Source organism: Cnephaeus nilssonii (assembly GCF_951640355.1).
Source record: "Cnephaeus nilssonii genome assembly, chromosome: 9".
NCBI lineage: Eukaryota > Metazoa > Chordata > Mammalia > Chiroptera > Vespertilionidae > Cnephaeus > Cnephaeus nilssonii.
In genome coordinates this window covers 17,800,165-17,854,948 of record NC_137080.1, presented here as the reverse complement: position 1 = coordinate 17,854,948, position 54,784 = coordinate 17,800,165, and the positions used below count along the sequence as shown (strand labels likewise).

At 42.4% G+C, this 54,784-nt stretch overlaps 2 protein-coding genes across 8 annotated transcripts; one reads left to right on the top strand and one right to left on the bottom strand.

Moving 5' to 3' along the window:
- The first annotated feature begins 13,408 nt into the window (after positions 1–13,408).
- On the top strand, positions 13,409–29,811 carry ECHDC1 (ethylmalonyl-CoA decarboxylase 1). Of its 2 annotated transcripts, XM_079781414.1 has the most exons (7): positions 13,409–13,668; positions 14,590–14,678; positions 20,041–20,262; positions 21,122–21,264; positions 22,194–22,246; positions 23,895–23,975; positions 28,184–29,809. In XM_079781414.1, exons 2-7 carry the CDS (start codon positions 14,663–14,665, stop codon positions 28,590–28,592), a joined length of 924 nt encoding a protein of 307 aa, XP_079637540.1. In that variant the 5' UTR covers positions 13,409–13,668; positions 14,590–14,662; the 3' UTR covers positions 28,593–29,809. The 2 variants fall into 2 exon arrangements, with proteins under 2 accessions (XP_079637540.1, XP_079637539.1); XM_079781413.1 differs by lacking the exon at positions 14,590–14,678 and having other exon boundaries at positions 28,184–29,811.
- A 558-nt stretch (positions 29,812–30,369) lies between these two features.
- RNF146 (ring finger protein 146) lies at positions 30,370–44,423 on the bottom strand. Of its 6 annotated transcripts, none has more exons than XM_079781409.1 (3): positions 44,334–44,423; positions 34,382–34,482; positions 30,370–32,123 (listed from the first exon to the last, which is right to left on the bottom strand). In XM_079781409.1, coding segments are annotated over exons 2-3 (1,083 nt in total). In that variant the 5' UTR covers positions 34,384–34,482; positions 44,334–44,423; the 3' UTR covers positions 30,370–31,042. The 6 variants fall into 6 exon arrangements, with proteins under 6 accessions (XP_079637535.1, XP_079637533.1, XP_079637537.1 ...); XM_079781407.1 differs by having other exon boundaries at positions 34,382–34,487; positions 44,334–44,420; XM_079781411.1 differs by lacking the exon at positions 44,334–44,423 and adding an exon at positions 43,872–44,166.
- Between the last annotated feature and the right edge of the window lie 10,361 nt (positions 44,424–54,784).

The following is a 54,784-nucleotide window of genomic DNA, read 5'->3' as shown; positions in this document are numbered from 1 at the left end:
CCTCCTGAAAGAAAAGATCTTTAATCCAGTTACAGATGCTATCAGAATCAGGATGAGAGAGGAAGGGAAAGACCAGGTTATGTCCTCTATGAGGATCCTAATAAATAACTGAAAACAGCAAGTCAAACAAAACATACAACCATGAAGACAACAGACCGCACAAGACACACAATCAGGGTTAACGGGGTCCATAGACAGTTAATAATAACTTCAGCCTTAGTTCCGCCTCAGGTGGCTCATGTTGAACTATGATGTCACAGGCAGGGACAGGGCCTGTAAATCTCTCTGCCCTGCGGAGCTGTAAGCCCTGCCCCTGGAAGTCTCCGACCACCAAAAGAGATAAGAAAGCCATAAATAAAAGTTCTTTGTTCTTTGAAATGTCACAAATTTATACCTTTAAATTAACCCTAGGACTTCAAAATTTCAATTTAATGCAGCAAATTCACAACTCAGGGAAGAGCAACTGATAGACAGAAATTTTTATTAGCTAAATGGGCTGATTCCCTCCCACTGTGATAGAGAGCAAACATCTCTGAGAAAAATAACTCAGCAGCGCTGCTTAAGATGTTTGCAGCCCATCACGGGGTCAGCCTTTAATAAATCAAACGTTTTAGCCAGATGAATCAACAGAAATGCAGAATAAATAAAAGTAGCTTTCGCTTCACACAGACTCTCACACTTAAATTTATACACCAGACAATCCAAGTTTTTTACTTCTACCAGATATTTACTCAGAGTTTAAACAGTCCATCTGATTCCTGATTCCTAATTAATTTGCCTGAGGAAGCCGGATGGTGATCAAGCTCCCCCTTCCACTCACTTGGAGTGGGCTGAACTGACGGGGCCCCTACCTTACTGATTCTGTCGACAGGTCCAGAGGTGTCCATCCACTCTCTCTCTCCCTGGTCCTGGGCTGAGGTCCCCCAGTTCAATTCTGCTAAATCAGCAGAGCAGCACCTCCTGGAAGACTATCTGGCTCCCCCGGACCCCAAACCCGGTCCACTCACCAGAGGCTAAAAAGCCAAGCATGGGTTGGTTTTCCCAGAATCTCAGGGAACCAATAATGTTACAGAGAACCGGAATAAATCAAGCAATACTCAGAGAGTTTGGAGTTACATTTATTATGCACGGGTCCAGAGGAAAATGTCTCTCAAATTCTGGGCCCCAACATGGAGGAATTTTCCCTATGTATATGTTTTTACCTTCTTTGTCTCCCAAATATGGGGTGTTTCCGGCCCCTTTTGCAAGTTCTTAAAGAGCCCCTATGTGCTGGGGCCTTGAGACCTCAACCAAAGGCCTGGCCTGGCGCCAGCACTGATAATTTTGTCTGGGGAAGGTTTAATGGCCTCTCTGAAGTGGGAGTAGTCTCATTTTCCTTTTTATTTAAGCAAGCAAGCATTTACAGAAGCCAAATAGCAGGGTTAAAATTTCAAACAGCAGTTTTTATATAAGACTAGGGGGCCCAGTGCACAAAATTCGTGCACAGGGTGGGGCGTCCCTCAGCCCAGCCTGCACCCTCTCCAACCCGGAACCCCTGGGGGAATGTCTAAACTGCACTTTTAACAGATGACAGCTCCATTGTTGTTTCTTTCTTTTCATACTTAAACCCATTGGAATTAGTGGGTATTCAAAGTCTGTATACATTTTGGGTGAAAGGAACCAACGGCGGGTTAGAACCCCCCAGACAGGGAACCTTGCTCACTCCCCGCATGTCTCCCCACTCCACTTTCCACCTTCACAGGCAGTGGGAGAATCAATGTTTTCTCTCATTAACTCGGAAAAGTACGTCCTGTCACCCGCTGCCCAGCAGGAGTGCGCTAGGCCCCGATTGAGCGAGGCTCAGTCAGGGCAGCCTTTGCTCATGGGCACCAGCACCCAAAGTGCACATTCCTCCTCTGCAGTCACCCAACTATCCCACCGTTTCACTGAGAGGACGGAACTCCTCGCCTCCTCTGGGTTCCCGATCTCGAACGCTGACCGAAGGCACCTCAGCAAGGGCCACCCATGCCCATCAGGTGTGTCTGTCTGCACCTGCTCCCCCCTCAGCACCTGCATTAGCCCCACGGAGACAATCTCGTCACTGCACTGGCCTCTGTGGGAACAGGGTGTCACCACTCCGCCCTCTCACTGTCATCTTACAGACACCCACCCTCAGCACCCAGAACACCCAGGCACTCTCCAAAGGACGTGAGCGTGCCAGAGGGGACGTGCACATGTCATGTGGGGGATGTAGGCATGCTGGGGTTGACGGAAGTGTGGTAGAGGGGTGGGGGGAATGTGTGTGCACCGTGGTCCGGGACTGTAGCGGGGGCTTGTGGGTGACAGCACACTGAAGGACGTTCACATGCGAGGTGGGGGGGGGGGGAGGATGTGTGCACCGGAGGCCTGCGCCTGCGCCCTCGCAGATCTGCAAATCCGCATGGCACGGCCAGGAAGACATCAATCTGGCCCACCAAGGTGGCTGTCCCTGCAAACACGCACCTCTGGGCCAGGAGGCTGCACCAGGATCAGCCAGCAGCAAGAGTGAGGGCGAGGGTGGCCAGCTGAGAGGGCTCCATAAATGACCAGCAAGCCATCAGTCACAGGGGCCGCCACCACCGTAGCTGCCTCGTTGCTGGGGCCTGTGCTACCTCTGTCACTGGAGTCCCCCCAGGCCCTCAGTACACAGGGGGTGGACTGCCTGCCGCGATGCCTGCGGTGCTGTCTGCCTCCTCCAGAGCCAAGTGCGCTCCGAGGGCAGGATCTTCCCACAGGCCTTGCTGGAAACAGCTCAGGGAGGGTGCCTCAGGGCTGGTGGGACTGAGGGAAGTGGGGGTGTGGTATGGAGGTGGTGCCTGCGCTTCTGTTAACTTACACAATGTGTTTTATACCACAGCATGGGGTGGCAGCTGTGAGCGGTGCCAAGCGGAGCCTGCGGGCCGAGCTGAAGCAGTGCTTGTGGGCAATGAGGAGCACTCACAGCCACCACCTCCACCATGTGGGGAGTACAGGCCACCTTCTGCCAGGCCCGCCTCTCCCGCTCCCGTCCCCACCCGAGCCTGCTGTGCACGCAGCCTGCTGTTTGGTCATCTGTCTGGTCGTTTAGGTCATGACAGGCCCTGGCTTTTTATATATTAGGATGGATGCTTCAAGCTAACTATTGCAACATCACTGCCCCAAAAATGAACCACAAAATCTCAGTGACATGAAATCAACGAGCATGTATTTCACTCCTGGATCCATTGGTCAGATGGTGTGGCTCAGCCCTGTGTGTTCATTCTGGTGTCCAGGCAAAAGAGGCAGCAGCCACTCAAAAGAATTTCTCCCCATAGTAAAAGCAGAAATTCAGAGATGCAAGAGGTCAAATCCACATCCTCAAATGCATTTCAGCTTCCTGCCTGCCTTTCATCTACCTATATTCTACAGGCCAAAGTAGAAGCTGGGAAGCACACTCTGCTTTAGAGAAAGGAAATGTCCACTTACATGGCAAAGGGGTGGGTACAGGGAGAGATAAGAATAGAGTTAATAATTCAATCTTCCAGACTCTGAAATCCTCAACAACTGTAATAAAGAAGAAAAGAGAAATGCAGGCAGCTTAGTAGGCATGGAGGTGTCTGCCATGCTTCCCACTTCAGCTACAGAGCTCTATTTCCAGTTCCCCGCATGAACCATACTGCTGTATACTGTAAAATGTGCTATGAGAGAATTCCTTTTTTACAGCCCTCATGGCTTCATGTCTCTTGTTCTAATTGGAACCACAGTAGCAACACACTAGGATACGCTCTTCTCTGGGCTGTATGCCGCTCACCTACTTCAATTTTATGTGGATATTTTCAATTAAAACAGCAGCTGGTATTTCCCTGTCCCTTATCCTAAGTTGATCATAAGAACACCCCAGAATAGCATTTCAGATATGTCACCGACATAAGAGAATTTGGATTCCAGAGGAATATTTAATGTTGTGCAATTTCTTTACACAAAGTAATTATTTTCAGCTCACAGCTTTTTGATGCTGACGAGGTGATTTTTGCATACTTTGAGTACTTCTTCACTTTCTTCCACTTTCTTTTTTTTTGCAGGAAATGAGTTACTTTCTCACAATCATGGCAACAAACGATTGAACTGACAACTCCCTCCTTTTCCTCAACCATGGTGCCCTCCTGTTAACCCCATAAAGAAGGAAAAGAAAGAACAGAAGGTCCTCCAGAAATGCCAGGAAGATACACAGTGAACTCTTTCATGATGAAAACAGATCTGAAAAATCTGCAGGGGCTGTCCAAACCATGACTTCTGGAGCGAGCATTGTTAAAAATTAATATATCTTTGCCTGGCCGGTGTGGCTCAATGATTGAGTGTCAGAGCCATGGACCAGGAGGTCACAGTTTGATTCCCAGTCAGGGCACATGCTTAGGTTGTGGGCTCAATCCCCAGTAGGGGGCGTGCAGGAGGCAGCCAATCAATGGTTCTCTCTCAGCATTGATGTTTCTGTCTCTCCCTCTCCCTTCCTCTCTCTGAAATCAATTTAAGAAAAAAATAATATATTTTTAGGATTTGTGAAACTTCAAAGTTAATTATTCCTTCTTTCCTACTGAATTAAGTAAATACTAATGCTTTTCAAAATGCTGAGTCATTTGACAGGAAAAAAACAAAAACAAAACCAAGACAGGAAAGAACAACTTTCAAGTTAAAATACAACTTGTTCAGTGCTCACTTGGTTTTCCTTTGGTTCTAAAAGGCCACACCAGGTTTAACAGCCCCACTGTCCGCCTCTCAAGTTAGTTTCGTGAAGTTTTTTCTTTTGTACATTCAAATATTCCACTTCTACTTTATTTGAACAGATGTTACCTGTTTGTGTGTGTGTGACTTGACTTTTCTTGGTGCGTGAACCACCTGAGGATATACAGAACAAGAACAGCTTTGCTTTTTCTGCTGCTATTTTACCTCATTTTTCCAAGACAACAATAAGAAGTGAGGAGGAGACAGATGGTTTGAGGAGAGAAAAACTTTTTTGCATGTCTTATTCATCCATTCATTCTTTCAAGCACCTCTCATCTGGCAGTCAGTACACAATACCAAGGTGAGAAAGGCAGGCCTGATCTCTGCCCTTATGAAACTAAGAATTTGGCCAAGAAGACATTTATTAAACAGATATTCACAAGTGCAATGATCTTTATAATGAAATTTAAAGTATATGGGGTGTATTAAAAGATTTGATTAGAAAACCAAAAAAAACCTGAGTATTTATTTTTAAATCTTTATTGTTGAAAGTATTACATAAGTCCCATTTTCCCCCATTGACCTCTTCTCTCCTGCCCCCACCCTGCCCTCCAAGTCCTCCCCACCCCGTTGTCTGTGTCCAGGGGTGATGCATATAGGCACACAAGTTCACTGGTTGGATCTCTTCCCACCACCCTCCCCTGCCTTCCCTCCGAGCTTCAACAGTCTGTTCCTTGCTCATCTGAGTATTTAAAACAGCAGGACTTTCTGCAGAGCAATGGTTAAAAAGAAAACAACAACAAAAAACAGACGAGCCCAACAGAGAGAGGACAGTTAAGAAGACCCAGGGATTAGCAACAGTAGTTGCTAATTACCTTCCCCATCTCAGTCTAAAAGGCAAAAGGCAGAAGTAACATTATCAGAGCACAAGGGTCAGGGTCATCTGGCAGAAGCTGGAGCTACATTAGAAAACTGCTGCCAATTACGACACCAATTACGGCAAGGAGATGGACCGAAGCCACGGCTTGCATCTTCCTCCCACTCTTCATTTCTCTCCAGTCATTGTCACTGTCAATAAACCAACTGGCATGGGGGTTCATCCTTTTGCAAAACAGAGCAGATCAAGACAGTGCTTGAGGACAAATTGGCCCAGCACCTGCACAGGAATATAAAACAAGAATGAGGACTATCTAAACTAGTAGTGGGAATATTAGCTTCGAACCCTCTACTCCCTCCTCTGCATCAGCCAAGCTATATAGCCACATAGTCAAAAATGTTCACTGGCAGTCTTAGAATGCTCAGACATAAATCCAAATAAAGAAAAAAGTGGAATAAGCTCTAAATACAATATAAGAAACCAAATGGAGAAGGGATTTTCTTTTTTAATATGGCTAAGTGATCAGTATAGACACAAAGAACAAAAGTAACCATTATTGAAGCTCTGTAAAGAAAAAAAATCCCTACAAGATTTGGGTTCAGATTATATATTCTGCATTTATAAACTGTGAGGCTTTGGTAATTTATTGGATTAACTTGTTTCCTCATCTATAAAATGAAGTTAATAATACCTGCATTGAGTTTGCCACAGGATTTCTATATGGCAGAGACTCAGGGATGGAAAGCTGGTTGGAGGTGGGGGAGTGAGGCCTTAACCTCATTCGCACAGAAAATAGCAATGTCCTGGATAAGTAGTCTCGCTCAACTGCATTCCTTAGGTGACTTTGTACTACCACCAATTAGAGTTCATGCATGTTAACCACTTGGATACATAGTAGATACTCAATAAATATTTTTATTCTATCTAATAAAAGGCTAATATGCAAATTGACCATCACTCCAACACACAAGATGGCTGCCCCCATGTGGTCAAAGATGGCCGCCCCCATGAGGACACAAGATGGCCACCACAAGATGGCCGGCAGGAGAGGGCAGTTGTGGGCAATGAGGCCAGCAGGGGAGGGCAGTTGGGGGCGACCAGGCCTGTAGGGGAGGGCAGTTAGGGGTGACCAGGCCTGCAGGGGAGGGCAGTTGGAGGGGACCAGGCCTGCAAGGGAGGGCAGTTAGGGGTGACCATGCTTGCAGGGGAGAGCAGTTGGGGGTGACCAGGCCAGCAGGGGAGGGAAGTTGGGGACGACCAGGCCAGCAGGGGAGGGCAGTTGTGGGGGGGGGGGGGGCGACCAGGCTGGCAAGGGAAGGCAGTTAGGGGTGACAGGGCCAGCAGGGGAGGGCAGTTAGGGGCAATCAGGCCAGCAGGGGTGGGTAGTTAGGGGTGACCAGGCCTGCAGGGGAGGATAGTTAGGGGCGATCAGGCCAGCAGGGGAGGGCAGTTAGGGTCAGTCAGGCCGGCAGGGGAGCAGTTAGGCGTCGATCAGGCTGGCAGGGGAGTGGTTAGAGGGTGATCAGGCTGGCAGGCAGAATCGGTTAGGGGCAATCAGGCAGGCAGGCAGGTGAGCAGTTGGGAGCCAGCAGTCCTGGATTGTGAGAGGGATGTCCGACTGCCTGTTTAGGCCCGATCCTGTCAGGCCTAAACAGGCAGTTGGACATCCCTCGAGGGGTCCCAGATTGGAGAGGGTGCAGGCTGGGCTGAGGGACACACACACACACCCATGCACGAATTTTGTGCACTAGGCCTCTAGTTATATTTATAAATCATTAAGTAAAACTGTGATGTTTATTCATTTGGAATTCAGGTAGATGTTGCCAGGAAAATAATTTGTTTTGTCATCTTAATCTTCCTGTTCGCCTATTTCTTGCTAATTAGAATAAACTAAAAGTTATGTAAAACAAACAAGAAAAATCTCGATTTCTTCTTTCTCAACAGAAATCGCATTTGTGACTATTTGTTCAATGTTTGTCACCTCCACCTCCTCATGGAAACCTTATTCCCTGCTAGATTATCAGTGTCATAGGACAGGGCACCAGTCTTGAAGTCACATTGAAATGGTGTTTAGTAATTGATTGCTTAACTGGTAATTCTGAAATAATTAGATTGCTGATAGGATGAGTTCAAAATTTAAAGACTGCTTCCCAGCATGCCTTCATAGATGAAAGATTGAGCCTATTGTTTTCATATTTGAACAAATACTTTATGGAAACAGTGCTCACGGTGAACTACATTCCTTAGGTGACAGACAGTCTAATGGGAGCTTACTATAAAATTCCAACAGTTGTCATAGCAAACCTTAAAACAATGGTTAACACTAAAGAAGAGCTTATTCTCAGGTGAGTTCCTTCTGTGGGAATCACAAAGACGGAGGTTGTGTGTAGACAGCACCTGGGAAGGCACATGAGCATTTCTTTAATTACTGTCAGCTGAATCCAGTAGCATTGGCAGAGCCATGTCCTGGAAACACACCTTGCCAGAGGCAGGAGTGTTGTCAGCTTGACCTTCAGCCCATGTGCCAGGGTGAGGGTTTCGTTATCTAAATCCAGCCAAGCACCAGGAATGAACAGGACTCGGGCCCACCCAAGAATGCACATAATCTCCTTTGTCTCGACTTTTAGTAAAACTTCCTGGGTTTTGCTGTATAAAAATAAACATGCTGTATTGGCTCGGGGTCCCTGTCTCTCCATCAGAGGACAGTGGTTCCACCCAGTCCCAGCTGTCCCTACTATATTTGTGTCTGTCTCTTTCATTTTCTCAATCCCCCATTGCCCCTACTCAGGAACCGGACCACTCTCTAGCCACGCTGGACACGGAAAAGAGAGAAATATTTATAGTTGTGGGTAACACAAAATAAGACAAATTATATCTCTGTGTCAAATTTCAAAATAATTTTGAAGATGAAACATAATTTTGAAAAATTTATGTTATTCTTTCCAAATCTTTATTGCAGCGTCTCCCAGTTGTTACACAACATCCCTCCCACATCATCTTCTTTCGTAACTTTAATACGAGATTGATAATTATCTTTTTCTTTTTATCATATATATATATATATATATATATATATATATATATATATCCATAGAAAGCCTGGCTTCATTATTTCTCAAGTTCCAGATTTCCCAAACTTTGATCTTCACTTCATTTCAGTCAGTCTTGTTACAGGATTCCAGGGCAGGAGGAATAGGGAAAACTGAGACAGGAAAATTAAAACAAGGCCAAACTGTGTGAGCAATTTGCAGCTGAATAACAGCCACTATCTTTCCCAGCAAGGGACCTTGAGAGCAAATAGTTCAAGATGTCCCTAAGGAGAGGATGCAGAAAGGGAGGGGAAAGGGGAAAGGAAAAAAGGACAGTTTTACTCCCTAACAGCAAAGTCAGCAGTCTTGGGGCTTGGCAAGATAAAGTTGCCAGAATTCTGGGAAGACCACAATAAAGAGAACTTGAGACGTAATCTATACCCAGATATTCAGCAAAAGAATCTTTGAAACCTATAGGCAGGAGGGTATATTACTCCTGGAACCTGCTCCAGACATTGGCTTTTCGGGATTTGCCAGGAAAACCCACCTGCCCTCCAAGCTGGATGGAATAAGAGAGATTTGCTTGCTTTGCTTTTTCAATAAAGGTGCATGCTTTCATTGCATTAATAAATGGGCTTTTCACAATGCAGTCAAGGTCTCTCGTATAAGTTCACTTATATGAGTTTATTTGAGCCAAACTCTGGACAATTGCTGGGCAGCAGAATCTCTGCATATTGGAATAATGTTCCGGAGAATGGCGGTTTTCACCTTGTTTTATACATTACAATCAAAGGAGAAGATGTCAGTGGGTTACATGAAATACATTGGTGATGGATTAGGGAGGTGGGAGAAAGTGAAGTGGGGAAACCTCTGGGATTGGATAAAAAGTAAAATGATCTACACATACTTCTTTTATATAGGTGGGTACAGAATAGTTAACAGTCAGCAATTAACAAGATAACTAACAATGAGGGAGTTTGTGATCTTTGCCCTGGTGCCATTTGTTGCGTCTGAGGGGTCCGGGAAAAGGGTAGGTTACAAGATACCCTGACATTTCACAGGTATGTTATCTTAGATGCAAAAGGACAATAGGCTCAAGTAAAGATCAAATTTGATCTTTGTCAGGGAAGATACTGGCCTAGGACATGACTGCCCACTATAAACTGCTTTTTAATAAAAGGTTTTAATTTCAGACCACCCTTTGTGGTTACTTTAGGTCTCTTGAGTTTCTAAGGCCACCAGCAGGCCTTCCTTGAGTTAGTCAGGTTAGCATGTGGCCCCTTTTTGTTCACAGAAGCAATTTAATGTTCTTTTCTTGAACCACATCCAGCAAGGCCAGGGGTGAACCTGAGGAGGGGCGGTGAATGATTAAAGAAGACAGACAAGAGAATACAGTTGGGGCCAGGTGGGATCACTGCCTGGATAAGGAAACAGTGACAGCCTGTAAGCTGAAGCTTTATTTTATAGTCAGATCACACAAAGCAAAGCAAGGGGAGTGGTCAACATATCTACAATGTTCTTGTCAGTTTCAAATCTATTTCGTTACTCAAGCCTTGTTTTGGCAGCACTTGCTGCACCTCCCACAGCCCATTAGCTACCTAGGAACAAGGGAGGACTATAAGGTCAAGCTTAATTGTTAGGAGGGCTCTGCCCTCCAAGCTGCGTGTGGCTGTGCCCCAGTTCAGTCCGAGGCTTGACCCTATAGCCACTCCCTACATCGCCCCCATTTTTTGGTTTTTATTTACTTCCATTTACTTTATTCACTATAACCACTTGGAATTATAATGATTATTCCAAAGTTAAAAATTCTAAAAACTTTAAGCTACTACAATAAACATAAAAGTAAAACTTGAACATAAAACGTAAAAAGCATTCAGACATGTAAAGAATTTTGTGAGTTTATTTGAGCCAAACTGTCGACATTTGCCAGGAAGCAGAACCTCAACGAATTGAGATAATGCTCCAGAGAATGGCGGGTTACATCTGTATTTATACATTGTAATCAATGGAAAGGACATAGGTGGGCTACATGAAATTCATTGGTGATAGATTAAGAAGGTGGGATAAAGCAAAGCAAGGAAACTTCTGGGATAGGGTAAAAAGCGAAATGATGGACATATGCTTCTTTTACATAGATACAGGACAGTTTAACATAATTAACAGCTGACAATTAATTTGATAACAATAACAGTGAAGGAATGTCCTGGTGCCATTTGTTGGGCCCTGAGGGGTTGGGGGTGAGGGGGAAAGGAAGTCACAAGTTACCCAGACATCTCACAGATATGTTATCTTAGAGGCAAAAAGACAAATGGACTCAGTAAAGATCTAAGTTGATCTTTGTCAGGGAAAATACCAGTTAAGGACATGACTACCCATCATAACCTGTTTGTAGTTAAATATTTAATTTTCAGACCATCTTTTGTGGTTCTTTTAGGTCTTTGAGCTTGCACAACCGCCATGCAGGCCTTCCCTGAACTAGTCAGGTTAGCATAGGCCCCTTTCGTTCACAGAAAAAAAACTCTGGCTATTAATAAAATAATAACAAAACAATGCCAATGCAACACAGCAACAAGAGAGAAACCAAACTACAAACATGTTAACATTTTCAGGACTATTTCTACAAAACTAAAATTTCTTTTGCTGTTGGTGTATATCTACTCGGAGTCCTCAGATTTGGCTGCGCAAGACTACAGAAAACTGGCAGCTCACCAACGCTAGCATAGCCAGAAACATGGCTGAGGGAGTAGCTCCCACTACTTGCTTTTCTATCATCTGCTGGGCCTCAGTCGTTAACTTCTTCAGCTGACCCCATGTTGGCACCTCGGCCCCTTGCGTAGCATCGTTATCTTCTTGCGCATTGCTATTATCTCTGGCACCCAAATTGGCTGCGCTGCTCCCCCTGGATTCTGAGGATCAGGCTGCTTGGACTCAATTGGCTTTGGGACTCAGCCGGCTGGAGAAGCATCAACATTAGTCTTGGAGTGGCATTCATTTGCCCAATGCTCTCCTCTCCTGCATCTTGGACATAGTCCAGGCTGCTTGTTTCCACTCCCCGTGGCCTTTCAACTTCCATTTTTTGCTTTACAGTCCTTAACAAAATGCCCTAGCTTAGTTTTAAGCATCACTATCAGGACTTCCATTTTTTAAATATATATATATAATTGATTTTTTACAGAGAAGAAGGGAGAAGGATAGAGAGTTAGAAACATCGATGAGAGAGAAACATTGATCAGCTGCCTCCTGCACACCCCCTACCGGGGATGTGCCCACAATCAAGGCACATGCCCTTGACGGGAATCGAACCTGGGACCCTTCCATCCCCAGGCCAACGCTCTATCCACTGAGCCAAATCAGTTAGGGCAGGACTTCCATTTTTTGCTTTACAGTCCTTAGACAAAACTTGAGAAATTTAGAATTTGACTATGCTTCTTTAAGCACTGTTTTAGAGATCCCGAATTTCCCATGTTTTACACCCAGCTGCTACCAAACCTCGATCCCTACCTTACTTTTGCTTTCTGCGTGTGCTTCACTGGACCATCCTTTCACCTTACAATTGTAGTTCCTCCATACTCGGGCCCCTATTAGGGCACCACATGAACTGGGTCCAGCATGCCCAGGGGTGAACCTGAGGCCAGACAGTGAAGGATTAAAGAAGATAGACAAGAGACTACAGTTGGTGCCAGGTAGGATCACTGCCTGGATGAGGAAACACTGACAGCCTATAAGCCAAAGCTTTACTTTATAGTCAGATCATACAAAGCAAAGCAAGGGGAGTAGTCAACATGTTTACCTAGGAACAAGGGAGGACTATAAGGTCAAGCTTGTTAGGAGGGCTCTGCCCTCCAAGCTGGGACTTGTATGTGGCTCTGCCACAGTTCAGTCTGAGACTTGACCCTATAGCCGCTCCCTACATTTTCTTTCAATCATTTTCTCTTCTATTCTGGTGCCTCAGTTCTTCATGGATTGTGGGCAATTTTATTCCCAGATTTTAAGGATTGTTCCTCCTTGTCCTAATGTTGTGGCAAAATTCTGAAAGGTTTACATAATCCTGCAAAGGCAGGCAATTTAGTCCCTGAGAGAAATTTATAGCTACTGCTGACATTAATGTAACCCCACTTGCAAGGGCGCTCCCGGCTTTCTTACTTTCTTTCTTAATATACTTTTATTGATTTCAGAGAGGAAGAGAGAGGGTGAGATAGAAACTTCAATGTTGAGAGGGAATCATTGATTGCCTGCCTTCTGCACGCCCCCTACTGGGGATTGAGCCCGCAACCAGGGCATGTATCCTTGTCTAGAATCCAACCAGGGATCCCTCAGTCCGCAGGCCAAGGCTCTATCCACTGAGCCAAACCAGCTAGGGCTCTCCCCGCTTTCTGATTCCACAGTTCACTCAGGGCACAGGACATTTTCTGCACATCTGCAAATCTGGGTGCTCATGATACCATCTACACAGGTTCACTGCCATCAGGGATACTGTGGATCTTCTCAGCTGGCCATGCAAGCTGGCCCCAGCCTTTATCATTTGCACATTTCCGAAGTCAACATCGGAATCCGAAAATAAACGGGGTTTGGAGCATTCCTGCACCAGCTCTAACCCTCTGTGGCAGAACCGAAAACGTGAAGCACGATCAGTAGGAGTCCCAGGTCCCCGGCTCGCTGGGGACACCAGGAAGGGCGCAGATGGACTTGCGGCGGCGGAGGGCGGGTGCTGAAGGGCGGAAGAGGGGCGTGTGAAAGCGGAAGAGGGGCACGTGGGAGCGGAAGCGGGGCGTGTGAAAGCGGAAGAGTGGCGAGCGGAAGCGGAAGAGGGGCGCGCGGGAGCGGGAGGGAAAGTCGGCGCCAGGCGGCTTCCAAGACTTTGGCCGTAGGGGCTGCATTATAGGTGTCGGCTAGGAAAGAGCCCCAGCATGTCGCCGTGTGATGGACTTTAGCGTTTCCCCCACACGAATTGCATGCCGGGCTCCTCCGGGCCCCAGCGGCGCGGTACCCGCGGAACCGCCGCGCACTCCACTGCCCTCTGCTGGGCGGGCGGACGCAGTGCCCAGCGCCGCCGCCGGACTTCGCCAGGTGAGAGCCGGAGGGAAAAACTTTCCTGAGAACGTGGGGAAATAGCTGAATCGGGAGGCATTATGTCAACGCACTGATTTAAAATTAGGAATCCTTTCCAGGCCCTGGGCTGCGTGGTGTTATGACAGATAACGAAAGAACATCTGGCTGATGCAAACAGATGTTTTTCTTTTCAGGCTGTCGTGAAGCGTAGTCTTCCCGAGGCTTGCACGGTGGGGTGGAGGGCCCAAAGCCTTTATAGGACAAAGACTGAAGGAAAAGCGAGAGGGAGAAAATGTCGGGTTGGCTGGGGCCACGTAGGCAACCTTGTGTAGGTTGAGAAGGCCCAGTGTTGGCTTGGCGATGGGGATTTGGCCGAAGGGAACGTTCACGGGATGGCAGAGCTTTGTTTTTGTTTGCTGATGTGCAATCCTGGCCTGGTAAGGTGCCCAAGGACCTGGACAATTGCCCTTCTCACTACCTAGCTATTAAATTATCTTGCTTAACTGGAACTACATAACTTGTTTCGTGCAGCCAAGTTTCCAGCCATAAGAACGACAAAAGCTGTTCAACTTACGTTTGGAATGTGTTGTAGAATTTTTTTTTTTTTGAGCTTCAATAATCCTTTGATTGCTACACACGAGGTCACAAATGTAGGGGATCAGAACCACAGATTACCTAAATTACTTACACGTTGAAAAGACTGATCAGGACTTTGAGAGAAAATCTGCATTGATCCGCCTTTTCCCTCACTTCCTCATCTGAGAGCCTACGGTTTACCAGCTAATGAGGGATAGAGATAAATGGATATGATCTGTGAAGACCTGTAACTCTCTTGGAAGAAATAAGTTGTGGGGGAAAGATATAAATTGTGACATCTGGAGGAGGAAGGAACATAGTCACCTGACCTTTTATTGACATTTTTCTTGTCTGACTTGAAAGCTGAGTGCACACAGTCAGTGGAGCACAGGCAGTGATCATCGTTCCCATAGGAGAAACCAGCTTGCAAAGAGGAATGGAGTCCCAACAGGGTGAGTGGTGGGAATAATAAACAGGGTAGATGGAGAGTTGGTTTGTGGACAGATTCTTTCTTTCTTTTTTTTTTAATCCTCACGCGAGGATATTTTTCCATTGATTTTTAGAGAGGGTGGAAGGGAGGGGGAGAGACAGAGAGAAACATCGATGTGAGAGAGAGACAACAATTGGTTGCCTCCTGCAAGGGGATCGAGCCTGTAACCGAGGTACATGCCTTTGACCGGAATCGGGTCCAGGACCCTTCAGTCCGCAGACGAGCGCTCTATCCACTGAGCCAAACCGGCTAGGGCTTTTGTGGACAGATTTTTAAGCCTCCTATGGCGTTATGAATTCTTAAGCCTTGTATGCCAAAGTATTATTGACAGATATTTTGTCAAGCAGTGTTCTAAACATGCAAATGACTTCCTAGTGGGAAGATTTGGTTAATTACGGGAAAGTGAGTGTTCATAAAGAATATAAGTGAAAACAGACATTTGGAGTATTTGATGTAGTCTAGAGTCCTAAAGGAGGTGATCTGGAGTTACTCTGAGGAAAAAGTGTAACAGGTAAGGAATCACATAGACAGAGGCTTGGAATGAAGAGACAACCTAAAGGATTTGAGAAACTGAAGTAAGTTAATTTTGGCTGTGATAAAGAGGGTGTGTGTGGCATGTAATGAAACTTGCATGGTACATTATATAATGACAGCCTAAAACCAAATCCAAACTTGAAAAGAAGTCATATATTGACTGTCTGAAACAGAATACTTCTGATTTTTTTTGTTGTTTACTACCTACCTTAGGCTAATTGTTTTCTTATTGAGTATGCATTTGTGTTAATTTTTTGGTTTGTTACATTTCAGAATGTGTAAAATGGGTTTTAAGAGAACAGCTAGCTTATTCTCTTGATCACCTTTGCAGCACTGTCACAAAGGAAGAAAGTGACACCTTTGATCTCAGATGTCTATGGGGCTCCCTTCTCCTCCCCTTTCCCTGTGGTGTGGTTGTAAGCTCCCTCTGCTGAACTGAATCTGCTTGAGGCCAGAAAGCAAAGCATTCTGCATGACAAGTGTTAAACTTTCACTTTGCCCTGAAGAAAGTTTACCAAGTTGTAAATGCCTTAGAAGCTGTTCATTGTCTTACGATTGATTGTAGAACCAGTCCCAAATGCTGATTGCTTAACTACATGTTTATACAAAACTTGAATCTCAACCTTGTTCCTTCCTTCACTTGTACTTTCAGGTACTATAGTAGCTTAATAGTAGCTAACACCTTGTCATCTCCTCAGCACTGAAGTGTTTGTCTCTGAAATTAGAATTGCGATGAAATTGTACATATTGGCTATTATCAGATTTCTAGAATTGGATTTCCAAACAGAGGTCAGCAGCCCTGGTAGGCAGGTCTCTTGAGTTTCCTCGGTACTATTTTGTGGCACAGACAAGGGAATATGAGGAGAGAAAAGAAGGGAGAGTTGGTGGAAGAGGGCAGAAATAGGGAGGGTGGGGAGAGGAGAAAACATGTGGAATTAATAGAGAGAAGGCTACAGGAAGTATTTATGTTTCCTTGGGAAAATCTTATCAAAGATGTCTAATGAGATATAATATTAGCTACATAAATATTTTAAATTGTAATGACTTAAGGATAAGGAGAAATAGATCTGATGGCATCTGTACCAGTTGTCTTTGTGTTATCGGATTGGAAGGTGGGGTAATTACATGACTCTTATCCTTTTTTTTTTGTGAAAGTCACGTTACTCTTTGTAGAACATGGAAACAAAGACAGACGGACTTATTACAATTTGAGAAGATATAGTGTTTATTGATTCTATTATCCCACAATAATAATTTAAAATGCTAATGATTTTAAGAATTATACTCCATTATTTTCTTATTTAATTCTTTTCCCCAAACAGAATATAGGCAAATTTATTTTTTAAAAATAGCCATCCAAGTCCTTATCAGGTTTCTTTGGCACACTTCTTTTATGCTGAAGTATTGTGGAAAAGATCAAGACCTCGGCTCCAATTTCGTTTTCTGAAGAGTTGTCTTTTGTATATCTGACATATCCCCAGGGGCAAAACATGCATAAAGCATACTCCAGGACATATTGGAGAAAGAGAGGGAGAGAGAGAGAGAACCTTTTGACTCAAAGTACACATCATAGCAGTAATGGATGTCACAAACATAGTTGAAATCAGACACAAAATAATATACCATATTATTTAATTTATATAAAGTTCAAAGCAGGCCAACAATCTTGGATATTAGAAGTCAAGATAGTTGTTTTCCTTATTTGGAGTGGTGATTGAAAGGTGGCATAACAAACCTGAGATTCATGTTATCTACTGAGTGCTATTACTGGCTTAAATGTATTCGTTCAGTGCTGTTATTTACTTACTAGAGGCTAGGTGCACGAATTCGTGCATGGGTGGGGTCCCTCTGGGTGGCCTGCAGGGTTCGGGCTGAAACCCGCAGTCCAATGCTGCCTGCAGCTCCTACCTGCCGCTTCTGCTCATCCCGGCCCCACTGTGCCTGCCGCGGGCTGGTGCCCAATCAGTCCCTATCAGGAGAGGCTCGTGCTGCCGCAGCAGTGCTTGCCAGCCATGAGCCCTGCATCTGGTGCCCTCCCAAGGGGAGTGACCTGCGAGACCAGGCTTAAACCTGCTCTCCGACATCCCCTGAGGGGTCCTGGATTGCGAGAGGGCGCAGGCCAGGCTGAGGGATCCCACCGGTGCACGATCGGCTGGGAAGGGACCGCAGGAGGGCTCCAGGGCATATCTGACCCATCTCGCTCAGTCCCCATCGGCCTGACCCCAGCAGCAAACTAATCTACCGGTCAGAGCATCTGCCCCCTGTTGGTCAGTGCACGTCATAGCAAGCAGTTGAGCAGCCTTAACATGTCATTAGCATATTACGCTTTGATTGGTTGTTCAGTTATTCTGCCATTTGGTCTTTTTGCATATTACCTAGAGGCCATGCACCAGTGGGGTTCCTCAGCCTGGCCTGTGCCCTCTCATAATCCCGGACCTCTCAGGGGATGTCAGACTGATAGTTTTGGCTTGATCCCGGCAGGCCAGCCAACATCCCCCTCAGGATGTAGTAGTGCCTTAAGCGGCAGTTGGCCAGGGAGGAGCCCGAGTCCGGGCCTGACGCCGCGCTGCTCCCGCTCTTCCTGGCCCTACTGTGCCTGCCACTGCCGACACTTGGTAGTGAGCTCAGCATCTGGTGCCTATTGGTCAGCTGAGCAGCGCTCCCACTGTGGGAGTGAACTGACCACCAGGGGGAAGCTCCCATGTTGAGTGTCTTCCCCCTGGTGGTCAGTACATGTCATAGCAACCAGTCGTTTGGCTGCTTAGGCTTTTATATATATATATATATAGACTAGAGGCCCGGTGCACGAAATTCATGCACGGGGCGGGGAGGGGGGTGTCCCTCAGCCCAGCCTGCACCCTCTCCAATCTGGGATCCCTCTCTCAATCCAGGACTGCTGGCTCCCAACTGCTCGCCTGCCTGCCTTCCTGATTGCCCCTAACCGCTTGTGCCTGCCAGTCTGATCACCCCTTAACCACTCCCCTGACAGCCTGATTGATGCCTAACTGCTCCCCTGCCAGCCTGTTTGCCCCTAACTGCCCTCCCCTGTAGACCTGGTCCCCCCCGCAACTGCTCTTCCCTGCAGGCTTGGTCCCCCCCCAACTGCTCTCCCCTGCAGGCCTGGGTCCCCCCCAACTGCCCTTCCCTGCAGGCCTGGTCACCCCTAACTGCCCTCCCCTGCAGGCCTGATCCCCCCCAACTGCTCTCCCCTGCAGGCCTGGGTCCCCCTCAACTGCCCTTCCCTGCAGGCCCAGTCACCCCCAACTTCCCTCCTCTGCCAGCCTGGTCACCCCTAACTGCCCTCCCCTGCAGGCTTGATTGCCCCCAACTGCCCTCCCTTGCTGGCCTGGTCCCTCCCAACTGCCCTCCCCTGCTGGCCATCTTGTGGTGGCCATCTTGTGTCCACATGGGGGCAGTCATCTTGTGTGTTGGAGTGGATAGGATAGAGGCCTGGTGCATGGGTGGGGGCCAGCTGGTTTGCCCTGAAGGGTGTCCCAGATCAGGGTGGGGGTTCCCTTGGGGTGTGGGGCGGCCTGGGCAAGGGGCCTGTGGTGGTTTGCAGGCCGGCCACGCCCCCCTGCAACCCAAGCAGAGGCCCTGGTATCTGGGATTTATTTATCTTCTACAATTGAAACTTTGTAGCCTGGAGCGGAGCCAAGCCTTCTGCTTGCTCCATGGTGGCAGCCCTTTCTGTTGGGATTCATTTTTCTTCTATAATTGAAACTTTGTAGCCTAGAGTGGAGGCCTCGGCCGGCCAGGGCTGCAGAAGCTTGGCTTCCTCCATCGCCTGGGGCAACCCTAGCCTCCTGCTCTCTCCAGCTCCGTGGCTGCCACCATTTTTATTGGGATTTATTTATCTTTGATCATTGAAACTTTGTAGCATTGAGTGGAGGCCTAGGCTGGCAAGGGCAGGCGGAAAGCTTGGCTTTCTCCATTGCCAGGGAAACCCAAGCCTCCCTTCTGCTCTCCGTGGCTGCAGCCATTTTGGTTGGGTTTATTTGCATATTCGCTCCTAATTGGCTGGTGGGCGTGGCTTGTGGGTATAGCGGAGGTATGGTCAATTTGCATATCACTCTTTTATTAGATAGGATATGTAGCTCACTGAGCTGTGTACTTTTCTGAATGTACTAGTATGTTTTATGTCAACACCAGTGCTTACATAAGAAAAGTCTGTGGGCAGAGTTGAGATTACCCAGGAGAAGAGAAGAGTGACAGAACCCTGAGGAATACATAAACCACAGACACATACATTCCTATTTCTTTCCCCATTTTCCTCAGGACCCTTCCAGCTTTTTCTGTGAGAACATTATATAAAGTAAGGATAATGCTAAGAATAAAATTTCTATGAGAGAACAGGATTGTTCTTAAAACAGTTTTGCATTAAGACTATTTCTAAGTGGACATTTGGATTGAATTTCTTCTTAAATTTTGGAAAAGTTAAAGAGTTGGGAAAAGAACAATTGTGATGAGAAAAACTACCCGGAGTCAGGAGATGATGCTAAATACAGAACAGCAACATTCTTCTAAACTTTCCTAGTGTATTAGATCCTACTAAATGTACTGTAACTGTGTCATCATATCTCAGTGATGTACTGAAATAATATACTTTGTGAATTATGTGGTTTGAAAAAGGGGAAAAGGAAAGGAATTCCATACTGACCATCTTTCTTCAAAAAGTGCTTTTAGAAGTGGGAAAGTCCTCCCAATTAAACAGAAAGGTCTGTTAACAAAAAACTAGCACAAGAGTGTCTGTTCATCTGCACTATTGTATGCTTATGTCTCTTTTCCAGAAATGGCAGCAAGTCTTTTGAAGACATCATCTATGTCTATAAGGACAAAATTGCTACATCAGACGGGATTGTCACTTTATAATACATCTCATGGCTTCCATGAGGAGGAAGTAAAAAAAAAACTTCAGCAGTTTCCTGGTGGATCCATTGACCTTCAGAAGGAAGACAATGGCATTGGCATTCTTACTCTGAACAATCCCAGTAAAAGGAATGCCTTCTCGGGTATAGAGAGCTTTCTTTGGCTTGTTAAAAAGTGATGCTAATTCTAACCTGCTATCACATGACTCTTATCCTTACTTTGGTGACATAATTCGTGAAAGTCATGGTACTCTTTGTAGAACATGGAAACAAAACTATCATGTGAACTGGGAACATTTTTACTAATTGTGGAAGTTTTAATGTTTTTCTTTTTAAAAAATCTGGGAATACAGATGCTGATGAAAAGGAAAATGTCAAATTAATCTTGATTATTTTTTCCAATGAAATTTATTAATTGTTTAATAACTTCTTTTGTTTGTGTTCAGCTAATGTTACTGGGAGACAAAGTTAAGGTGGTTTCAAAGATTTTTAAAAACTAAAGAGAAAAACCTATAAATGGAAAAAGAGATTACTATTTAGCTTAAGTTTTCCTTTTTGTGAATTGAAATAAGACAGATTTTAACCATGTAATTTCAATAATCAATGAAAACACTGCACTTGCCTATCTATTTGTTTCTCATTTCCTAACTCAGGTACGGGTAAATACCTTCTATTTTCTAGGCAGCACTCTTGGAATATAGGAATTTTATATTTAAGAGACCTGAAGGTCCAGGACACATGTTAATTTGTGATTTTTGGCCAAAGCTCAAATTTGAATTGTGCTACCATAATGTTATGCAATAGATCACTAAGCTTTTAAGCCAGGGACTGTTATGTATACCTCTTTTGTATGTACGCCATAGTACCAACACAAGAGGTATTTGACACTCAGTAAATATCTGTATAATATATGACATAAGAATCTTGTTTTTGATGGCTTCTAAATTATTTCTGTTTCTCTAGTATCTTAGCTGTTTATGATTCCCCCTCCCCTCTCTGGCAGGTGTTATGATGCTACAACTTTTGGAAAAAGTGACTGAATTGGAAAATTGGACAGAGGGGAAAGGTCTCATCGTTCGTGGGGCAAAAAATACATTCTCCTCAGGATCTGATCTGAATGCTGTGAAAGCACTAGGAACTCCAGAGGCAAGTCTATATGAATTACATACTGGGCTCTCCATGTTTACCAGACAGCTATGGCTGAGCTATTTATATTTTACTTATATGGTTATGTTGACAGCTACTCTTTAATAGCTTTCCTAGGTACAGAGTTTTTGTTTTGCTTCTTAAAGATTAGGTTGCAATAGTGTGAAGTATTGGGGGGGGGGGTGAGGAAGAACGGGGAGATTAGCAATAACCAAAGTACATTATTGAATACAGCAAGAATTTGAATTTTAAGTGGAAGCCCCTTAGCATCTCCTGATAAGGAATTTTATATGAGGTATACTTTAAAGAATCTAACGTAGCTTTGGTACTTTGGTACATAGCAAGCTACAACAAATGATAATTTAAAGTTTTGCTTTGAATTATTATCCCAATAGAAAAAGAATCCTAATCATCTTCCATTATCAGTCCTCCAAGGAACTTCTTTTTCTTGAATTCAGGCTTCCACACATCCCCTAGGCCCCAAACAATAACAACAAAACACAAATAAAAACAAAACATGAGAGAGAAATGAAAAAGGAAAAAAAAAATGTATTTGTTGCCATTAAATTGTAAATGTGGGCTGTATGTTTTTAGAGGAGCTGAGTTTGGGATAATAGATGGGGTATCCTATGTCTCTTCCCTCCATATTACCCCGAGTAGAACCCGATACTGTTCAGGGGTATGTGATCTCTCACCTCTAAGTCTTTGCTAAAGCCTCATTCAGAGCTGAGCCTAAGGAGTCCTAGAACATCAATAAAATCCAAAACTGCATCATTTGCATTTCAGACAGCATCAAAGAGTTTTAAATGAAAAACTCATTTATATTATTGGCTTTATTTCTTTCTAAATCCTGAAAATGGTTGTGTGTATTTTTAAATTCTTATGCATTTGCATTATACCTTTGTGTTTTTGGTTATTTTTATTTAAAGGATGGAGTGGCCTTATGTATGTTCATGCAAAACACCTTAACAAGATTGATGAGGTAATGTATTTTTCTTTTTAGAATATGATTTCTAAAAAACAAAAATAGGTTTTTATTATTCTGTGTTGCACCAGTAAAAAAATAGCTGATTTTCAAATTATATTTATTCTAATGGTGAACTATTTGTGCCATCGAGGATAGTCATTTAATTAAATGTTAGTGAAATATACACAAGTATTTAGAAATAAGAGACATGAAAGATAAAAAGAATTTAAAATATAGTACTTTTCCATAAAGAGATTATGTTACTAGCTGTATATATTTAGGTATAGACACGGGAAAGTTAAAATACTGTTATCAGAGCAGAATAAAGACACGCTCAGGAGAGGACACATAAAGATTACCTAATCAGAACCAGTAGAATGTATAGTGAAGTGGTCCATATCCTGAGGAGAGAAGAAGAACTGCCGATTGGAGAAAAAGAACTACAGCTTGGTGACGAAGATGGCTTCACTTTGCATTTGGGATTATAAACAATGACATGTTTGGGCTGAGATGAGTATATTCCAACTAGAAACAACTTAAAACCTATAAAAACTAAGGAAATTCCTATTTATTTAGCATATTAATGAATTGGACAACACTGTATTTTTGTTGTTCTTTGTGAGAGTCTAAGAAGAACAATGGAATCATAACATTACTATTCTAAAACACTTTTTTCATTGTATTGGCTCCTGTTCACCTCTTTCTCTCTATTATATTTGGCATTGTTTCTTAAAGTTTTTTTAAAAAATATTATTATTACTTTATTGATTTCAGAGAGGAAGGGAGAAAGGAGAGAGAGATCGAAACATCAATGAGCAAGAATCATTGATCCGCTGCCTCCTGCACGCCCACTACTGGGGATTGAGTATGAATGTGCCCTTGACCAGAATTGAACTTGGGACCCTACGAGTCTGCAGGCCAATGCTCTATCCACTGAGCAAAACTGGCTAGGGTTTCAATAATTATTTTTGAGAGAAGCGTATTAAGAAATTTTCAGTTACTGTACTTTACAGCTATGTATTTCAATTATAACCTACAAAAAAATCTACTTTCAAAACATTTTAGATTTATCTTTTATGCTGATACAGTCTTGCACTGCAAAGTGGGTCTTTGCAAACAGGAAGAGATTTGTTTTTACTACAGAACCATTTCTTTATATAGGAATTGTCTCTGAATCATCTCAGTGAGTAGTGAAAAGACAGGAACCTTTATGACAATACAGTTTTGGAGCTCATTCTCTGTACCACATTTCCTCCCTTTGGATACAGTTTTAACTTTTCCATCTATAACCTGATACCAATAAAAATGAAATAAGGCAATATCACATTGAATTATTCCTGATTGCCAGTAAGTAGTTGAGAAGTGCCAGGAGCTGTATATTATCCAAAAACATCCTTTTTTGGGGGGAGCAAAGTTAGAATCTAACTATGGTTTTAAAATAAACAATGACTCAGGTATTTTGATAAACATCTGGCATTTTGTATGAATTGTATAAATATCTTCAGTATTATACTGATGCATGGACTATCCTTTGAGATTTGTTTATTTATTATAAACATTGTTCAATAATTTTGTTTCTATTGCATCTCAAGTTTTTAATAATGTTTGTAGATCAATATTGAAATTTAAAATGTTAACATACATTTTTTCCTTCAATATACAGACTTCCTTTAATAAGTGTTGCACTGGTTCAAGGTTGGGCATTGGGTGGAGGAGCAGAGTTTATTACAGCATGTGATTTCAGGTAGGATGAAAATTGCATTCCTGCTTGCACAGATATAATTAACATATGCTCAAATTTATTTTTTGCCTGAATATAAATATTTATGTACTCTTAAATAGGAAAATCAATTAGTGAATATTTATTTTTGTTAACCATTAAAGTAGATAATTTTAGCCATTTGAACTGTACTATTACTTTATTACCATGCATTCAAAAAGTTAACGAAACAAGTTGATTTTAAATGAATCAAATCCATTTCAGCAAAATCCCTAAGGAGGAAAGCCAAAGAAATCTATGAAACTTTAAGATTCAAAAGAATAATACAAAGAAAAGAACTAAAAAAAAAGGAATGGAGAGAGACTGCTGTAGTCATCCTCTTAATAAAAATACGTTTTCTGTACTTGAAAGCTACAGCTATACATTTATCTTTACTGTGATTTATATAGTAACTGAGTTGATTAGGGAATCAAGTTATTTGGGACCAATAACTCTTCAACCCCTAGAATTATTTTTTTAAAGACTTAAGAGTACATTTTTTTTCAAATATATTTTATTGACTTTTTACAGAGAGGAAGGGAGAGGGATAGTCAGAAACATCGATGAGAGAGAAACATTGATCAGCTGCCTCCTACATACTCCCCACTGGGTATGTGCCCGCAACCAAGGTTCATGCCCGTGACCGGAATCGAGCATGGAACCCTTGAGTCTACAGGCCAACGCTCCATCCACTGAGCCAAACCAGCCAGGGCTAGAATTCTTATTAATATCGGACAGCTATGCTTTATAGGGATGGCATCATGGAACCTAATGCTTTACATGTGCCTGAAACTGTGTTCTCAATTACGATTCCTAAGACCTATTAGCTTAGCTTCAAGGAGAACCAGTACCCATGTTCCTGATCTGTACAGATTTACGCATTTGAGCCTCTTTAAAGTGCAAACCGTAGTGTATATAACATACTTGGAAATAAAATGGAAAAAGCCATAAAGAGCTGGGGCATTAGAGACAGAAACTTAGTTTCAATCCCAGTTTGCCACTTTTATTTATTTGACTAAGAGCCATACAGTAACGATGGGTGTATCCACATTTGATTACTTTCCTCATTTCCCCTCCTCCAAGGTGTCACAGGAAATTTTAAACATTGCCAATAATAATTACATTAATAAACATCCAGAAGATACTTATAATATTTTTACTTGCCAAAATAAGGGAGTTTGATATGGTTTTATAAATTGAGTCTCCGGTAAGTCTTCAAAATTTCAAGATTTAGGACTTCCAGTTTTCTATGTAGATTAATAGATTATTCTTTGCAATAACTTACATTACAGGTGGTATCAGGTAACTGAACATAACTCTGGAAGTAATTCTGTAAGGTCTATCAGGAAGCGTTTCTATCTTTGGATATATCTTATTGATTGGACATTTTCTTCATAAAGTATGGTTATATTAATTTTTAGATTACTAAAAAGTTTTGTGAAAGGATACATATTTCTCTCATTGTTAAACTATGTGTTCTCTTGTCACTAATATATTTTTGGTCATATTAACTAGCATGTATTAAATGTGTATCAGTATAGAAACACACCCTAGGTATATGATATATAATGAGTGGAGGTCAGAGTTTAATCACAACAGGTATTTTTACAAAGATTACCTCAGGGTTTGTTAGTTATAAAATATAGTTCAGGAAGGAATACCTCACCTTGTAAAATGTGGCAAAGGAAAAAAAACACACATGGTATAAAGATGATGATAAAAATTCTTCTTTAGAAGCAAAGAATTCCAAATATACATGTGCTTACATAGATAACTTTTGTTGTCATAAGTTCATCTTCATTATCCCAGCATCTAGGGCCTTAACCAACTTTTTTATGTTCAGCTAATTTTAAATGAAGTTATTCCTGACACAATCCTTTTCTGTATTGTAGGAATAGCTCTGAGCCAACATTTGTTTCAATTCCAGGTGTAATTTAGAATTGTGATATATTAAGTTTATTTCTGTGAAAAGCTGTTTTATAGGATTGTGTTCAATGTTAACAATATTCCTATCTCTAAGACTACTTAACATTATTTCTGGAATTTATATTCTGCTCTCTTCATTTTGACAGTTTTCTGCAATACCTCTCTCAAATTTGGGGCTAGGTTCAGATTCTTAGGACACTTGTTTTTTCTTCCAGTTTAAAAATTATGTATTGAAAATATTTTCATGGCTATTTGCCTCTAAAAGCAATTGTTCATAATTGAGGAAAATTTACCCTTGTAGTAGGAATTTCTGAAGAGAAAGTTCTCTTTCCCAGTGGTTTAATAGGCTTTTGTGAGAATTCTCTACTGGAATATTTCTTATGATTAAAGGATCAAAGACTAAGAGTCTGTTATTGTTGGTGCAGCTCTGCATTGAACATTTTAGAAAACTAACTTGTAGTCTTTTTTGGTGATGAGTATTGAAAACAATACTTTTAAAAAAATTAAAATTCAGACATGACCTTTGGTCCAAATTAAGGTTTTAACATAGTGAAAGCTTCTCATGGAAGCCTCCATATAAAACTCATAGGCACCATTCCCTAAAAGTCTGTTAATAGTGCACAAACATTTAACTGGCAAATATGAAGCCTTTTGCTATGCTAATTTCTTTGTGTTAACTCCCCTTTATGGTTCCACTTTGCTTATTAACCACCCTATCCATAAAAATCCAAGATTTGGCGAAAATGAATTCCTGCTACAAAATGATTGCTCTCAGTCTCACCCGAGCTGCTGTCAACTTTCTTAATGGTATCCCTGCTTCCATTCCTGACTAACTGTTGTGTGTGAGGTTCAGAGCACACACGAAGTTAAACTACCTGGGTTTCAATTCTGGCTCTGCTCTAACTGCACGGGAGACTTCAGGTGAGGTATTTATTTAGTCACCTCAGTTTCCCTGTGTGAGATGAGCATATCTCTGTACCTCATATGTTTGTTCTGAGGATTATTCCATAGACAGCCCGGCTGGTGTGGCTCAGTGGTTAAGTGTCAACCCATGAACCAGGTCACAGTTCAATTCCCAGTCAGGGCACATGTCTGGGTTGTAGGCTCGACCCCCAGTAGGGGGCACACAGGGGGCAGCTAATCAATGATTCTCTCTCATCATTGATGTTTCTATCTCCCTCTCCCTCTCTGAAATCAATAAAGTCTTAACACAGCAACCAGGGTAACCCTCAGATACTACTCTCTTGAGTAACCTCTAAATAGCTTCACACTTAAAAATCTGAATTCCCATCTAAGGCCTCAGCCTACTTCTCCTATTTCTGCTCCCATTACTCTGTTTACTCCATTCCAGCTACAGTAGCCTGTTCCCAGAGATACTAAGTTCTACTTCAGGGGCTTTGCACTTGCAATCCCTCTTCCTAAACACTGGTCCTGCAGATTTTTTCATTGCTTACTCACTAGGGTAGCTGCTCAAATATTCAGAGGCCTTTTCCATCTAAAATAGCACGTCCCCAACACACATATCTTTATTCTCTAGTCTCTTGCCTCATTTTATTTTTTTCCTTTTTATTTTTATTTTAGAGGGAGAGAAACATTGATGTGAGAAACACCAATCGGTTGCCTCCCGCACACATCCCGACTAGCAGTCAAATTCACAACCTGGGTGTGCCTGACCAGGAATTGAACCTGCCACCTTTTGATGTACAAGAAGATGCTTCAACCCAGCCACACCGGCCAAAGCCCATTTATTTTTCTTTGTAGTACTTATCACCACTGACATATCATCCACTGTCTTTCTCTAACAGGAATGTAAACTGACATTGGTAGTGCTTAGTACCTATTTGCTGGGAAACTGGATAGATGCTGGGTTAAACAATTTTTCTTTTCCTGAGGACTATTGACCCGAACTATGCATTTTTTACCCATGGTATGCACCTAACATTTCCAACTCCCATATTTTCACTTAACCTAGGTTTTCTCATTAGGCCACCGCTTTACTGATACACTTTGGGCTTTTAGAACTAAACATAGATTCTTATTTGCAAAATAAACGATAAGCAAGCACAACAAAAATGTTTGACACTGTTTTCAAAGGGAAGTGTTTTACTGTGTATAAATAGAATTCTATACTTAGCCAGATTTTTTTAACATTCAGTTTTTAGTATATCTGTAAAGATCTATGGAGATTTCAGATCAGATCATGAATAGGTAGTACTTTGACTAAAGCATACGTAATTACAATTAAGGTTATTTTTTCTCTTTTGCAGATTAATGACGAGAGAGAGTGTGATCAGATTTGTTCACAAGGAGATGGGTATAATACCAAGCTGGGGCGGAGCTACCCGACTGGCTGAAATTATTGGCAGTAAACAAGCTCTCAAAGTGTTAAGTGGGGCCCTCAAACTGGATTCAAAACTAGCTTTAAACCTAGGAATGGTCGATGAGGTCTTGCAGTCTTCAGATGAAACTGAGAGTCTAAAAGAGGCAAAAGAATGGCTAAATCAGTTTATCCAAGGGCCACCGGAAGTAATCAGAGCTTTGAAAAAAACCGTTTCTTCAGGCAAAGAGCTTTGTTTCCAGGAGGCATTACAGACCGAAAGAGATCTTGTGGGAACACTTTGGGGTGGACCAGCAAATTTGGAGGCTATTGCTAGGAAAGGAAAATTTTGTAAATAGTTGCTTTTAAATATGGTGTACTACAACTCCAATTTAATGTGTAGAAAAGTTAAATATTGAACGTGTCAGTTACTTTGAAGGGTATCACTAGTATTTGGGTTTGTTTTTAATCATTTTTTGAATACCTAAACTCACTGTAATCCCCCCTTACCTGCAGGGAATAAGTTCCTTGACCCCCAGCGGATGCCTGAAACTGGATAGTACTGAATCCTGTGATGCTTACATACCTATAATAAAGTTTAATTTATAAATTAGGCACAATAAGAGATTAACACTAACTAATAAACAATGATAATATACTATAATAAAAGTTACGTGAATGTGGTCTTTTTCAAAACATTTTATTGTACAATACTCACCTTTGCACTTAAGCGAAGCACTTCATTGCCTCTTCGGCATATCCAAATTGCCAGCATCACTATTCTGGCACTTTGGGGCCATTATTCAGTAAAATAAGGTTTTCTTGAACACCAGCACTGGGAGCCTGTGAGTCTGATCACTGAGATGGCTACTAATGACCAACAGGCAGGTAGAGTGCACAGTGCAGATATGCTGGACAAAAGGATTCAAATTGGAAAGGATGGATCAGGTCAATCCGAGATTTCATCGCACCAAGAACAGCGTGCAATTTAAAACATGGTTTATTTCTGGAATTTTCCACTTAATATTTTCAGACTGCAGTTAACTGGATAGCTGAAAACTCAGAAAGTGAAAGCAAGATGGGGGAGGAAACTACTGTAGTTGGGTATTTACCAAGTAAACCTGCAACATTTGGCTACAATATACAATACTTTTGGCTTAAAAATTACTATCAATTTCCCAGTTCCCTTAATGGTTCTTAGCCTATAACCGAAGGCCAATTTTTAAAAGGAAAAACTACACAAAACCTATTGACAGTGTTATTTTTCGTAAGTCTTTATTCTGTCTTACCTGGAAATAATTTTTAAAAATACTTAATGAAATTTGTGTTCCCTGGAATTTACTACTGTTTATGTCATAAAATCTAACTTTAGATCAAAACTAAGACTTCAAAGGACTCAGAAGCATTCTGTAATCTACATTTGCGTTTTACAGCAGATTTCTATTTTTTTCTGGAAAAGTAGCTAGCCTTTCTTCTTTTATAACTGAATTTAATAAAACTATACAACTCAAAGTCATGATTATCTCACTAATACTTTTAAAAACATATTAAATCGAAATAGTCCCAATTCTAACATTGTAAAAGATAATTTCAAAGTAGTGACAGTTTTTATTTGCTATTTGTAAAATTCAATTCACATTTTAAAATAACTTACATATGCTTCATCAACATGATTCTACTGTGTTGAGCTAGGAAAATGTAGTAAGATAAACTTACATTACTTTTTTGCAGAACCAAACTAGATTACCAAGTGAACCCAGTATTTCCTACTTTGCCACAGGTTCTACAACCTTTTGTGTAAAGGTAGTTTGGGTCTACTAATACTGGTAAGCCTACCATTTAATTTAGATGAGTATTAGACCACTAATGAAGACTGGCAAGAAAAATCTAAAATATGTATGGTCTCTACTACCAGTTATTAAAGAAATTTGTCTCACAGGCTTTAGGTCTATTTCCATATGTATTTATTCCATGCACATTCCCTGCAAATTCTGTTTAAATACTCTCTATGAAAAAAAATCAGACTTCTCTGAGCAGGTGACTCATTTAAGCTGAATACTACTAACTGAAACCACCATGTTTTTAGAGACCTTTGGTCAAAAATGTCAAAATGTTTCCATCCTCTTTCCAGTCTCAAGCAAAAGACAAATGATTTTTGATAAAGTCTAGTATTTATTAAATTATAAATTTTGTAACCAAAAAGAAAACGATCAAGAGAAACTTCAAACTACAAAGACTAGACAGCAAAGTCTATGGGAACGCCATGAATATGTTACAGACAAGATTATGAAACATAAATTATTAGGTGTTTTCTTTACATTTCAGTAACTTTACTATTAAATAGTTTTTGTCTATTTTAAAACCCCAAATTCACATGTATTCTCACATTAATTAAGCTTCCTGTTAAAACTGATACCAGACATCTCATAGGTGCCAAATTTTAGTAATGGCTTTATGTCAATCCATGCAGGAAAGTAAGACAAAATGCAAAAGTCAGATGGGACCATTAATGCACAGATAATACATACACGCTGGCCAAAAGAACTGAATTTTTTAAAACTAAAATAAACAGACTTCAAGAAAACTGGGTTATTACTAAACAGCTCTCAACTATTAACACCCAAGTTCCTTAAATAAATTTCTCAACAGAGACATGTTAGACTGGACATTTTAATTATAGGTCTATCCTTCCTATACCCCTTCCCACCCCCACTCCCAAAATGTACTACTAGGGATGAGTATAATGTTATGTGGGCAGAAATTTACAGATAACCATTTTAACCTTGAGCATGGAGCTGAAGACTTTTATTTAAACCTCAGTTACTGTGCACTGTCCATCAGGCCTTCTAGATCTGACACTGGCACTCACTGTTCCACCCCCTGCTAGTGATCCATCAGTTATTGATCGATCTGATCGATCAGATACTGTCTGGTTTGCATTAGGAACCAAAAGTCTTTGTTGGGTCAAGGAGTGTTGTGCAACAAGCGCTGACACATCCTCACTATCACTACTGGCATCTGATTCAGTTTCTTCAAGGGAGGTGTCTGGTGCCGGTACCCTGCCTGAAGATGGTAATTCACGATCTTCTTCTCCTTCCCCCCTATGACTCCTTTCAGCCAGGCTGTCTCCACTGAGTTGTAAATGAGCAAAAGAGTCTTCCAGAGAAGTGCTTGCATCGGGGGATGGTGTCACAGGGCTCGTTAACTGACCATCTACTGACGTCAGGGGCCTCACAGAGGAAGACGCTGGTGGCTGAACAGAAGCTCCACTCGGTGCCGATACACTGTCCGCTCCATCGGCAGAGCTCTCTCTCGCTAGGTTTACGGTGTTGGCATCACAGTCCAGCCTAAGTCCGGCTACTCCCTTCTTTGGTATATCTATTATGTCCCGCTTCATCTTCCTGCGACGTCCATGTTCATTTCGCCTATATTGAACCATATTTTCAAGATCAGCAACATACAGAAACCCGGCAATTAGCATTTCAGTGCTCTTTTTACCTTTGGAAAAAGCATCTTCCAGCTCCCTACTCGTGCGTTCATCATACTGCCACCACCCGTTTCTTCCTTCATAATACCATGCGTATTCACCATTTCCTCTACTTGCTGCCTTGAGTTCTTCTGGTGACAATAAGGTTGGCTTGTCAAGGAAATCCTCAGGAATTTCTTGTCGACAGAGGGCACATCGCTTTCCAAGCCACGAAGCTCCCTTTACACACAGATAGCAGAAAACATGCTTACAAGGCAGACTGACTGGGTGAACACATGTTTGCAGACAAATGGCACATTCAGGGACAGTTAGAGAAGGTGCAGTATTAGCACAGGACTCATTCGCTTTCCTGTTCGTAGGAAGCATGTTTACTGAGTGATCAATTTCACCACAGCCAGCCATCCTAAGAAGATGAAAGAAAATACATACATTAAAATCATGTTTTAACTCTTAAATCAATTCAGAAAAAATTATTAAACACCTATTATATGCAAGCCACATACTAGACAATGAATGGGGATACAAAAGTTAAAATACAGGAAAAAACTCTAACTTGTATAGAAAAACCCTTTTGGTTTGTATGTCACTGATTTTTACTTGTGCGTGGGGGGGGGGGGGGCACTAAGGCATACAAATGTTAAGCCAAAAGTAAAAAAATACAAGTAAGGTATAGATTGGTTTTAAATGAATATACCATTTCTATTTAGTCACAGACCTTGTAAGATAGAACTACGAGCAAAGATTTTACAATGCACAGTCCACTCTACACTGACTTTGACAATCAGTCTGGAAAGTAGTTAGAGAAAATAGCTGTAAGTAATTCAGATGACGATTACAGAAAGTGATGGTTTTGTAACCTTTTAGTTACTAAGTGTCAATTTTGCAAATACTACCACATGGCAATATGCTTTTGGTACTTGACAAGTATACCTTATGAAATTAAGACTAAAGCTGAAATCCCAGAAGTTCCTTATCCCTGCTGTGAATCTGAAAACACTGGTCAAACTGCATTCCCTCTCTGTGAAACAACTCTTTTAATGACCTTTTGTTGTGACCTTTTTCTAAGCTATGTGCTCTTCTTGCTGTACTCTTTCAAGATGACCGCATCTATTCTCAGGGCTTCAACTGTTACCTACATACAAATGACTCACAATTGACATCACCAGCCCAGATCTCTCTTTTCAGCTCTAGCCCATATCACCTATTTTAGATCTCTTCATGGATGCCTTGAAGGCACAAAAACTAAACTCAAGTTGTTTCCTCCTTATTTACTCCTTAAAAGCCGCCCCCCCCCCCCGCCGTGACACCCCTGACCATCTGCTTTTTCAAGCTAAAATCCATAACTGAAACTGCCCTTCTCTCACCCTTCTCCCATCTAAAACATCAGCAAGTCTTATCAATTTCATCTCCTAAATATTTCCTGAATCATCTACTATCCATCTCTACACTTCCCCAGCCACCAAGTACACTGTTTAATTATTGTGTATGCCTTTTAATTTGTTCAACCATATCCCTTGTTGATTTTACGATAAAAACCAGGATTTTATGATATGCCCTGTATGGTCTGGCCCCCACCTTATCTCACATGTAACTTCCCCTGGATCAGCCTTTAGCTATACTGGCCAATCTGAAGTAGAGAAACAGAAAATGGCTGAGGGTAATTCAGATGGCAAGTAGTTCAGATGATTTTGTAACCTAGACATAATCGAATTCCTTGACAGCTGGCACCTAGACTATCTGAGTTACAGGATTGAAAAAATATAGACAGATAACATATGAATAGAATTAAATAAAATATATATTTACCCTAATTGTGAAGAAAAATGCTTACTGGTTTCATATATATATATATTATTGATTTTAGAGAGGAACAGAGTGGGAGAGAGAGATATAAACATCAATGATGACAGAGAATTATTGATTGGCTGCCTCCTGCACGCCCCCAACTGGGGATCAAGCCCACAACCTGGGCATATGTCCTTGACCAGAATCGAACCCAAAACCCTTCAGTCCACAGGCCAACACTCTATCCATTGCGCCAAACCAGCTAGGGCTGGTTTCACTTTTTATGAAATTCTCAACACTAAGAATCACATGGTCACACTTTTAATAAGTGTACATAATCAAGGCATCATATTGGAAAAGACTAAATGATAGAAAATAACTAAAACTGGAGGATACAGTGAATTCTCTCTGAATTAAGGTGCAATAATGCACAATAATTATTAAAATTAAATTAATTAAAAATTCAGTTCAGTGAAACAAGTTTTTGGTAACTAGTGCTTTATAACCCAGTAAGTCCCTCGTAGTTATAAAAGCTGATACTGTCTACCTAACTTGGTTATTTAAGTAAATAAGTTGCTATGTAAAGATAAAGTAGAACCTAGAAGAAACTGTAGATCTTTCTAGTTTTTTAGCCTTCTAAGAGCAAATTCTGTCTTTAGTTTCACTTCTTTAGGAAGACTTTCCTCTATGAGATTTTGGGAAATCTACATTAGCAATAATTTAATGTAAATAAAATTGCTAACTCAATAAAACATCTAAAAAATCAATACAAAATGCTCATATTATATTAACTGGAAATGATATTTGATTTATTGCATTTTATACCAGTACACTTAATTTACTGTAGCTTTGGAAAAACGATGATGCCATACTTACATTTCTATTACAGATCTCACAGATGCTTGTCACAAAAATAAAACATCATTTTCACATCCATTAGCCAGTTTGTAGTATTTTCTCTTCAAGGCTGGTTCATCCTGTGCTGCAAAAGAAAAATTTTAAATATCATGTTCTCTACAAACTAATTAAGATCACCAAGTTTATTAAAGTTTGTATGATCCTTTAGCATTTAACATAATTCAGTGGCAAATTTTATCTTACAAGTGAAAAAATTTCAAGACAATGATGCCTGCTTTCACCACTGCTATTCAACATTATACTAGAATGGAAAAGACATTAAAAGGCATACAAATTGCTAAGAAATAAGTTAATCTACCTGATTTGCAGAGATAGTAAAACTGTTTCTATTCTCTATATTGAAAATCTCAAAGAATCCACAAGAAAGCTACTAGTGCTAGTAAATAAATTCAGCAGCAGGTTGCAAGTTCAGGGCACAAAAAAGCCAGTTTTGTTTCTAGATCTAGCAGTCAACAATCCAAAAAGGAATTCAAGAAAGCAATTCTATTTACAGTAGTATCTAAAAGAATAAAAAACTGAGGAATCCACTTCACCAAGGAGATGAAAGACTTGTACAATGAAAACTAGAAAACACTGCTGGGAGAAATTAAAGAGATAAATAAATGGACAGACAACCTGTGTTCATGAATTGGAAGACCACGAAGATGACAATACTACACAAAATGGTGTACAGATTCAGCATAATTCTTATAAAAACTCCAACAACCTTTTTTCAGAAATGGAAAAGGCAATCTTCAAATTCATATGGGATTATGAGGGGGGCTAATAACCAAGACAATCTTGAAAAAGAAGAACAAAGCTGGAGAACTCACATTTCTAGATTTTAAAACTTACTACAAAGCTACAGTAATCAAGACAATGTGGTACTGGCCTAACAATAGACAAATGATGCAATAAGAGAGTCCAGAAAGAAACCCATATATCTATGGCCAATTGGTTTGCAAAAAGGGTGCCAAGTCCATTCAATGGGGAAAAAATAGTCTCTTCAACAACTGAATTTCCACATGCAAAAAAATGAAATCAGACCCCCACTTCACCCCATATACAAAATTAACTCAAAATAGATCAATAACCCTAATGTAAGAGGTAAAACCACACAACTCTTAGTAGAAAACATAGGAGTATATCTCCATAATCTTGGATTTGTCAATGGATTCCTAGATGCAACACCAAAAGCATGAGTAACAAAATTAAAAATAGATAAATTGGACTTCATCAGAATTAAAACTTTGGGGCATCAAAAGACATTGTCAAACAAGTAAAATGACAATCTAGAGAATGGGAGACAATTTTTATCAATCACCTCTCTGAAAAGGGCTTAATCTCCAGAATATAAAAAGAACTTCTACAACTTAACAACAAAAAGACCCCTCCCCCCCAAAAAAAAATTAAAAATGGGCAAAAGACAGACTCTTTTCAAAGAAGATTTATAAATGGCCAAAAATACAGGTAAAGGTGCTCAACATTATTAGTCATTAGAAATATAAATGAAAAATCATAATTATATGCCATTCCACATCTATTAGGATGGCTACAATTTAAACAAACAAACAAACAAACAAACAAACATATGTAACAAGCCTTGGTGAGGATGGAGAAATTGGAAGCCTCGTACACTGTCGATGGTAATGAAAAATAGTACAGCCACTGTGGTCATGTTTGGTGGTTCCTCAAAAAAGTTAAACATAAGATTGCCATGTAATTCCACTCCTAGGAAGTAAAGGAACTAAAAACAGGGACTCAAATACTTGTACATTAATGTTCATTGCAGAACTATTCACAAAAGTAAACAAACAAAAAAACCCACCAAAAACCAAAACGGTGGGCACAAGTGCCCAATAACAGAAGAATGGATAAACAATATGGCATATAAATACAATGGAATATCATCCTACCTAATAAAACAGTAATATGCAAATTGACCGCATCTTTGCTACGCCCAAGCCACGCCCACCATCCAAGCCACACCCACCAACCAATCAGAGCGAGTATGCAAATTAACCCAACCAAGATGGTGGGTAATTTGCATACATAGGCACCCAGAGCGGACCCCTGCCATCGGAGGCGGGGAACTGGGTGTCTGCTCCGGCTGCGGCTTTTGGCCTGGTGCACAAGCGGACCCCCTGCCATCGATTGCAGGGAGCTGGGGGTTTCTTTGGCCTGGTGCACGAGCAGATCCCCTGCAATTGATCACCTGGGCAGGGAGCTGGGGGTCTGCTTTCGGCCTGGGCAGGAGCGGACCCCCTGCGATTGATTGTAGGGAGCTGGGGGCCCGCTCCTGCCCAAAAGGCTTTCGGTCTGGGCAGGCCTGGGCAGGGGCTGAGCCGGTGATCAGAGGGAGCTGGAGGTCCCCTTCCCAGGCCTAAAGCTTTGGCCAGAGGCTTTAGGCCTGAGCAGGGCCCAGCCCTCCATTGGTGTGAACTATAGAGGAAACACCTTTTCTGACTGCATATTGGCTAAGCTTCCTGTATGCCACTGGTAATATTCTTAGTAACTTGGGTAATAAGAATCCAAAAAGGTGATCTAGGGTTTTTCCACCACACTTCTGGAGAAAAAAAACGAAGGTCCGCTGCTGGAAGGCTAAGAAATATCATATCCTGCCCTAGCCGGTTTGGCTCAGTGGATAGAGCCTCAGCCCGCAGACAGCAGGGTCTGGGTTTGATTCTGATCAAAGGCATGTACCTAGGTTGCAGGCTCCTCCCTGGCCGGGGCCCAGATCAGGGCTCATGCAAGAGGCAACCAATCAAAGTGTTTCTCTCTGTCTTTCCCTTTCTCTTCCACATTCTCTAAAAGTCAATGGAAACATACCCTCAGGTGAGGATAAAAAATAAAGAAATCCATATCCCATGAAAGACACATCTTGAAAATGCCTAAAGAAAGTTGTCATTTTTTCATGGTGAAGGGACTGGAGTCCGTGTTGATGAAAACACCTTGGTGGCTGCGGTGACTTACAGTGGCTGCAGCAGTGGGGTGATGGAGCTGGTGCCTTCCCCTGACCAGCCCGGTTGCCTCCCACAAAGGGAGACCAGACTGCAGCTTAGGTATGCTCCCTGTGGGGCGCGGACCTAAGCCGTCAGTAGGACATCCCCTGAGGGCTCCCAGTATGTGAGAGGGGGCAGGTTGGGCTGAGGGACCCCCGACCCCCCAGTGCACGAATTTCGTGCACCGGGCCCCTAGTTAAACCATAAAAAGAAATGAAGTTCTGACACATGCTACAACATTGATTGAACCTTAAAAACATTATGCTAAGTGAAATAGGCCAGACAAAAAAGGACAAATGTATGATCTTACTTACATGAAATATTAAAAATAGGCAAATTCGGAGACAGAAAGTAGATTAACGATTACCAGGTGCCAGAAAGGGTAGAGTTTCTGTTTAAGGCGATGAAAATGTATTCTATAGCCATTGCCTTCTTCAAGGAAGTAGTGTATGCAAAAACAAGCTCATCACAGTAAGACCTCCTGCTATTTATATGAATGTCCAAGTTTACAACTATTAAGCCAACCTTCTTAAGGTGCCTTTTCTCCAGAGAATCCAGACACACTAACCAAACATCACCTCAGTCATTAATTCCCTTTCTTCACATTAATATTTCTTCCTTCCACTTCACCAAGCATCATATGACATAGAACTTAGAATCAAACACACATGATGAGTGAAGAGCTGATGGGTCTCACAGTAACCACAAGCTAGGAGAAACTTGAATCTCTTTTTACTTCCATGTGCCTCTATCATAGTGTGGAATCTATCTCACTTTAAAATCTGGTATTTTAGTGTTTAAAAGACAGATGTTTTAAACATGATATATGTCCTTAAAATACAAGTCAGCTCATCCCACCAATTTAACCAAACAATCAGTTTCAAAACTAGAGAATTTTCTAAAGTAACTGACTAAAAAGGGTTTCTAAATAACGTTTTTGTTTTACTTTGACTTTAGAACTTAGTCTTTACATGATATGACTACAGTCCTGATTCTCCCTCCACCCCATCCTTTTTCTTTACCATCTACAACTTCATTGCCTACACTTCAAGGACACCACAGAAGACTCCATTCACTTCCCTCCTGCAGCCTCCTCAACAGAGAAACTGCCCATTGTCACACACAAGACAGGAGGAAACATTCTACTATTCCAACGGCATTACTCACTATTGGTTCTTCTCTTCATGCTTAACTCCTGACACATCACTATGAATCTATTTAAATATCCCCGAGAATGAATCATCCAACACCTAACTCAGAGGTTTTTAAACTTGCCCCACTGAGGCTGCTTGTTAAAAATATGCATTCTTTGGCCCTAACCCTCGAGATTCTAGGCCAATAGACATGGATTAAATTGAGGAATCTCACTTCAAGTGATACTGATGCAAGTAATGCTTCAAACACAATATGAGAAAGTGTCCTCAGTTTTCAGTTCCTAAAATCCTGAATTCAAAGGACTTCACCCCCTTCCTCCAGAAACAAAATATGATGGCCACATTTGGAATCAGATGCCACCTAAAACTGCTGCCTCTCTAAAATCTTAATCTCATTCTCAGACCACAAGCTCAGGTCCTTCTGGCTCACTCACTCATTCCCACACCTGCTCATTAATTTCACAGGGACTTGCAGTCTCTTGACTTTATCCAATCACCTTTCCTTTATCCAATTCCCATTCTCATTTTCTTTCCTGCCGAATCTGGAGCCCAAGCATTTTAACTTAACAGTACCCTTGGTTCCCTCATATCTGTCTCCCATCTATACATAGGCCACAAACTCCTATCCCTGTGTGAATCTTAACAATGCGACATCTCAGCTTCCATGCCTTAACCAATGAGTGCGTGCTAATGGAGAAAACAGAAAATTCTTTTTCTCACTCACTCTCCAATCAAACCACACTTATTTACTTACATATCACAACATTTGAGTCTAACTGTGAACAAGGCACTCAGCCACAAAAATATAGAAAGATATCTAAGTTCTAATCCTTTCTTTAAAGAGCTTAAAGTCTAACAGCAGGAATTACTACATTTACAAATATAACATTCAAGCACAAGATTTACCTAACTATTGTTCACTGACAATGAATTCTCCAGAATGCAGATAAAAATCCATGAATAAAATCAATTTTAGTAAATCTTGCAAGCTACAGTAACTTTTCCAATTTTTATATCTATGGATAATTTTCACAGTAGACTCTAAATGGATAGTAACAACTGGGGGAAGGAAAATGAATAAAAATCCATATAGTAATCTAGATATTAGCTATGCAAACTGTAATCCCCAACCAGTATCAGTATTACCTGGGTACCTTACAAATGAAAAGTCTGGATCCAGGTGATTCATAAGCATATTAAAGTTTGGAAGCACTATTAGACCCACATCACCGAATGCTCAAACAACCCTGGGAGATACGACTATACCCAATTAGAAATGATGAAACCCACTTTCACAAGGATTTGATCCAAAATCAATACTGGGTGATGGGATTCAAGTCAAGTATCTTTAAAAATTTTTTTTTTTCTTCAATGTACTGTATCTCAAAGAAAAGGTCTAAAAATTCAAATTTTCTATTAGCCATATTAACAATAAAAAACAGTAAAATTAACTTAAAAATATATTTTATTTAACCTAATATATCCAAAACATTACCATTTCCACATATATTCAGTATAAAGAAATTATTAATGTGGAATTTTACATTCTTGTGTGTGTGTGTACACTCTTTCAAATCCACTGTGTTTTTTACACTTACATAGCACAACTCCCTTCAGACTAGCCACATATCAAGTGCACAATAGCTCCATTTGGCTCGTGGCTACCATACTGGATAGTTCAGGTTTAGAATATTTTGTATATTAACAATTATTCTTTAACACAAAACTGGCTATTTACTACAAGACTGGCTATTTACTAAATACAGAAAATGAACTCCATGTTACTTTGCGCACATCCTTGCTGACACAGATAAAAAGAAAATGTGCACATTCTATTGAGATCAAAATTGAGAGATTTAGGTGGTCCCAATTCTGCCAAACTGACCCATTAACTCTAACCTCTGCAAATGGGTACAAAGTAGGGCATGGAATGTTAATATTCAGAAGGACATGTGAAATAGCCCTCAGAAATCATCTACATTTGAAATCAAAGATTTTTTTCTTAAATGGGGGGGGGGGGGGGGGGGGGAGAGGCTTTTACTTTCAACCAAAAATCCAAAAAAAGTATAGTGTAATTCTAACTACAGGCCAGAAATAATTTGGCAAACGTAAGTAATTCAAACATACACACTGGTAAGTCCTTGCTGCAATGAACGATTTGTAAATTATACACCAAACTCAATACAATTTGTGAATCACTATAGTAAACTTTACACAAAATCTTAACATGCAAATATCAATTAGTTAATATGTTAATATTCCTTCTCTAGAAAGATAACATAAAAAGTATAAAAAGAGAAAAGATTTAAAACGAAATTAAGATATTTCCCTCCCTTAACAATTCTGGAGGGGGGGGGAGTGAGAAACTATATTAAAAAATATATGAAGGAATTTAGAGATCATCAGTGACTTGACATAATTCACCCACTCAACTAATAACTGAAAAATGAAGTAATACTGTATTATTTATATCTTATGGCCACTCAACAAACTCACACTCCTATTATTTGCATATACTGTTATTTTTTTTCTGAAAATATCTAGTATTAATTATAATTCCACTTTTCAAGTCAGTCATAAGGTGAAAACAAAAAAATCAAGTTTATTTTTCAGATAATAGATTCAAATGAATATCTTTTTAAAGAACCAAAGAAAAAGATAAGCATATACTAGTAACAGTTAAAATATCAAATTATAGAGATTTGAAGAATTCCTGTATTTTCTAATTAAACATTTTCTAATGTTTAATAGTTTTTACTGTTTATTCAAAATACATAAAAAGGAAAATATCTTATATAAAATCTATCAATGACAGAAAAGAAAAATACTTCAAACCTTCCAATTTTTGTTATACAAACTAAAAAAAAAAAAAGCAAGGATCAGTAAAAGGACTAAAGATGGACTGTAATTTAGCATATATACATCTTTGGATTTCTTAAGAGTCCCAAACTGAGATGTAACTAAATGCCCTAATGTTTCCATTTTTAGCTTTCCCTCTCATCCCATGTTAAACTCAACTTACAGAAAGCACAGGTTATACCAGGAAACTTAAAAACTCATTTCAACTACATGGGGTCCAATATTTTATTTTAAATAATTATTTCCCTTATTGTATAGCACTTCCTTTAAAAAACATTACTGGATGGCTACCTATAGCATTCACAATCTTCATACTCAAGCATTAAACCTTTACATTTTCACCCCCAAAATGCGGGTTGGCTCTGCATTTTAACAAAACATGAAATGTAAATATGAACAAATATTGTCTTTTAATCATATCAAACAGGAATTTCATAGCCTACAATTATTTTGTAAATAAGAAAGGCTCTGCTGCTAATTATCTGTTGACCTTGGTCATGTCATAACTCCCATGTCTTAGCTATTTCACCCTACTCTCCTCTGTAATTCTAAATTCTAAATACTTTAACATTCACTTAACAGCAGGTCTTGTTTTAATTAACCCAAAAGGTAATAAGCCATGAACACTAAATAGTCCATAAATAAGCACATGTGGTTGCAGCAGAATGTTAACAAGATGGTTTTCATACCCACAAAGATTGCTCTTAATTCAGCCTGTTGTTTCACAAATTCAGGTTCCTTAGGCACAACCAGAAGCTAGGTAAGAGAATGGAAAAGGTTCAGCACCTCCTGTTACTACACTGGAAAAAGGCAAGCACTGAAATACCCACTGACAGCATGACAGGTGTTTCATGCTAGCAAATGGCTAATACACAAATTATTATCTAAACAGGTCAATATCGTGAAAAGAAAAGATTTAATACCATCATTTTTTTCTAACGAGTTAGGAAATCATTTTTAATCATTAAAAAATACCTGCGCCATTCTTCTGACAATTCAAGTTGGTGGACACTGACAAAATATTTTACCAGTTGAAACACGTCTCCATTTCTTTATTACTTCCTCTCGTCAAATGACCAGCTCTTTAGGAATATAATTTTCCTGATGATTATACTACTACCAAGGTTTTTAACCATCAGTAAGCAACAAAATCTGCAACGAACGGTTTACCATTACTTTCAATTGGGCCACAACTCAGTGGCCCATTTGAAACATAAATTCTAAATCAAAGATTGGGCTTAACAAAATGCCCCCATTTCAGATAATCAAGGCCAAAACAAACACATCCAAAACCTATTCCTAGAGTGACTTTCACTCTTTCTCTTTAAAATGAGATTTACTTGACCTATTTTCATGTGTTTTTGGAACACCCAGGCACTCATCACCAACAGTATTTGCTGGTCATAAAAACATCAAAACCGGTATCATGAACCTTATTTGTGCGGGTCATTTTCTTCATGTGTCCTATATACCACGTTCTCTTAAAAAAAAAAAAATCTAAATATGGATTCGCTTTTAAAAAAAGAGTCTTAAGTCTTCCACATTCTGTCATGATATTCTACTTTTCCATGCCAATGTATACTTTCGCATCCTATTTAAAAAGTAAACACATTGGAATGGGGGGGGGGGCGGGGGCCGCGACTGAAATGTCCATCATACAAAGACACATCATTTTCTAACATTTCCTGGCTTCCTTCTCCCCTCAACTCCGGTGTCAACGTTACAAAACTATTACGTAAACAACATGTACGGGCTTCTGAAACCTTGCTCAATAATGCTCACTAACATGCCAGTTAGGGAAAACAAATAAAAAACATATACAAAAACAAAACAAAAAAACAAAACAAAACAACGGATACCGAGGGGAGGGAAGAAGACAGAATATGGGTGTCAACTCAAAGCAATGCTGCAGCCGGCCTGCAGACACCTACGGGACAGAGAAGAGCGACAACAATGGGGGAGACCCGTCCTCTCTGAGACGGGATGGGGGGGGGGGGAGGGAGCTCGGCACCCAGGGGCCAGAAGAACAAAGCGACAGCCTCCGCTTTTCAGAGGCGCTGAGGTTTTGGGGGGGCTCCACCGGTCCTGAGAGATGTCCTCCCAGTTCCGACGCTTTAATCATCCTCCACACGACTCGGCATTTGCAGCGCTGGGTTTACAGGGGGTTAAGGCGGGGGGACTCCTCTCCGCGTCAGGCACGACCCAGACACCGCGCGGGGAGGCGGAGGCCGGGAAGGGAGAGAAAGCAGCAGCCGGAGAGACTCCGGAAGAGGACAAAATGCAGGGACCGTAGACAGCCTGGTGGCGACCTCACCCCAGGCCCGCGTTAGAGGCCTCCACACGGGAACCGGGGAGCAGGATACCCCCCTAAGCCATCGCCGCCCCTCAGTCCTGGGGTCAGAAGGAGCCGGGGCCCGGGGCCTGCCACCCCCGCCGAGGGGAGGGGAGAGGGACCTGGCGGCCACCGACGGCAGCGACGAGGACCCCGGCGGAAGAGGCTGCGCAGTAATGGCCGCTGCTCCGCCTCTCGCACCCGGACCGCGACCGGCTTGCGGGCCGTCGCCGGGGCAGGGGCCGCGGCGGTGGCCGGCCACGCAGCGCCCGTCACAGTCTTCTCGCCTGCGACAGCAGCCGCGGCGGGGGCGGCCCCGGGGCTGGAGGGCCCAGCGCACCCCGCCTCGCGGTGGACAGGGCGGCCGCGGCGGCCCAAGGGCGTCCCCCTCGACGCGCCGGCCCCTGACCCCGCCGCCGCCGCCGGCCCTCCCAGGCCCGCAGCGCAGGGCCGGCCCCGAGCGTGTCGCGGCGGGAGGGGACCCTGCAGCCCGTCCCTCCTCTCCCGGGCCAGGACCCCGGCGTGGCTGACTCCCCCTCCGGCCCCCCGCTCCCCCCCCGCGGGGACTGAGCCCCGACTCCCACCTCTCCGGCCACGGCCGCGGCCACCTCGCAGGCTTTTCTCCTCGGCCGGAGCCCGCAGCGGCCGGGAACGCGCGCGGCAGTCATGTGACCGCCCGTCGCGTCGCGGGGGGCGGGCCTTGCGCGCCGGAAGCGGCGCCGCGCACCCGGGAGCTCGCGCCCGCCCCCTCCCGCCCTAGTTCCCGGGTCCCTTACAGCGCGCGGCCGGCTGCCCGCCCGGTCCGGCCTCGGCGGGTCTGCGGCTTCACTTCCTGGGGCCTCCTCACTGCGGCTTATTTTTGCTTTCCTTGCAGTTGGGTGCGGAAGCCTCGGAGAGAGTGCAGGTCCCGCCGAGGGAGCTTTGGGGCCGAGGAAGTAAGACACGCACAGGGCCAGCAGGTGGCGCTGCTTCCAGACCCAGAAGAAGCCCTTGGGTTGTGGAGAGGAGAGCCATTGCCAAAAAGACTGCTTGTTCTCGGTTCAAATAAATAAATAAATAAATAAAAGGTCCTCTGGGTCCGTTCCAATTTATTCATTTTCGGAAAGGTTGAGCAATTTAATCGGGGGGAAAATGGATCTTTCCTTTTGGACCCATTTTTCCTAGACGAGGGCAGGGGAAGCTGGAGGAAGAGATTAATTAGCACAAGACTCTAAAACTAAGCAAATGGCTTATTTTGTTGCGTGCTTGTGGTTTTAAACAACATTTTTGGCAATAGCCTGCATTTCATTTTAGCGTATACTTTTATCTTTTGTGGAACTGATGGTACTGTCTTTTAAAAGACAAACATTCCATGCCATTATCTTATTGCTTGCAGTGATGTTGCACGTGAGATCTCATTAACTGTTTACTCAAGGTTAGAAATTTTCAGTGTCCTTGTATATACAGACGTGTACATTTTTTCTATTCCTCTGAAATTAATGTATTCAAGGTTCTTATTCATATATATCAATATGCAACCAATTATTGAATAGTACCATTTTGCTTACTCATGTAACAGCAATATTTTTATAACTTCTTTAGATGTAGCAATATTGAATTGTATGCTCTCCAGTTTTAACTTTAATCCCTTATCTTCATGCGCTCCTTAACCATCCAGTTTTAAGCCCTCTGCCCTACATATCCCAGGAACACATAATAGCAAAAATTTGATTCCAGCTTGAAAAGATACTACTACTATTAACTAACAATGTGCAAGACTTTATGCTAATCCCTTTACACATATCCTATATAATGAAATGCAAATAGACCAAATGGCAGAACAACCAGTCGCTCTGATGTGCACTTACCACCAGGGGGCAGACGCTCAACACAGGAGCTGCCCCCTAGTGGTCAGTGCGCTCCCACAGGGGGAGCAGTGCTCAGCCACAAGCCCGGCTCATGGCTGGTGAGCACAGCAGTGGTGGCCGGAGCCTCTTCTGCCTCTGCGGCAGCGCTAGGGATGTCCAACTGACAGGGAGCGGGCCTAAGCCCTCAGTTGGACATCCCCTGAGGGCTCCTGGACTGTGAGAGGGTGCAGGACAGAGGGCGTAAAACTGGATGGTTAAGGAGAGCATGAAGATAGGGGATAGTGCATAAATTTTGTGCACTGGGCCTCTAGTTAGCTCATAATAGACTATGAAGGAGGGACTATTGTTATTCCCATTTTACAGGCACGGCTACAATTTGAATCCAGACAGCAACTGTCAGAGTTCACCTAGTCCAGTTCTTCATTTTGTGATTAAGAAATAGATATAACAGTTAAATGACTTGCTTAAAGACTTTTTTGTTGAAGATAGAACCTGTTAGGTCTGATCAAATAATTGAATCGATACTCACCCCCACCCCCGCTCCAGGAACTGACCTTTAGACCACTTCATAACTGACATTCCCTTTCTCTTAAACCACATTCCACTTGCTAAGACCATTGTCTTTTCCTTCAGGACCCGTGCCCAGAGAATTCTATGTCCAGAAAAAGCCCTCCTAGAGTGCTTGAAAATCTCTGACTCCCTGTCACTGGGTGCTGGTGCCATTTTGGGGCTCAGCCAATCTGGTTTTCCAGATGACCTAATAAATTAATAATTCTTTACCCTTTTTGGCCTCGTGTGTTCCTCCTTCAATGACCCTAACAGAACCAGAATCAGAACACAAGTATGTTTCCTGATTCATAAATACTTTTAACTTAGGAAATGCTATTAAAAGTTCTTCAGTTCCTCTAGGCACACATTTAGAACCAGGTGGGGAAAAGTGGGTTTACAGTTGTAATACAAATAAATAGTACAACAATTATATAAAAAACAATCCAAGAATAAGCATATTTCACATACACATAATTGTAAAACTACTTTTGCCCATTCCTGTATTATAACTTATATTCTGTCTACTTCTCTCTCTATCCACCTACAAGCAAGGAATTAATTAATCAACAGGAATCCCAATAAAGCACCCAAACCAGGTTTCCAATCCTCTCTCAGCCACAACCATAATCTCAGCATTTCAATGAATTAGCTCCATCTTTCCTTGTCCTAACCCATCTTTACTTCCTCTCTTTTATGTCCCACGCCCATTTGTCACATAATCAAAACATGCCCAAAATCCAGCTGCTTACCACCCCTGCTACAACCTATAGCATCTCCTTTGGATTATTGCCTTAGCCCAGGGTTGGATTTTCTTGCTTTGGTCCTTGCTTTTCTTTGAGTCTATTCCCAATACAGAGAGCAAAGTAAACTTATTAAAAAGGAAGTCAGATCATACCACCCCTCTGTTCAAAGGCTTCCATGGTTTCCCCAAACAAAGGAAAAACCAAAGCCCCGGATGACTCTAAGACCCCCCTCCTTACCTCTCTGACCCCGCAAACTGCACACTCAGCTTAGTGTCCCAAGCAGACTCTACGAAGCTCTCACCCACAGTCTTCAGTGTTGCTCTTTTCTCTGCTTAGAACCCTCTTTCCCATAATGGCTTCCTGTAGAAGGGCCCCCTGGGAAGGCACATGGGCATTTCTTTAATTATTGTCAGCTGAACTCAGGGCGATAGGCAGAGCCACGCCCTGGGAACGTGCTTCCCCAAAAAGGCTGGACACATTATCAGCTTGGCCTTCATTTCAGCCCAGGTGTCGTGACTTTGATATGTAAATCCAGTCAAGCACAAGGAATGCTCGGGCCTACTCAAGAATGCAAATAAGCTCCTTTGATCCTAAGTTTTGGTGATACTTCCTGGTATTGGGGGATATATAAATAAATGCACTGCATGGGCTCAGGTCCCTGCCTCTCCATCAGAGGTGGCAGTGGTTCCACCCAGCTCCCTGCTTTATAAATCTATTTCTGCGTCTTCTTTCTGTCTTTCTTTCTTTTATTTCTCAATCCCTGGCCGCCTCCACTTAGAACTGGTTAGTTCATCTCTCTTTCCGTGCTGGACGCGGAAAAGGGAGATCCCCGCCATATCTGGCCCCCGCAGCGTCCTCTCTCTTGCTGTGCTCAACAGCCATTTTTTTTTTCAGTCAGTCTTCTGCTTGCCACCCTATTTTAAATCATATTTCCCACCACCGATATTTCTTATTCCCTTGCTTTACTTCTTCTCTGAAAGATAGTGATGGGTTTCTATCTGTGAATATTACAGGACAGCACTCTCAACATTATCAGAAGTTTTTAAAAAGAAATTTATTTCCAACAAGTGTTAAAATGCCCAAACTTTCAAATGATTCACTTAAAGAAATAAATCAATCCCAACAGATTCAAGGTACCTCTGTAATAATGTTACTGTCACTGACATTTTATTTTGCTTCATTGAATCAAAGATAAAGGAGTTGCAACAAACTGCTAGGAATTGCTCATTATTCATAAACCAATGTCTGTTTCCCACAAGCATATAAAATGCTTTCTTGAATACCACACATCTCCTCCAGGCACCCTGTATACCCCTTACTACCTCTCAACACTCCAAAATGTTTGTTGTTATTTGTTCTGCTTAATTATTAGGGGCAGAAATAGAATATTGGGGACCAATCTTACCTTATAATAGAGAAACATGCAAATTGACCGCAACTCCGCTATGCCCACGATTGGGCCGGCAGGAGGCTGGGGGCGGGACTCCGGGTGGCATATCCGCCGTTGAGAAGATCAAGATGGCGGTGCCCAGTGGCCGGGCCCATGCCGCCGCTCCAGGGGGTGCCTGGGGAGATCGGCACCGGGGGTGCGTGGCCGGGCCCATAGGCACCCCGGGGGGGCGTGGCCAAACCCATGCCGCCGCTCCCAGGGGTGCCTGGGGCCATCGGCACCCGGGGGACGTGGCTGGGCCCATCGGCACCCCGGGGGGGCGTGGCTGGGCCCATGCCGCCGCTCCCGGGGGTGCCTGGGGCGATCGGCACCCCAGGGGGTGTGGCCGGGCCCATCGGCACCCAGGGGGGCGTGGCCGGACCCATGCCGCCGCTCCCGGGGGTGCCTGGGGCGATCGGCACCCCGGGGGGGCGTGGCCCTGCCCATGCCGCCCCTCCCGGGGGTCCCGGGGCGATCGGCCACCCGGGGGGGCGTGGCTGGGCCCCTCCCGCCCCTCCCGGGGGTCCCGGGGGGCGATAGGCCACCCGGGGGGGCATGGCCGGGCCCCTCCCGGGGGTCCCGGGGGCGATCGGCCACCAGGGGGGGCGTGGCCCGGCCCCTCCCGGGGGTCCGGGGGTCGATCGGCCACCTGGGGGGCGTGGCCGGCCCCTCCCGCCCCTCCCGGGGGTCCCGGGTGTCGATCGGACACCTGGGGGGGCGTGGCCGGCCCCTCCCAGGGGTCCCAGGGGGCGATCGGCCACCTGGGGGGGCTTGGCCGTGCCCATCCCGCCCCTCCCGCCGCTCCCGGGGGTCCCAGGGGCCGAGGCTTTCCGGGCCTTGGGCACCAGCGGGGAGCCTGCACCGATCGCAGGAAACCACTGGGGGTCGGCTCCTGTGATCGGTAGCAGGGATGCTGGGTGCGGCGAGCCCAAGGCCAGGAAAGCCTGGGGCGGAGGCTTTCCCGGCCTTGGGCACCAGTGGGCAGCCTGCAAGGATGGCAGGAAACCACTGGGGGTCGGCTCCTGCGATCCTTAGCAAGGATGTTGGGTGCCGCCGAGCCCAAGGCCACCGCCCGGGGCCAAGCCCCGACCCTGAAAAAGACAGAAGGCGGTGGCCACAGCCAAGGCCTGGGTCCCTGGTGCCGGCAGAAAACTGGTGCAGGCAGCCAGGTGAATGAAGGTCTATTGCACGAATTTTCGTGCAAACGGGCTACTAGTTACAATTATAAGAAATATTAATTGTGCTCTGTTCACCATGATGGTTCTGTTCTGATTAGAGAAAGCACATTCTAACCTGGCTGGGAGTTGTATGCCCTGGGACATGGGAGCTAACATAGGAATGCAGTCCATCCTCCTTTTCCGAGAACTGCCTATCTGCATGGAACAATTTACAACCTCGTGGCTGAAACAATCTAGTCTTGGAGGCATCTGCTCTTTACAACCCCCAGCCCTAGAGCCTGTAATCTGGTCCCAGGGATGCCCGGAGGCACCCGCACTCTGCGCCCCCCACCCCCCAGCCCATTATTTGTAACCTGTAATGATTATACCATGCCTACTTTCCCATGCCTGTAATTCCTACTTTCCTACATAATCTTTGTCCTTCTACCCAATATAAGTGGCTGGCTTACGGGGAGAGGCAGAGCAGATTTTTGTGGGTGACCTGCTGCTCTCCCATATGCTGCAGTATTGGAATAAATGTTCATATAGGATTCAACCCTGTCTCTGCTGAATTGGCTCAAGTAGTGACAGCAGCCCGGACCTCAGGTTACATAATGATCAAAATATCCTTTTTGTTTCCCTATATCTAAAGACACCTATGAAAACATGCATAAGAAAATTATATGTTCTATAGTGGAAACTGTTTTGAAAACCATTGGTGTAGCTAGTCTAGGGCAGAGGTTTTCAAATTGCTTTCTACTGTTCCCTGGGGTTCTTGAGATCCTGTCAGAGGGACTCAGAGGTAAAAATTATTTCAAGCCTGGCCCACGTGGCTCAGTGGTTGAGCGTCGAACTATGAACCATGAGGTCATGGTTTGATTCCTGTGCCCAGTTTCAGGCTTGACCCCAGGGGTAGGGCCTGCTGGAGGCAGCGGATCAATGATTCTCTCTATTCATTGATGTTTCTGTCTCTGTCTCCCTCTCCCTTTCTCTCTGAAATCCATAAAAACATATTTTAAAAAATTATTTCAATAATAATACTATGATTCTCGCTGCTTTGTTCACTCACTCACTCACTCACTCACTCACTCACACACGTCTTTCTCCAGTGTACAGTCGAGTTTTCCAGAGGCTATGTGATGTATGATGTCGCAACAGATTGAATATAGGTGCAGATATTAGAATTTGCCTCTATCACTTAAGCCAGGCATTAAAGAGTTCTACAAAACACAAAATAATGCCATGCTTCTCACCAAGTTACCTTTGTTTTGGAAAATATAGTTATTTTTCCAAAAATACTTGTTAACACTTAATGGGTTTCATATTTTTAAATGAATAAATTTTTTAAACAGTTTTCTGTTTTTGTTTCTAATTTGGTAAATACTGATAGATTAACACATATAAACAACAGTTCTTTGGACGCTTCTACATTTTTAAGAGTTTAAAGGAGTCTCAAGACCAAAAAGTTTGAGAACATTGGTCTGAGGCTATTTTGTGTACCAAGCCTAAGCTAGATTTCTTCCCACATGCCAACGATCATCTGATAACTGTGGACACAACTTCCTCATATGTCTGGAAACAGAACAAACCAGCTTGAGGAATGTACCCATCATTATAGCTAGCAGATGAATGGAAATAAAGCCAAGGGGAGATTTGGAAAGCAAACTTTTCCATTTCAGTTGAAGATTCTGCTCTAAGAGCTGATACATAGCTTGGTCTCTTATCCTACCATTTGATACTGTTCTACTTACAGTAATCAAATAATAATATACTTTTCTAGTAGAATTCCTTTGTAAATAACAGTATAGTCGACAATTTTCCTAGTGTTTTTTCCTTTCCCTAATGTGATAATTAATGCTCTATCTTTGACTAGCTCTCAGTATTCCTACGGTGGCCCCAGAAGTTACAACTGAATTATGAGAATTGTATGTCTGGGGAAATAGCCCAACACAATACAGTCACTGCGTCAAATTTTACAGCAGAGTCAAACATACCTTTCCTAACCCTAGTTTTATGTCTGATTTTTAGATGTCCTATATTGATTATATTATCTTCAAAGTCCATGCTTGTTTTATTATATGAGCTCTCATTGGGCATAATATTGAAAGATAAGAATAAATGCTCTATTTTATTTTTTAACGATTATTTATTATCTTAATAAAAATAACTCTTAAACAGTGTACCCTATACATAAAGGAAAAAGTTTAAAGTCGTACAGGTAGCAAATAAGTTTTCAATAACACATTTTCCTCAAAATGATTAGGATTTAGCAAATCAATGTTAAGTGATTTTATAATCACACGTATTTGGGCTTGCAATTATTTATTTATGAAATTATGTGCATATTAATTAAACCAGTTTAATGCAATTATAACCTAGAAACTTGAAACATTTTTCACAGCAGTCAGTATCATGTTTAGAAGACAGAAACCACCTTAAGTATTTCAAACAAAGGGAATGTAATGCAGTGATTTGGTTGCAAAAGTATTATACACTGGAGGAGCCCAAAAAGGGGCGATAAGGATACCCTGATACCAGTAGCTGCAGAATCACTAGCTCTCCTAAGGCTGGAGGAACCAGGGGTTTGCTGGGGTTCCCAGAAGCCGACTCAGAGGCTGCAGAAGCACTTCTGTTTGAACTACCGCAAGAGGAAGCCAAGAGACCATTTGCTCACAGAGGCCGCGGGAACCCGGATCTCATGGCCACCAGCCGTCACCTACCCCTGTCACTGCCAGAGCCAGGAACAAGAGAAGAATCACCTCTTCCCTCTCACTTTGTATTTGTTTACTAGAGGCCTGGTGCACGAAATTCTTGCATGGGTAGGGTCCCTCTGCCTGGCCTGCAATCAGGGCCGATCATGTTCCCTGGCCCCCCACCTCCTCCTTCCTTCACTGCCCACGTGCCACCACTGCATGGTTTCCCCACTGCATGGTTCCCCCACCTCCCCGCCTCCCTGCCTCCCTGCCTCCCCACCTTCCCACTTCCTCCTTCCCTTGCTCCTTCAGCACCCTGCCGCCACCGATGGTCGCCCCTACGTTCCGCACCACCCCCTTGTGATCAGCGCACGTTATAGCAAGCAATCGAACTCCTGGTCTCTTGGTAGAACTCCCGAGGGGACACTTTGCATATTTGCCTTTTATATGTATAGATGAGTGCCTTCCATTGGAGCAACCACACAGGAAACCACAGCTCCCTTGGATAGAAAGTAGAATATAGAAGGGCCAGTATAAGGCTGGGCATCCATAGACAAGGAATTTGCTGCTACTCTGTCTAAAGTTGAGTTTGCCCTTTTGTTCTTCCCCATTTCCTTGGTTTCCATAGTGGGAGGGGCATCTATAAAATTCTGGGAAACACTATTCCAATCCTGTTAATGAGGCATGTAAACTGGGCTAAGTCAATGAGTACATACCAACTTGGGGACAATGACTCTAAGGTGGACATTTGACCTAAGAGACTGCTATCATGTGACATCCTGAGACTGTTGCAGAGGGTGGGATACAGTCCCTCTTGTCCTTTGAATGACATCAAGTGTAAGTGTCACACACTGAGCTGCCTCAGCCACGTTGTTACCAAGTGGAAAACAAACTGATGGAGGACAGTGGGACTGAGAGATCGGCAGAGGCCTGTTGAAGCACACTCAATGTCTGCCTTTTCTCTGAATTTCTCAATTTTATGAGCTTATATAGTCCCTTATTGTTTAAGTCAGTTTGAGTTAACTTTTCCTGTAGTATTTGCAACAAGAAAAACCATGATACATGATACAGATCCTACTGGAAAGGAACATACTAGCACCCAACAACCCCAAACTCTAGCTACAAACTTTCATATTTCTGGCACTCACACTTGTCCTACTAAACTGTCAGAAATATAAGACAAAATATGAAAAAAAACCACACCCTGCTTTGCATAACTGATACATCTCTCAACCTTTGTTCGAGTACATAGCTGAAAATAAAAAAGGTAATGACAAGGAGAAATTGCATGGTATTTTAAGGTTGAATTAATAGATATACAATGAACTTTATATCTATAAGAGAAGAATATACTTTTTTTTTTCAGGTGCCCATGTAATAATTGCCAAACAGAGAAAGAGGAAAAAGAAGAAACTCATGTACTTAGACTACAAAGTATATTTCAATAAATTTCTCAAATCATGAGTTCCTGGGGTCATTTTTTTTAATAACAATGTAATTAAAATGGACATTAAAACAAGGTATTAAATGGGGAAAAATTGCCTACCATTTCCAAGTTCAAAAAGATCTACATCTTGTGCCAACAAGAAAATCAATATTATAATTTGAGACAACCATAAAACAAGAATACAATGTATTAGGATTTTTTTAATGTAAAACTTACATCAGAGAAAATTTCATAGTCTTATAATTTATTACTAAAAATATTACTAAAAGAATGGGGGAAAAGAGGACTTATGTAATACTTCCAACAATAAAGATTTTTTTAAAAATTCAAAATAGGACACAAGAATACAGGAATAAAATCCTAAATATAAAAATCAAAGTAGAATTGATGAGCCAAAAGTTTTGCTTGCTTTAAAAAATAAGTGCACAGTATAACAGATAAATCTTGGGCAAATTTTATTATGAAAAGATGTAAAATACAAATAAGCATTATTAAGAATGAGAAAGAAAATCAGCCATAGATATGGAAGAAGTTAACATTACTAGGAAAAGCTTTATTAATAAATTTGAAAATTCCAGTGACATGAGTAACTTGGAACATACCAATCTTCTTTGTACACAAAGAAATTTTTCCTACACATTGGACTAACTGTGCCTTCTACAAGGAGTCTTGCTATGTTCTGAATGTTTGTGTTCCCCAACACCACCAATTCACGCTGACATCCTGAATTCCCAAAGGTGATGGTATTAGTAGGTGGGCATTTGCGGGGAGCGGGGAGAGATTAGGTCATGAAAGCAGAAAATTCCGCAACCTGGAAGAGGGGTCTCTCCCAGCTACGCTCACCTTGACCTCTGGCTTCCGGCCTCCAGAACTGTGAGAACAGACTTGTGTTCATTATAAGCTACCCAGTCTGTGGTATATTGTTATAGCAGCCCCAATGGACTAAGACAGATCTCTTTCCCTGGATCTTTGGTGGTTCTTTCTCAGCTTAAAAGTCATTTCTTTGAAGAGGTTTGTTTCTGACTACCTGTGATTCCCCAACACCCCTCAGCTTTGTTACGCCCTATCATATCACACTCTTAATTTCACCAGAACATTTTTCTTTTCTTGATATTTGAAATTTTTATTTCCTGGTTTATTATCTGTCTTTGCTCATGAGAATGTAAGTTG

Bases quoted from the DNA above. Each gene is read 5' to 3' on its own strand.
- ECHDC1 (XM_079781413.1), top strand. From the start codon at position 13,554: ATGCCGGGCTCCTCCGGGCCCCAGCGGCGCGGTACCCGCGGAACCGCC. The intron at 13,669-20,040 runs GTGAGAGCCGGA...TCTCTTTTCCAG, and splicing joins CCGCCGCCGGACTTCGCCAG to AAATGGCAGCAAGTCTTTTG. The intron at 23,976-28,183 runs GTAGGATGAAAA...TCTCTTTTGCAG, and splicing joins ATTACAGCATGTGATTTCAG to ATTAATGACGAGAGAGAGTG.